This window comes from Juglans microcarpa x Juglans regia, chromosome 3S, assembly GCF_004785595.1.
Source record: "Juglans microcarpa x Juglans regia isolate MS1-56 chromosome 3S, Jm3101_v1.0, whole genome shotgun sequence".
Classification (NCBI taxonomy): domain Eukaryota; kingdom Viridiplantae; phylum Streptophyta; class Magnoliopsida; order Fagales; family Juglandaceae; genus Juglans; species Juglans microcarpa x Juglans regia.
In genome coordinates this window covers 21,321,244-21,393,332 of record NC_054599.1, presented here as the reverse complement: position 1 = coordinate 21,393,332, position 72,089 = coordinate 21,321,244, and the positions used below count along the sequence as shown (strand labels likewise).

Here is a 72,089-nt window from a genome sequence, read left to right as displayed (position 1 = left end):
AAATATTTTTTAATGAGTTTCTGAATTTTTTTATTTTTAAAAAAGTTTAAATGGGTTTAAAAAATGTTTGCAATAAGTAGGAAAAAAAAAAAAAAAGGTTTACACTGTTGGCCTAGAAAAAAGGTGTGAAAGTCTATGCGTCCCCAACACCACTCTTTTTCTTTCTGCTGCCCTATCAACGAACCCACAATTCTCCCCCCCACCCCCCACCCTCTCAAATATTCCAACCAAAAAATAAAATAAACTGAAAATGATATTAAAAAAAAAAAAAAAGGTATGGGTTTGTTTGGTTCATCAATACATCTCAACTCATCATTACAATTTTTTCAAATCTCAACATAAAATATAATAAATAATTCAACTTTTTTAAATTCTAAAATAATATTCTAACAATATTTTATCATCTCAATTCTACTCAGTTTAACATCTAAACGCAGCCTAAATCGACTATGATCGCGGCCAGTTCCTAACTAGCTAGACAGGGCAAGTGGGGTAGGTCCGAGTAACCCATGCATCAACCAACCCTACCTTTGAGCAATAATCAATAATTTATAAGCTTGTGAGCCATTTGGTCTACAAGATTTTACTTCTCCCATGCATGCATCATTAATAATTATCTAATTGAAAATAGAGTAGTTTTCCTCCAAGTTCTCATGTCTATAAATGTACCACATGATCTCCCTTGATCAGCATGTAAAATGCACGTGTTATATAAAGCCAGTTGAATTTTGCCACATCATGAACAAGTGTATTTGGGAAAGACAAATTTTGAAATGAATAATAGTATTACTCTTTTTTTAAAAAAAAAAAAAATAGATTTGGAAAAACATGTACGTGTTTCTTTGATGTTCAAGTGATACAAATCAAATTTACATACTAATTATTTTCCCAACCTAATTTAGAGGAAAATTATGCTTTTAAAATACTTTTTAAACTCTATATAATAAAGAACTAGGAGATGAATGGATGAGTAGTGTACAGAAATAATGGGTCTTTACTTTTTCAAGGCCAGGTTTATTTGGGACGTCATTAATTATTGCAAGGTTACCCATGCAGCTAGCGGTGCTGGTACTGCTTGTATCGGCTCGGAATTAAAGATCTAATAAACATAATGCATGATCATGATTGCGGGGAGCATGCACTTTTATCATGGTACATAAAAGCTCTATATTCTCGATCTACCAGAAAAATCCATCCTGGCCCTAAGGTGTGCAATCATCATATATAGCTAGGATGTAATTCGGATTTTGTTTTTTTTTAATCTTGATCCCCATTCACCTACAACGTGGCGGTATTTTATAAGCTCCAAAAGTCGAAGGAAGAGAAAAAATAACTTTTGCAGGCTGTAGGGATCATGAGAAACATAATGACTATTATGGCCTTGCTGATTTCGAAAGTTCACTTGCCATGCACGTAAAGGCTAATTACTACTTGTATTTGTCCCAAAACCAGGAGGCATAAAGCAATTGCAACCAATTACTTCTTGCAGCTTGCAGGGCCAAACAGCTTGTGAGACCATCGAGAATTGATTCTCAAGGCTTAGAAGTACTTGTCAAGATCAAAACCCCAAAGAAAGGCCCTAAAGATCAGTACTTCGATCGTGAAGGAGCTTCATTCAGAGGATCATATGTTTCCGTCATTTGAAGATCAATCTCGTAAACTTATACATCAGAATTAGCATGAAAGTAAACAAACCTATACACAAAACATGCAGAGAGAGCGACTTTACGGCAATGAATTGTCAAATTACACCGGCAGCGACAATGCACAAACACGTACTGTTAAATTATGAATGAGTACTGTCAGAACTGAGAAAAAAAATAAAAAACTTAAGCAAAAGGTTCGCACGGGTATAAAAATTAAGACTGGTCAAACGTTGTCAGACCAGCCGGTTCTGGGATTCCCAAGTCATGTACAACCGAGTGTGTAGTTACATCAACGTCCCAGAGTTATACATGCATGCATGACAAATCTGTGAGCTTTTACAGTTTGGACATGAGCTTAAAACTCAAAAGATCTTGTGCTGCCAGCGGTGTTTACGTCATTTAGGTAATTAACTAGATAATTAACCAAACTTATATTGCGTAGATAAGAAAACCACCTCCAATTATTCCCTTTCCACATAAAAATTAAAAAATTAAAAAATGGGCACGTGGCCCCATCAATCGCGAAGTTGACCGCCATGCATCTGATCAGGTCGCCCTTTTTAACCAAGTTTTCACGGTACGTACGTACGTACCTACCTTGCATTTCAAAGCCAACTTTAATCATGAGTCAAAAGTGGGATACGTTTCTTATACCGATGCTTAAAATAATCACACTTACACAGAACAAATTAAACAAAAAAAAAAAAATATATATATATATATAAATATATAGGCTGCTTAGAAGACACTCAACCGTGGCATGCACTGGCAGAACTGTGCCATGCATGCGAGTTGTTGCATCCCAATTTCTCGACACACTTTTCGAGGGTCCTAATATATGTATGAGTTGGTGAATGCATGGCCAGTGCGTTAAGCAACATCCTCTGCACTGTCGACCTCAAATTCTCTTTGGAGTCAGCTAGCGATATTGATAGTTTATAGATTTAAGAGATCGATCGATCGTCTTTCGATTGCTTGAGTTTAGGGCTTTTTTTGAATCCCAACGAACGCAATTAGGAATGAGGAATGAGATTGACGTTTCGGATGATCTAGTACGTTATAACCTGTACGTGCCTTAAATATCCCAAAACTTATGCATGCATGTGATCTGGGCCTTAGATAAACCTTCACTTCACTCCATATTTTTCAAATCAGAGAATTAAATTCAGGCGCATAATACATTGAGTTTACACCTAGCTAGCTAGCAAAACGGGCCCCCTCATATCTGCGGTACAAATTTAAACGCGAATCACATATGGCAAAAGAAATGGAACGTTGCTAAATCTTGGACGAGAAATACCACACGATGAAATTCAAATGGATCGATGATATAAAACAACATCTCATGCTCTTAGTACCAAATTGATTAAAAACTATATTAATTTTAAATTTCTAATTCAGGTTTCTAAACTTTTTAGTCTAGCTAATTCTTCTTCGTTAAACTATTGAGTACTTCAATTCCGGTGAAATATTTCCTATTCTACGTACTATGGTGTTCTGTACATGTGATATATATACATGATATGCCTATATAATCCGTAAGAAGGGATTGCATAGATATAATAATTTCAACAGAACCAAATTATATATAAACAAAAACTAATTTTTAAACATAAGATAAATGTAAAAGAGCGAAACAATTAATATAAATGCCTATCTGGGAAGTGTCATGCGTGTGACTGTATTAAAGTTTATTAATATAAATGCAAGTTTTTTTTTTGTAAAAAAGTGAATACCACAAAAAAAAAAAAAAAAAAGGTGAGTATGTCACACTTTTTTATAGTGTAGTTTCCTTTCTTATAAAAGATCTGATTTATACATTTTGAGTTTGTATATATTTATCATTATTCTAATTACTCTAATATTGCAATACTTCATGCAGTGATCTGCTTCTGACAGCTTTAATTTGTCTTACGTGCCGGCATATATATGAAAATACCAGCCCCAAAATGTATATCAGCCACCCCAGAAGGAACAACTCACCTGGATCGATCTAAACCCTCCAACAAAAGGAGGCCCTGCAAACAGCTCGCCTAATAAGATAGATAGTTGTCCTAATTTAGCACTAGGATGGCATGTAACAAATTCGGGCTTGCAGCATAATTGAAATGCGTAAACAGAATACGTATCTTTAATTATCATGAATATAAAAAAAATTTCTGATTTCAAAAGAATCTTCAAATTAATCTAGCTATTTTCATAAGCTTAGACAGAATAGTCAGAATGATCAGAAATTCCATGCATAAATTATTATTCACTTTTACACCTACACCTATAGCTAGCTTTTTTTATTTTTTTATTTATAGGGTGTGAGAGTGTTTTTCATATGATGTGAAATGTGAGGTAGAGGTAGTGAATAGTGATTAGTGAGAATAATTTTTCTAATCAGAATAGTTATCTATTTGGTTCATGTTGAACCATCCAGCCTGGCATCCACGACACAAGCTCTACGACAAAGCATCTCCAAGTCAACAGCTATAGAATCTTCAAGAATAACATAGTACAAGTCGTGCCATGAATTGTTGTAAATGTTTGTAACCGTATGATAGAGCACTATAACAGACTACCATTTTTTAGCAATATCACACTATATGCACGTCAGCTGTTTGTAGTATTGTTGAGTAGAGCCATTGTAATTACATCCTCAAGTGTATATATAGCACTGTAATTCCTCAGTAAAGATTTGAAAAAGGAGAAGTCATCTTTACATCACTCTGTTATCTTCTTCACTTTATCATGGTACCAGAGCTAGCTCTTGACTAATGTCCCTCTCATTTTTTTTCTTTTTCCTTCGTCCTCTCCATGGCCAACGAAAACTCAACTTTCGACAAAGACTCTTCCTCTCTCCCCTCCTCCTTCCAGCTGCAAAATAACTTCTCCCACATCATCTCTGTAAAACTGAGCTCCGATAACTACCTTCTATGGCGTGCTCAGATCATCCCTTATCTTCATGGCCAAGAACTCTACCATTTCATTGATGGCTCCACCCCACCACCTCCTCCTCTCCTTCTAGCTGCCTCACTCTCTCCATCCACCTCTCCCATTCCACAAACCAACCCAGCTTACCCCAAGTGGCGTAAAACAGACCAACTTCTCCTCAATGCCTTACTCTCCTCCCTAACAGAAGCCATCTTAGCTAAAGTAATTTCTTCTCGCACATCTCATGACTTATGGGTCACTTTAGAAACTATGTTTACATCCCAATCTCGGGCAAAGATTTTTCAAATATAGCATAAACTCACCAATCTCAAAAAAGGATCTCTCTCAGTCACTGAATATTACCACAAAGCTCTTCTACTCTCAAACACTATGACTGTTGCTGGAGAACCCCTCCGTGACTCCAAGGTCGTATCCTACCTCCTCAACGGACTCATCTCAGAGTTTAAGTCCTTTGTTATTTCCATCACTACGAGAGCCACCCCATAAGCTCAACGGAGCTATTCAACCATCTTCTAACTTTTGAAAGCTGCCTATCTCTAAACTCCATCTAGCAAGGACTCTAACCCATCCCTTCTGTCAACTTCACCACATTTTCATGTGGTGGTCGTAACATGTTTCTAGGTGGTCGCAATGGTGGCCATTCCTCTCGGAACCATGTGGATGCTTTTCCTCCTCTTATCAAAATCAGTCCCAGCAGTCCACAAAATCTACACGCTAAGTTTGCAACAAAATAGGCTACGTTACTCTGCAATGCTACCATCGCTTTGATCAAGCGTATCAACATGGACCACCTCGTTCCTTCTCGGTTCACTACATCGCCTCTCAATTTTCTTCTGATCAACAATGGTATCTGGACTCAACAACAACAAATCATCTTACCTTCAATATCTACAATCTGAACATTAGTACCGAACAATATCCTGAACCTGAACAGATCAAAGTCGGTGATGGTACTAGCCTTCCCATCACTCATATTGGTGACTCACATTTCTAAACTTCCTCCTCAATTCTCCAAAGACAATCATGTCTTCTTTGAATTTCATGATTCTTATTTTTGTGTCAAGGACAAGCAAACAGGGAACCTTATAATCCGAGGCCCAACACATAACGGGCTCTACACTTTCCTAGCAGCCATCTTCAAGTCGTCATCCGTTGCTCTTGTTGGTGAAAGAATGGCAATCGATCAATGGCATCAATGCTAAAATATTTTTATTATTTCAAAAATATGTTGAACGCCTTCTCAATGCTAAAATCAAAGCTGTCCAAAGTGATTGGAGGGTGAATTTCGACCCCTCACCTGTGTTCTTAACTTCCAAGGCATTGCTCACCTTCTCTCATGTCTTCACACTCACCAACAAAATGGTGTAGTTGAGCGAAAACACTGTCACATTGTTGAGACAGGTCTAGTTCTTCTATCTACAGCATCTCTACCATATAAATTCTGGTCGGATGCCTTCCATACGGCCTTATATCTCATCAACCTTCTTCCCTTTCCAACCCTTAACAAGAAATCTCCTCATCTCTTACTTTTTCATAGAGAACCCGATTACATTTTTCTCAAGTTTTTTGGAATCGAAATGTTGGCCCAATCTACGGCCCAACAACAAGCATAAAATACATTTCCGCTCACTACCTTGCATCTTTCTCAGATACAGTCCAATTCACAAAGGCTACAAATGCCTCCATCATTCATCAAATCGGTTGTACATCTCCAGAGATTTAATTTTCAATGAACATTCCTTCGCTTACTCAGCCCACTCACATCTCGTTACCTATCCTCTCATCCTTCACATCAAGCCAAACCTCACCACCCCAATTCCATGCGCCCACCACACCTCTCAACACACCAACACAAGATCCAACCTCTATCTTCTCTACCCTTCCTCTCAAACCGACACAACATATTTAGCTCCCTCACTCCCAACAATCCCTCACCCAAACTCAAACCCTCATCTAATTCCCTCATCTCCACCTCCACAATCTCCCATTGTCACCTACTCCAAAACAAATAACTTCAAACCCAAACAATTCACTGATGGCCAAATTCCCTATCCACCTTCTCGCCAATGCCTCACCTCTACTACTCACATTCCCGAAGACCCCACATCTTACACTACTGCCTCCCGCTACCCAGAACGGTGAGATGCCATGACAAAAAAATTTCAAACTCTTTTGCAAAGCAAAACCTGGTCTCTTGTTCCCCCTCTCCCTTCATCTAACATTGTTGGTTGCAGGTGGGTTTTTCATACCAAACACAATGCCAACAGCAACATTGAACGGCTCAAGGCTAGACTCGTCGCCAAGGGGTTTCATCAATAGGAAGGAATTGACTACTTCGAGACATTCAACCTGGTAGTTAAACCCACGACGATCAGACTTGTACTCTCCCTAGTTGTATCTCACGGATGGTCTCTCCGACAGCTCCACATCCATAATGCATTTCTTCAGGGAGACCTCACTGAAACGGCCTACATTTCCCAACCAGTAGGCTTCATTCACCCCGAGCACCCTGATTACATTTGCCGCTTGCACGCGCATGGTTTATGCAACTTAGTTCATCACTCTGTGAGTATGGTTTCCTCCTCTCCAAAGCTGATCCATCACTCTTTATTTACTCTCATCAATCTATCTTACTATTTGTACTCATTTATGTTTATGACATAGTAGTAACCAGCTCACATTCAACCTAAATTGATCATTTGATTGCTTATTTAGGCTCGATTTTTCCCATCAAAGACCTAGGCAAATTATCATATTTTCTTGGTATTGAAATTTCATACTTAGAAAATGGTATTCTCCTATACCAGAGAAAATGCATATGTGACATGCTTTCCAAAGCCAACATGATTTTAGCCAATGGTGTAACCTCACCCATGTCAGCATCCACCTGACTCTCGCTCAATGACACACCTTCTTTTTCGGACCCTACCCTCTACCGGAGCATTGCAAACAGCTTTCAATACCTCTCACTCACAAGACCAGACATTGCTTTTTTTTTTTTTTTTTTTCATAAACAAAATTTTTCAATTCATGCACAATCCAAAACACTCACATTGGCAATCCATAAAACGTCTTCTAAGGTACCTCAAAGAAACCATAAATTTTGGCCTCTTCATCAACAAAAACTCTTCACTTCAAATTCAAGCATTTTTCAATGCCGATTGGGCTGGTCGCCTAGATGACCATCGCTCAACGGGCAGTTTTTGCACTTTTCTTGTCAAAATTTGGTCTCTTAGAGCTCTCGCAAGCAACGAACAGTTGCTCGGTCTAGCACCGAAGCTGAATACAAAAACCCTTGCAAAAATCACATCCGAGCTACTTTGGATCCAATCACTTTTAAAAGAACTCCACATTTTTCTGCCAAAAGCCCCCATTCTTTGGTGTGATAACCTTGGTGCCACGTATCTCTCAGTCAATCCCATTCTTCATTCTCGCACGAAACATATGGAAATATATTTCCATTTTGTTCATGATAGGGTTGCTGCCAAAACTATCCAAGTAGCCTTTCTTCCATCCAAAGACCAAGCAACGAACATCTTTACCAAGCCTCTTGTATCCACTCGCTTTCACTCACTGCGAACGAGCCTCACTGTTATTGATACCCCGTTAGGCTCATTGGGGCTTGTTGAACCATCCAGCCTGGTATCCACGACACAAGCTCTATGACAAAGCCTCTCCAAGTCAGTACCTATAGAATCTTCAAGAATAACGTAGTACAAGTCATGCCATGAATTGTTGTAAATATTTGTAACCGTATGGCAGAGCACTATCACAGACTCTGCCATTTTTTAGCAATATCACATTGTATGCACATCCACTGTTTGTAGTATTGTCGTGTAGAGCCATTGTAATTACATCTTCAAGTGTATTTATAGCACTGTAATTCCTCTGTAAAGATTTGAAAAAGGAGAATTCATTTTTACATCTCTTTGTTATCTTCTTCACTTTATCAATGGTCATAGGCCAAGGACCATTCCATCACTATTTATAATAGTGCTGGCACCCCTTCAATCAAGAGATATAACAGTACTAATTAGTATATGAGTAGGTCTAAACCATAACATTATATTAAATAAATACTTTAATATATGTAGATCACGGCCACTATATATCTCTTACAATAAGATCAAATATTTCTTACATGCATGCATATATATATATGATTCTACAGGTCTACTCCATGTTTGGAGTATAAAGAGGGAGCCTAGCTACGTCTTTCATCGCATGCAGCAAATTACCACTCAATCATGCGTGGTACGTGCTTGGTTGCATGGGTTATTGTTCTTTTTATTTGTATTTTATTATTTTTAATTACATGAATAATTAACGTCAGATGTTTTATTCATGAATATGATTAATTAAAAAGTATAAAATTAAAATAATAATTAAAAAAAAAAAACAACATTCTTATAGACATTTATGCGCACTAGCTAGCTAGCTAGGCAGCCTGCATGCATATATACATTTTTCATTCCTTTCTTTTTCTTTCAGTCGGCTGAAACCATATTAATTCCTTGTCCTAATTTTAGTTCTTGGTCAAACCCGACGATGATACTACGGGCCAGGATTTGCATTTGAAATCGAGCTTCAAGGAAGCGCCGAAAGTACCAACAAGCAATTAAAGTGTGAAAACTTAACCACCAGATATACAAGTGGGAAGTTCATGATGATCATGATCATCGATGGCTAAATTTGATCGATCTCGGCGATTCCTTAATTAATTTTTTGTTTTAATTTGTGATTCACACAAAGATAGCGTGCAAGTTGTACGTGTGCGTCTTTTCACTGCTTTTTGTTGGTTACTTCATATGAATATGCATCATACCGAGAAACAAAGCCATCACCTAATCTGTTTTAAAGCTTGCTTTTGCCTTTTGCATGTCGCCTTCGTGCATGCTTAACTTGTGATTCAATTTAATCTCTCTCTCTCTCTCTCGTTATCATGCAGCATATGTCTGGTGAATGACTAAACGCAGATAAATACAAATTCTTCAAATTCCTAAGTAAAAATAAAAAGAGGGTTGGCCTTTTCCCTTGCCAATAAGGAAAAGGAACATAATTATTTGATTTCTTCCTTATCCCTATGGAGAAAGCCATATAGATCACTCATGAGTACTGCATGTAGGAGTACGCCATGCATGCATTTGACACGGCTCTTAATTTCTCTTATCTTCCTCTCTCCACCTTTGCTTTCAAATCCAAATCACCCTTAATTTGTACTGTTATCTAAGACGCTAAAGTAATGGGGCATCTCGCATTATGCCTTCGCTAGCCCACCACGTGTTCTGATCTGTGATCCACAGCCTAATCCAAAATCCAAGGTTTGATTTACAAATTTTTTAATAATTAGCTCCTTAATTCAATCCGCATCCGATACATTTCTTAGGTTCTGTTTGAGGTTGCGGTTAGACTCTCAAAAAGTATTTAAATAGCTTTAAAAGTTGTTTGGATGTTATGTATTAAAACACTTTTAATCTCAAATAAGCTAAAAAGTATGTTTGAGGAGAAAAATATCATTTTGATATTTTTTTCCAAACGTGCTTTTCCGGATAATGCGGATTATAATTCAAATTTTAAAAAGACTGTTAATAGACAAAAATATACATACAACTCTTAGATAGTTACAACTTACAACTTTCAAACTTTCAATTAGATGGTCATAATTTTTAACAATTCAAATAATCGTCATTTCTACCTTAGAAAATACCTTTTAAATTTTTTTCCAAACAAACATAAAGTGTTTGAAAGTGCTTTAAATATACGGTTACCAAACAGTAAATAATTTTTTAATAGTATAATTTATTACTTAAGTTATAAGCTATATTTTACACCGCAATCTCAAATATGCACTTGATCACAGAAATGGTAAAAATGGAAAAATAATAATAAAAGCATAATCTAATTGGAAAAGATCAAGAGTTATTGCGAGATTATATATCGAACCAATATTGAAGTGAAATATAATTTAAATGTATTACTTCTTTGACCCGCGAGTTTGGTTGAACCCGTTTTAAGTTAAGCCATGCATGCATATGCTTGCCTCCTAAAACAATATCATTAAATATATAAATGTAATAAATTATTAATCATGTTTATCAATTGTCACTTAAATTGGTCGACCTTAGAAAACAATTAATTTCATTAATTATATAAGAAAAATTAATGTATGTGTAATGATCATAGATTTAAGATGTCAAACCGTACGTATTTGCTGAATTATTAACATATATCCAAGCGCAATGAATCATCATGTGGTACGTACGTACGTAGTATTTTCACCAATAATTTCAGCAACTTAATTAGGAGCAAATAAAATTCATTTGTTTATAAAAGTATGTTAAAAAATGAGATATTGGTAAACTTGAGATATATAGTCCAACCAAGTTAGATCGATGCGGTGCTGTTTTTTGCTACTACTACTTGTCGTTGAAAAAAAATATATGCTGATTAAAAGCTTAATTGGGATTAAGGTCATGCTGCTGCCTATAACTTTTTCTCGAATAATTTGAAGAGTCGAATATAATATATGGATCTTATAGTATTAAACACAGTCAGTATGGAAACAATATGGATCTCAATATTTAATACTACTGAGTCCATGGACGAAGCCGAGGAGGGGCGAGGGCGGCCCAAGGCTCGAAAGAAAAAATTTTACTTGAAAGTTGGATACTTCAGTTGCATGTCTTTATTTTCAAATTTTTACTTAATATATATCTAATAATCAAAGTTTTGAATACTATTTTTGTGATCGTTTCGGTCAAGACATTCAAATGAAATATTTTGGTATCGGTATCATTTCAGATACTATTTCAGAATAGTCTATATATAAATAAATTAATTATATATAGATAAATTATATTTCAAAATAATATTAATACAAGTCTTAAAAAGTTCAAACACATATTTATAAAACAAAATAATACTTCTAAGTTTTTAATCCAACTATTAAAAAAATTAATCACCCATCTTTATCACAAAAATGGGAGTAGAAATTTGATTTTCTGTCCTCAAGAAAAGGGAATTAAAAACAAAAATAGTCTTATGATATAAGAATTAGAGTGAAAATTAAGAAAATATACTGAAAATATAAAAATATAAAATTTCGGCCAGCACACTAAAAACCGATCGATACACTAAAAATTGATCGGAATTGATTGAAAAGCACCAAAATGATTAATATTTGACCAAGTACGAAATACCTAACTCCTCTGTACCAATTATTGGTCCGATACGATAAATATTGGCCTGTACAGTACGGTATTCAAAACCTTGCTAATGATAGGTATAAGATGTCTTATTAAGCTCGCGACGAGGGATTGTCCTATTATATTTATTATATATTGTTTAGATCTATAATATTCATGGTTGCTTGGTTTCATCCATAAGAAACCTATTATAAAATAAATTATAGTTTATTGCCGATTGTAGGTTATATTATAATTTTTCATGTAAAGAATATATGTCCTATTACATCTATTAAATTTGAGTTTTATATAAGAAAATATTACCAATATTTTTATAATCATGCTCCTATGTGTCATCTATTAAAATTTACGAAAATTTTAAAATTTAAATTAAAAAAGAAAATACTTAACCGTCATTCGTAAAAATGTACACGGCTGCGTTAGGTTTCCGAACTCACCTGAGTTCGGTCTAACTTTAAGCTGAGTCTAACATCCAAACACACAACTCTCAAATTATTAAATTCATCTCAACGTAAAACCTTCTTACACGTGAAACTCACAATTTTTTTTAACTTAAAATATTTTTATACGTGGGATCCATAACCTTTTTCAATTTCTTATAAAAGGTATTAAATTCATTTTAATATCTAAATATATTTTAAACTCAATTTAGATAGATTCCACGTAACTTCATTCACTAATAAACTCACTATTATTCATAAAAAAATTCAATTTAACTAACTCAGCCTAAATTTGTTTATAAAACTAACATCTCTAAATTAAATGTGGGAATCGGCAGTGGACCATGTGATATTTGACACTTGGCATATATTGTTTCCCGAGTGAGCACGCAATTTTAGTTGCGCCGAGTCCGAATAACGGAAGGTCGGCTACGTTGATTTGGAGGGGCCATCTATTAATTTGGTAGGTTGGCAGCATGAACAAGTCCCTAAACTTCCCTTTCATCAGTTAACACACGTCCCACCCTGGCCTGTTTTACGGTCCAACTTTCTTTCTCGTCCCTTCCAGAATGATCCCATACGATATATGTATCAAATATGCTCCTCTATCCTCCCTCATTTTAATTTCCTGTCTTATTTATATTTTATTTTATTGCATTAATTATTAATTATTTATTTTAAAAATTAATAATTGATAACATATAATCATAATAATATAAGCGTACTACCATTATGCTGCCCGACTTATACAGCTCGTCTTATTGACGTGGCTTCACATGTACTAGATTTATATAGCTTATTTTGCCTCATTGACATTGAATCATCATGTAACGTTACGTGAATTATTAAAAGAATACAAATAAATATTTAAAATAAAATAACATCTAAATATAAAAAGAAAAATTTAAAGTACCCTAAGCTCCGGCCTCTATTAATTTTATGTTTATATTTTTAGTTTTTTTAATAAGTTACATGATACCATATGAGCCATGCCAATGAGCCAAAATGAGCGATATAATTAAGATAGCATAGTAGTATTTCTCGTAACATAATGACATGCATGAAAATGAAATAACAATATGGTATATATCATAGCTGCTATATATATAATATATATTCTAACCATGTAGTTAAAAAGATTTACAACTTTATTTTAATCAAAGTCACAGTTATGTGAAATTTAAAATTTAAATAAAAAACTGAATACTTTCCATAAATTGGTCCTATCATATTAGTTAGTTGGAAAACATATAGTAAAATAATTGTAAAAATATCAAATATTCACATGCGTGTATGTATATAAATAGACACACCCATTATTTATTAAGCTAGACAACCTTTTTCTTTTTTGCTCAAAACAATCTTTGAATAGGTGCACATGTTGCTACCTTACATGCATTAAGCAATTGTGCGTTAGGATTTTGAGTGATACAAAATTCTTTATATGCTGTTATGAAATGTGTTTCGTAATTAATTGATTTAGTGGATGTTTAGAGAATGAGATGAGATGATAAATTAATGAATAGTAGTTAAATTATTTAAATTATAATGTTTTATCGGGTCTTAAAAAATGAGAAATAAAAAGTTGAATAAAAATATTATAAAGTTAATAAATTGGTTGAATATTATTTTTGTTTTGAAATTTGAAGAAATAGTATTATTTTTTGCGTTTTGATTGGAATTTTTAGAAAGTTGTAATGATCAGGCAATAATTATATAAAAAAGTTAAAAATTTTAAATTAAAAAATATTTATATTTTAGTGATATTTAAAAATAATATTAAGAAAAATTTTAAGATAACACAAGATGGGATGAGATATATATGTTTCCCGCACATGTCCTAAGTTATTCCAACAAAATCTGGACACACAAAATCTTAAAAGATAAATAGTTTCCTAATCCTAACCAATACATGAGTGCCACATATTTGTCAAAAATTAATGCGTTACTTCAAGTCCCGCCACATATAGACCCAATTCGTATTAAACCGTAATTTCGAAGAAGATTATAAATCTCTTTAAAAATTATTTCAAGACAATAAATAATAGTACATTTGTCACTTTCATCGCTTTCAACAAATGTTCCACTGCTATTAACAGTGGTTCCATTGTTTGTAATTTTTTTCAAATAATTTATTTCCATCATCCTCTTTATAAGATTTGGGTGAAGAACAATAAATTAGTCATAAAAATCTATTTTTTTTTTCACTTTACATTGTTATTATTATTCTAAAATATTTATTAGGAAATCTCACCCCTTCCTCATCATTTTTGCTAATTAAATATATTTACTTACTTAGAAAAAAAAAGTAAATATATATATATATTTATATATACACACACCCAATTCGTATAACTTATACCCATTCATTTTAGGGTACTGCACAAAAAGGGACACGTTGGGCCCTCGAGGTACGGCAGCTTAAACATGACCACTTGAATTCATTTACTAATATGTTTGAATATAAAACAGATGAGTAATTTTATGACTTTTAAAAATCATAGGATATTTTATTTATAAAAATAAATTCATAAAATCACGCGACTTGAAATGTTGCGTTAAATTATTTTTAAATAGATCTAAATAATTAGATAAAGTCATGTTTTATATAATATATTTATATATATAGTACTTCTCAATTAAGCAGGGGCTACTTCAATACAACATGCCCAAATTATAAAAATGTAAAAAACTTTTATCCAAAAAGATATTTCAAAAACTTTCTAAATATTAATGATTTTGTTATACAACATCCTATACTACAGTGCTACACACCTCACATGTTTTAATTTTTTAAAAAATTATATTCCTATTAAATTAATTGAGTTTTTCTATTCATCATCCATACAGTATTATATAATTATACTGGCTAATGAAAAAATATAAAAGGATAAAAAAAATCAAATTATGTGTGTGATGTAAAGAGAATAAATAGAAATTTTCTTAATAATAATAATAATAATAATTAAAAAAAAAAAAAAACACTCCGCATACGAGCAACGCTGAACAAACCACTGGTCACGGTTTTAAGCGTGAAAGGGGTAAATGGAAAGTGGGGTAAGCATAGGTTCTTTGAAAAAGAAAACATGGATGATCTCGTCGAGCGTTTTTAAAATTGTTTATTTGTCGTAAGAAAATTAATCATGAACGTCACCGTTTGAAGTGAACGGAATTGTTAATTTTACGGCGACGTGACAGCTAGCCGACGTTTTCACGATCCTTACGCGATCCAAAATCTAGAACTCTTGGAATTTCAATAAAAACGATGGGGGAAAAAAAAAATTCCCAACGTGTGATGATCATAATAATAGAGTTCGTAGTGTTAAAGAAATGATTTGGTCAAAACAAGAGAATTCAACGAAGAGGGGCGAGAATTAGATGATCAGCTGTAAAAAGGCAATTGCTATATGGATAATCGAAGCACTAGTCTTTGTAAGCAACCAACATATATAGGAATTCTTAATGGGGGGAAGTGTTCCCACGATGTAGGTTTGGACGACTAGAAATTAGTGGAACCCTACTAATTGGTTTCGTTTGTTTTTGAAACTATTCTCATTTTATCTCATCTCATATAATCATTACAATTTTATCAAATTTTCACACAAAATATAATAAATAATTCGATTTTTTCAAATCTCAAAACAAAATTAATATTAAAAAAATATATTTTAATAATATTTTATTCAATTTTCAACTTTTATCTCAATTCTTCTCATTTGCAAAAACAAACGAAGCCACTTAAATTTAATTTTATCACCGTTTAACTTCAATATTTAAAATCAACTAAATATAACTAACGTGGTACAATCTTAAAGATCATATTTTAATGATTAATTAGGAGTACCATATGTTGGTTTTGATAAAGACTAATCATATATACAAGCCTTGTAGATCTTTAATAAGAAAGTGAATTTCACTATCAAAAGTGTGAAAAACTCAACTTTTTATGATAAGACCCGTCTTTTTACAAAATACATGTACAAAATTTATGCGTTTGAAACTTGTTCCTAACATTACTCTTTAAAAATTTAGAATATAGAATTCAACACGCTAGAAAGTTTGAGATAATGAAATGTATATATTCATATTTTTTGTACGAGTTTTGTTAACATCTTAGCTCCAATTGGTATGACCTTTGGTGCTAAGAAAATTACAGTCGTGCAAGGAAATAGAAATACTAAAAAAATACGCAACGAAGAAATAAAGATAGCACGTGCCTCCATTCATGATTTGTTTAGTATTCTATGATCATGAGATATTGAATGGAAAGAACTCGTCTAAAATTTAAAATGATTTTATAAGATATATATCTTTTATTAATTTTCATAAATAGCGTACATGCACATACTTACAAATTATATTAGGTTAGAAATGATTCCATCACTATTTAGGGTGTCGATTGTTATACTTGAATTAATTATAATATGGGGCCACATGCAATAATACTATTATATTTGACATATATATATATATATATATATTAAAAAAAATGATCTTATCAATTATCTTTAGAGCTTGTTTCAAACATAGATTGTTTTTAAAAAAAAAAAAGAAAAAAGAAATAAATAAATTCTTCATGTAAAGTCTTTTTTGAAACCATTTTTAACCCTAAATTGAAAAAATATGAGAAACTTTACCTACTTCCTCCACGAAATAATCAACTTCAAAAGATAGTTGCGCTCGTTATGATTTCTTATCATCAATTTGAGTAGATGATGCAAATTTTTCCTTGGATAAATATGCCTTTCAGATCGACCATGGAAACGTCTATCTTGATCTTTCCCTCAATTATATTGTTTTCATCATTATGTAAATATATTATTCTTAGTGGGTCTTAATTTATTGGATTTGGATCCTATCAAATTTGTGTCCAAACCAATGTTTTGAATATTATACCAGTGGTCGTTTCAGTCGAGGCATTGAAACGAGATATTTCGATATCAATACCGTTTCGGATACTGTTTCAGAATAGTCTATATATGAATAAATTATATATAAATTATAAATAGTCTGGTCTGAATTGGAGGGTAAAAAAATGAGCTTGCTGTTTGAAGAAATGAAAAAAAAAAAAAAAAAAAAAAAAGTAAAGGCCGAAATATCGACTGGTACATGTCAAAATATAAGCCGGTATGGGCTGAGGTTCTAACAGGTACAAAACTATATCCTTCTCTATACCTACTACGCCACAAAAACAATATATTTTGATTGTACAAATCGGTACAATACGAAATTAAAAACTTTGGTCTAAACTATAAGACCTAAAGAGAGAGAGGTACATGCCACTTATAACTGTCCAAGTGAATTTATTAGATAACATTAAATGCTCATTGAATGTTATGAGTCTTGTTTTACTTTATGTGTCTATTTTATTTTTATACAAGACTTATATTATATTACGTCTAATTATATATCATTATACATTATTACTACATGTTACTATACTAGCCTTGTCTAATTGTTTTAAATCTCGAATTCTCATTTTTAAATTAGCGGATGGGTTTTAAAAGTCTAAATTTATTTTAAATGAAGTAATTTATGTGTTATTGAACCAAACCTAATTTTTAAAGGTTAGCCTCTTTAATTTTTTTTAGCCCAAAAGATAATCTAGTTTTAGAAAATCATTTTATTTAAACAATTTTATTTCTTTCATAATATTGTTTAGTATTCCTCATTTTGTTTAAGTTAATAACTATATTTATTTAGATGGATTTTTTTATCGAATTAGAAATAATTATTAAGACACTTCATTTTACTTTACATGAAAAATATTATTTTTTGGATTAGGAAAACAAAGCCGGATTTCTATTTAGGGTTGGTTTGGATTCAGAAATTAGATAAAATGATTTTAGATAAAAGATGAAAGTTAAAAAAAATATTGTTAAAAAATTATTTTGTAATATTATTATTGTTTTGATATTTGAAAAAGTTAAATTGTTTATTATATTTTGTGTGAAAATTTAAAAAATTTGTAATAATGAGATGAGAGACTTGGGTTAAATAGTTTGGATACACAAACATTTTCATGTCATCTCATCTCATAATTACAACTTTTTTAAATTTTAAAATAAAAATAATACTAAAAAATTATATCTAACAATATTTTATTCAATCACTATTCAAAACATTTCATTTTATCTTATCTCATCTAAATTGTTTATCCAAACCCAACTTTATAAATCCATACGGGGCCTTAATGTATTTCCATTTTTCTTTTTATATTTTCTCTCTTATATATTTCTCCATATTTTATTTCTACCTTTAGATTAAAGTGAGAACCACATGTAGGGTTTGGATCAGTTGCCCAAACCCTAATTTCCCTTCTCTCTCTTTTTCTTTTCTTTTTTCGGATTGGTCACAAGGATTGAGCATTGACAAATCGGAACAGAGTCGGAGCAAGGAGTCTGGAGTCGCAGTCTAACATTGTATGTGCCTAAGGAAAATACTTTCTCATCCATGCAAAGCCTATATGTTTGCTATTGCCTACAATCTCTACAGAAAGCAAGAAGGAATGGATCTTTACGGAGAAAGGAAAGTGATTTCTGTACGGAGATAAGATATGGAAACCGAACTTTTGTTTTTTAATAAAATACTGTACATAAAACGGCTATTCCAGTGTGATGAGCAAGATCCACGTTTGAGTGGCTAATCGCATGTGGTCCTTTTTCAGTACGGCTTACGGATCAAGGGAGGATCACGTTTCTGATTTTTGCCGCAAGGCTCTCGCTTCTCCATTTCCAACCCAAAAGGCTTTCAAACACGATTCTTACACCGACCTTGTTACCTATGCAAGTTATAAATTAGGAGTAATTAATAATTCTTAGTTACGATAATTTAGAATTATTTAATAGAAAATTCAGGGTTTTTCATTTAATTTAATTTAGGTAAAAATTTAAAAAAATTTGAAATGATTTATATCAAACAATGTGAGAGATATTTTACAATTAAGTCGTATTATACAGAAGTCTCACATCTTATATATCACTTAAAAATATATAATTTTACTTTTTTATCATCATATTTGAGAGTAAAATAATATAATTATATATTTTTAAGTAGTGTGTAGGAGTGTGGGATTTATGTTTAAAATTTTTCTTTACAATTTGTAGCACAAAATGTTGTAAAGTATTGGAATGGAAAAAGAGGAAATTATTAGAGGTACAAGACACATCTCACGATACATGTTGCAAAATAAAAGCATTTTTTATAAAATGATTAATTTTTTTATAAATATTTTATGAAAAAACCATTATTTTAAAATATTATTATAGAAAATATTATAAAAAGTCACTTGTTTATCATTTTTCAATTATAAATAGGAAAGTAAAACAGAGACAAGTAATCAAAGGCATGTGATCTGTAGTCATAATCTCAATATCTAAAATGGAGGTGTAGAACAGTAATTAAAATGAAAAACTGAACCTCTAGATTCATTCATTTGACTTTGAGTTTGACCTTCAAACGGCAATGGTCGTCGCAGGGTGCCCAGAATTCGCTACCCGAGTTTGTTAGGATGCCTCCACGGAAATGTGGTTGGGGGTTGGCGAATACAGGAAATAACTGCAGTTGATTGTTTAACCTCCAACAAAATAAGTTTTATAGTTTTCATTATCAGTATAGATTTTTTTAAAAATATAAACAAAAGATTTTTTTTTTAAGGCCCCGAAATTAGAAAAAAGGAATAATTTTTTTTTATTATCAGTATAGATTTTTTTTAAAATATAAACAAAAGTTTTTTTTTTTTAGGCCCCAAAATTAGAAAAAAGGAATAATTTTTTTTTCACAAACCGCAGGTATATATATATATTTAGAGAGAGCGACGACTGCCACCTGTATTCAACGAAACAGGTAAATAAATAAATTCAAGAGTTAAGGCTTTTTAGCTCTGTTTCCTCTAACTATCAGCGACCATTTTATTTCAGTTGGAGAGAGACAGTACAAGATTTTCAATTTCGCAGGTCAGACAGAGAGAGAGAGAGAGAGAGAGGCAGAGAGAGAGAGCAAAAAGAAATCCGACGACGAACAGATGGATCTTGGTCAACGACGTCTGACCGCTATAACGACAACTTAAGGGGTAGAACTGGAAAAATACCTCCAGCGTCTAGACCCTAGTTCTCTCTCTCTCCTCTGTTGGGGAGGTTGTTCGTTCATTTATTAATTGATTTCTTTATAAGCATTCGGCTCTGTCGCTGTTCCGGTCTCCTTGAACCCTTCTTCAGGCTTTTTTTCTTTTCTTTTTATTTTTTAATCTTTTCCCCGTTCCGTATCTCTTATATAAAGGTCTATCTGGCATTTTTCTCTCCTTATCTGTCAAGATAAGACAAGAGATAAGGGAGACACAAACTGAGAAAGGGAACGATTGAATTCAGATAGGCTTAGCCATGAGAACGAGGAGAGGGGGTTGTTACCCTCCAGTCGGAGACGTCTTTCTGCCCTCGGAAAAGAGAGTAGTGGCAAAGAGGAAAGATTTCGACGGAGAACCCATGGCTTGCCGGAAAAGGAAGCGGATTTCGCCTGATGTCCCCGGAGAGTCTGACTTATTCGATGCCTTGCCTGACGATCTTGTCATTTATATTCTCTGTAAACTCAGCTCCACCGCTACATGCCCCTCCGACCTCATCAACGTTCTGATAACGTACGCGGTTCTCTTTCTCCCTCCCTCTTTCCTCGTTTCCGTTTTCCATTTCCGGGATCCCGACCCTTCCACCGGAATTTTGGTCGGAATCGTGGTCCTTGGTTTTCTTGCCATTTGCCAAAGTGTCATCCTTTGGATGAATGTTTTTCGTTTTAAGTTGCAAATTATGAATTTAACGCTGTCGTTTTCTTGTTTTTGGGACTGAATCTGACGTAACTGATTGCTTTTGAAACAGGTGCAAGAGGTTAAACGGCTTAGGTCTCCATTCCTTAGTCTTATCTAAAGCTTCCCAGAAAGCGTTTGCCATTAGAGCGAAGAACTGGTCGGAGTCCGCTCAGCGCTTCCTGAAACAGTGTGCCGATTCTGGAAACACCGAGGCCTGCTACACTCTCGGCATGGTTAGTCTCACAGTATATTAATTCATATATATATATATATATATATATAATATACTATCCAAAACAACGCATACGTATTGATTATTCATAAAAATAAAAACTGAATATAGATTGCTGAAAATTCTTCTCTCATTTCACAAGCTTTCAACGTTCCGCGAACAATTGCAAACAAACTGATTCGAATTAAATATTGTCTGTTACAGATTCGATTCTACTGTTTGCATAACCGAGGAAGTGGAGCATCGATGATGGCCAAGGCAGCGATTAGCTCTAACGCGCAGGCCCTGTACTCCCTGGCCGTGATACAGTTCAACGGCAGCGGGGGATCCAAGAATGATAAGGATCTCCGAGCCGGCGTAGCTCTCTGCGCGCGGGCTGCCTTCCTTGGTCACATCGACGCACTCCGCGAGCTCGGTCACTGCCTACAGGACGGGTACGGTGTGCGTCAGAACATCACCGAAGGGCGCCGGTTTCTTGTCCAAGCTAACGCCCGCGAGCTCGCTACCGTAATCTCCTCCTCTGCTGCTTCAGGTGTTCCCACGCGCTCTTGCTTCACTTGGAACCCACATCCACATCCACCTCCCCGGAACATGAGCTGCGGTAGCTGTCCGTTGCTGAGCGACTTCGGGTGCAACGTCCCGGCTGCGGAAGCCCATGCGGCGAACCGTTTCATGACAGAGTGGTTCGCCGTTCGGGGAGGGTCTCCGGGTCCGGGTCTAAGGCTCTGCTCGCACATAGGTTGTGGGCGACCAGAGACTAGGAGGCACGAGTTCCGTCGATGTTCAGTATGTGGGACCGTCAACTACTGCTCACGCGCGTGTCAGGCCCTCGATTGGAAGATGCGCCACAAGGCTGACTGCACGCCTACTGAGCGGTGGGTGGATGATGACGGAGAGGTTGAAGGTAATGGTAATGGCGACGCTGAAGAGGGCGACGGCGGAGTGAATGGGAACGACGACAACGTCATTGGTGAGAGTTAACTGTAACGTTTACGATGAAGGAAAGGTTAGGGCAGATCGGATCATGCGGTCCAAAACCTCAATGAAAAAGTCAGAGAACGAGGAAAAAGAAGAAATGAAACGAGGCCAATTTTGGTAAAGTATTTTTTTTTTTTTTTGTGTGGTTGGGCAGCCTGAAGTTGGATCTGCTCCCCAGTCATTTTTATTTTTAATTTTTCTTTTTTATATAGAGAGAGAAAAGGGATTTCGGTCCAAATTGTGGTTGGTCCTTTTCTTCTTCTTCTTCTTGCTTCTTGTTCCTTTGTACCTTTTGTACTGTAGAGAACTCGTCAGCCATGACTTTCCCCCACAAAAAAGAAAAAGAAAGTAGTCAGCTTTAAAATAAAGTTGCTCAATTTTCAGAAACTGTTGTCATTTATTCTAATTTCCCTCCAATGCATTGTTGATATTGTTATATGTATGTAAAAATCAGTGGGCAGGACATGGTTTTATTTGGAATTTTCAGAAGAAAATCATATTGGTACGATGTTTTTATCGTTTCTCTTTAGATGTGAAAGAAAGAAAGTGAAGTTGGAGTTCAACTTTCAGAAATAACACCTACTGGGGAATGCTTGGTTTTTGGTTGTGTAAAAGAGTGGCAAGTGAGGGACAGGACAGGACAGGACAGGTAATATTACCGATTTATTTTGTTTGCGATTCTAGTGTTGGGCTTTTTCTTTTGGGTCAAAAAGAAAAGAAAGAAATTAAGATGTTGTAATGGAATAGTGGGGCAAGGCAGCCAGTCATCAGGCATGCAATCCGCAAGTCGAGGTTGTAGTAGTTTGCTTATAAAGAGCTTTGTGCCTGCCTGGTCAGGAGCCTGAGAAACAGATGGTTGACAAAAGGAAACAAATTCAAACAGATTTATAAATATAAATAATAAGGTTTCGTTTGGATCATAAATTACTCTCAACTCATCATTATAACTTTTTTAAATTTTAATATAAAATATAATAAACAATTCAACTTTTTCAAATTTCAAAATAATAATAATATTAAAAAATAATATTCTAACAATATTTTATCATCTCAACTCAACTCAATTCACTTCAACATCCAAACTCACCCTAAAGCTCATCTCAATTGTGGGTGGGAAATGGGATTTGGCTTCATTTAAAAATAAAAAAGAAAAACAGAAACTTTTGAATCTCCATGGCATTGTTATGAAGACAAGTAGGGATCATTCCGATAATGTGTTAGGGCTGGTTTAGATTCAGAAATGAGATGAAATAGTTTTAAATAAAAGTTAAAAAAAATATTGTTAGAATATTATTTATTATTATTTTGAAATTTGAAAATTTGAAAATTTTTATTATATTTTGTGTAAAAATTTAAAAAAATTATAATAATAAGATGAGATTAGATAAAATATTTTACGAATCCAAACGCGCCTTTAATAAAAAAATGACCATTGCTTTATGATCAGGCTTTTGAACCGTAGTAAAGTTTAAATGGGCTCGACTACTGAAGCCCAATTACGTGAGGTCTTGGAAGTATTGGGCCTCGGCCTTTTACATTTCCAAACTTTTACTTGTGGGTCTCGAATCTCGACCTTCCGAAATAATTCACTCTCCTATGTTCTGCTTCGTTAAGTTCCAAATCTTATCTTCCACAAGGTAATATTAGTACTACTGCTCCGATAATTCTCCGTAAAAGATCTTGTTTTAATACGCATAATTAGTGTTGCAGGTTTCCGTTTTGGCATTCTTTTCTTCTTTTTAGATCTTATTACATCATGCAAGGGGTTTTTTCCATTTCGTAGCCACCTGATATGTTTGGTACCTGAGAAAATGCTGGAAAGGAGAGAAATTTCTCGAGTTTATAAAATATTATATTACATATCTATATAAATAGTTTGTAAAACCCAATAATCCGGTTGGTTTTGATTAGTTGGAGTTCCCATATTTCTGGGAATCAGGTAAGCATCGAGCTTTATATTACCGGATCACGTTTCTTTTTTATTTGCAAATTTTCTTTCTCAATTTTTATATCGGAGACTCTGTGTTTTGTGCTATAAAATTGTTAGGAAATATTTTGAAACACTTTGTAAACTAGAGAATATGTAAAATAACAAAAATAAATTAGAAAGAGAGAATCCGGTATTGAGGCACGTTGTGATGGACGCTTTCCTTAGAGTAGATTCCGCCACCTCCAACTATAAATATGCACTAGGCTTCTTGACAGTCTACTCTCAAGATACAACAACGTCGGTTCCCGTTAATCTTCTCGTGGGTGCACACAAAAGAAGATCCTCGAACCCGATATAAAATAGTCAAAGCCCAAAGAAAGAAAGAAAAAAAGAATGAGGAAGTGTTTCTCTAATTTTTGTAGAGAATTTGGAGATGATGAATTTGTAGGTGAGGTTTCCTATTTATAGAGAATGAAAAGGCACTTGTGAAAAGTCACAATTAGAATGAAATGACACTTGTTAAAATTCACAACTTATTTAAATGAAATAATACTTTTGAAAAGTCACAACTTATATAAATAAAATGGTATTTATGAAAAGCCACAACAAAAATGAATGAGCACTTTTTAGAGAATACATTGAAAATGTTTCTAATTCACCAAAGGACACAACTCTTTGTTTGGTTGGGAAGCGGTTAAAACTCATATCCTCAAGAAGCATACATTGGTTCAAGTACCAAAACACATTTTCATTTAAATCTAGACAACCGAACCGATACATTGAACAAAGGTAATGGTTCACATTATTTTTACTTTACATAAAATATTTTAATCATTTCTAAATTTAAAAACCAACAATCCCCCACCTGATTAAAATATTTTAAAGAGTTGAATAGAATACAATTCTCTTTGGATTAAGTACTATGCATCAATACAGGTAGCTTGCAGCTTTGAACGTCTACCTAGTGTTAGCATGTTTCCATATAAAAGATCCATAGTGAACCAAATCTTGAACCCGAATCTTTTAACTCAGACCTCTCCACACCACACACATAGTACGACATATATCAGGTTCCTTTCAAGGTGGTGCATAAAGATCGTGCACCGTATCTTGGATTCATGAGCACTCTAGGGAATAGCTCAATTACCATATACTGCGGCCCACAGTCACACTCACATAGGTGAGTCCTCCAAGGATACTTGCAATTTAATACCTTGCCTTAATCTTGGACTCATTTAAAGCATTTCGTTTTTCTTTTATCATTGCATTTATAGCACTCACACCCTAGAGATAGACCTATAATAATATTTTAATACTGCTACCCAATCACTCAAATAGTTTGTTCTTCTCATTGAACCTTCTTCTTGGGATCTCCAGTCAGGAAGGTTGGGTTGCTGCTATCAGTGACCTAATTAATGGACTTAGTCTCATCCCCTTGATGTACGTATAACCTTCGACTTTGTCAGTCCTTTCGTCAAAGGATCCGCTAGGTTATCTTCTGACTTTACATATTTCAAAATCAAGTATCCATTATTTATCACATATCTTATTGTTGAATGCCTGATACTCAAATGTCTCTTCTTATGATTAAAGTGTTTATTATTATAAACACTTATCAGAGCCTGATTGTCACAAAGAACAGAAATAGCTGGCATTGGTTTTTTAACTAGTGAAATTTCTGATAATAAATTCTTAAGCCACTCTACCTCATGTCCAGTAGTATCTAAGCTATTAATTTAGCTTCCATTGTAGATCATGAAATCACAGTTTGCTTGGAAGATCTACAAGCCACAATTGCTCCACCAAGAGTGAAAATATATCCACTCGTTCTCTTACGATCTACTGTGTCAGTTATCCAACTAGCATCACTGTATGCTTCTAATACAGTGGGATACCCAGAATAATGGATACCATATGTCATGGTTCCTTCCAAATATTTAAGAATTCTTTCCAATGCCTTCCAATGAGAATCATCAGGCCTACTAGTATATCTGCTAAGTCTACTCATAGCATATGAAATATCAGGTCTAGTAGAATTAGCAATATAAAGTAACGTACCAAAAATCTAAGAATATCTCAATTGTGACACAGGATCTCCAATATTCTTACTTAAATGCAAACAATAATCAAGAGGAGTACTGGCAGGTTTGCATTCGAATCTCTCAAACTTTTTAAGAATATTTTCAATATAATGAGATTGATTTATGCTAATATCATCACGAGATCTCATTAATTTAATACCAAGAATTAACTGTGCCTCTCCCATGTCTTTCATGTCAGAATTCTTAGATAAATAATTTTTAACATCAAGAACAATATCTATATTGACACTAAAGATGAGAATATCATCAACGTAAAGACATAGTATTAAGCATGCACCATCAACTATTTTAGTGTATAAACACTTATCAGATTCATTTATCTTGAAATCATAAGATAAAATTATTTCATCAAACTTTTGGTGTCATTGTTTAGGAGCTTGCTTCAAATCATAGAGAGATTTAATAAGTTTACAAACTTTCATTTCCTATTCTGGAACCACAAATCCATCTGGTTGATCTATGTATATCTCTTATTCTAGATCGTCATTAAGAAATACAGTCTTTACATCCATTTGGTGGACCTAAAGTTTATCGATCGTTGTTAGAACAATTAGAACACGAATGGTGGTTATTCTAGTACCAGGAGAATATATATCAAAATAATTGATACCCTCTCTTTGTGTAAAGCTCTTTGGAACTAGCCTAACTTTAAATTTATCAATAATACCATCAGGTCTCAATTTCTTTTTAAAAATTCACTTACATCCAATGGTTTTACATCCAGGAAGAAGATCACATAAGTTCCAAGTGCCATTAATCTTAAGAGATTCTATCTCACTATTTATTGCTTCTTTCCAGAAAGTAGAATCAATAGAAAACATGGCATCCTTGAAAGTCAATAGGTCTTCCTCCATAGAATAAGTATAAAAATCATGTCCAAAATCTTTTTCCTTTCTAACTTGTTTTCCTCTTCCAAGTTCATTTTCTAATCCTAATATACTATCAGGATTAGATATAATGGTAGGTTGACTACTGGTGGAAGGAAAACTTACTGTAGGTAAAGATCTTTCTAACTTATTTTTTAAAAGAAATAGATCTTCAAAGAATGTTGCATCCCAAAACTCTATGATGGTGTTGTGATCAATACATTGAACTTCTGATTTGATAATAAAAAACCTATATGCAAAACTATGTCTAACATACCCAATGAATATTGCATCTACTGTGTTGGGACCTAATTTCTTTTTCCTAATTTTTGGAACATTAACTTTTGCAAGACAACCCCAAACTCTAAAGAAAATAATATTGGGTATTGTACCATTCCAGAGTTCATAAGGTGTCTTGTCAGATCCCTTAAATGGTACTCTATTCAAGATAAAACAAGATGCAAGTATTGCTTCTCTCCACCATTGCTCAGGTAGGCCGGAACTAGAGAGCATGTATTTGACCATATCTACCAAGGTTCTATTTTTTCTTTCAGAAACACTATTGGATTGAGGAGTATATGGAGCGGTTTTCTCATGTATAATATCATTCTTCTCACAGTATTGAACCAATTGATTAAAGGAGTATTCACCTCTTCCATCAGACCTGATAATTTTAATATTTCTCTCCAATTGGTTTTCAACTTCAGTTTTATAGACGACAAATTTACTAAATGATTCATCTTTTATTTTCATCAAGTAAACATAACAAAATTTGGACATATTATTTATAAAAGTAATGAAATATTTATTACCACCTTTAAAGGAGACACCATTTAAATAACAACCATCACTATGAATTAATTCATATAGCGATGAATTTCTTATAATAGATTTAAATGTCTTTCTATCTTATTTTGATTGAACACAAATTAAATATTTTTCATCCAAATAAACAGGAACTTTAGGAATAATTTTTAAATCCATCATTTTTTTAACATTATGATAATTAACACGCCCTAATTTAGCATGCCATATTGAAGAGGAGCATGTAGTAAATGCAAATTTATTATTAGAATCAAATTTGTCTACTATATTGTTTTGAATATTTATTACAAACAAATCACCACTCACATAACCTTTCTCCACAAATGACCCATATTTAGTTACAATAACTTTATTGGATTGAAATAATAATGCGTAGCCTGCCCTACTGAGTAAAGATCCACTAATTAGGTTTCTTCTCGCCTTTGGTACGTAAAATACTTCTTCTAAAGAAAGAGTATTTCCAGATGTTAATTTGAGTATAATTTTTCCTACTCCAAATACTTGTGCAGAGGTGGAGTTACTCATCGTCACTTTCATGCCGCTTTTATCCTGATATGTTGAAAAAATATTGCTGTTAGAAGTGACATGTACCGTTCATCGGTTCCAACAGAGTCGGTCCCGAAAAGCACCATATGAACCTGTGGGTTAGGCAATCTTGGTTGTTCACTGCTTTGATATTTCCTCTTCTTTTAGCGACAATTTTTGGCCAAGTGACCCGGTTTGTTACAGTTAAAATAAATGGGTCTTTTATTATCTTTATTAATATAAGACTTTGGTTTTAAATTATTCCTATAATTAGTTTTACCCTTATTGAATTTGGATTTTTGATGTATTGGATTCTTATGTGTTTTATGACCTTCTACAATATTTGCTTTAGACTAAAAATCAGAAACCAATGGTGGGATGGGATCATTTTCCAAGTGTTGCTCTTGGATCCTAATGGCAAAGATCAAGGTTTCCATGGCCATATCTTCAGTCTTATGTTTAAGAGATAGGCCAAAATTCTTCCATGAATGAGGTAACTTGTCTATTGTACAAGTAACTTGGAGACGCTCGATAATACCAATTTCCCGTTGGCCCAATTCATGGTAAAGAACAAGCCCTACCACAGATTTGGAAGTCGTTTGGATTCGGAGATGAATTGAGATGAGTTGAGATGAGATGAGTTGTGAATAATAGTGAGATTTGTGAGTTAAAGTTGATGAATAGTAGTGAGATGAGTTGAGATAAGTTGTGAATCCAAGTTTGGCAGATTTAATGTGTAGATAAACATAAAAAATTATATCACTTAAATGATTTAAAATCCTACATCTACACAAATTATATTTTTCTGCATATGTTTGCAATTCAATAGTACGTGCGGGCTCATGTAAATTATCAGAAGGATGATCATTTTCAATAACAAATTATAATCCAAGCGTTGTAAGAAAGATTTTCATCTTTTCTTGCCAACGCTTAAAATTGACTCCTCCAAATTTCTCGGGTACGATTGGTTCGTTTGAAGTCATGGTGACAACCAAACAATTAAAACGCACCTCTAGTTTAACAAATAGGATCTACTCTAAGATTGTTGGGAAATATTTTGAAACGCTTTGTAAACTAGAGAACATGTAAAATAACAAAAAAAAATTAGAAAGAGAGAACCCGGTGTTAAGGCATGTAGTGATGGACTCTTTCCTAGAGTAGATTCTGCTACCTCTAATTATAAACATGCACTAGGCTTATTGACAGTCTACTCTCAAGATACAACAACGTCGGTTCCCATTAATCTCCTCGTCGGTGCACACAAAAAGATATCATCGAACCCGATATAAAGTAGCCAAAGCCCAAAGAAAGAAAGACAAGAAAGAAGGAGGAAGCGTTTCTCTAATTTTTGTAGAGAATTTAGAGATGATGAATTTGTGGGTGGGGTGCCCTATTTATAGAGAATGAAAGGACACTTGTGAAAAGTCACAACTAGAATGAAATGACACTTGTGAAAAGTCACAACTTATTTAAATGAAATGGTACTTGTGAAAAGTCATATCATATAAATGAAATGGTATATATGAAAAATCACATCACATAAATGAAATGGTACTTGTGAAAAGTCACAACTTATATAAATAGAATGGTATTTGTGAAAAGCCACAACTAAAATGAATGAGTACTTTTGAGAAGTCACAATTTCTCAAATATCAGAGAATACATTGAAAAGGTTTCTAATTCACTAAAGGACGCAACCCTTTGTTTAGTTGGGAAGCGGTTAAGGCTCATATCCCCAAAAGGCATACATTGATTCAAGTACTAAGACACATTTTCATTTAAATTTAGACAACCAAACCGATACATTGAACAAAAGTAATAGTTCACATTATTTTTACTTTATATAAAATATTTTAATCATTTCTAAATTTAAAAACGGTCATAAATTAGTTTTTTTTTTCAACCTGAATTCATAAAATAGGGCTTGTTAATTGCTGAAGCTAGGTCAAACTCTAATAAGAAATGATACCGATTAAGCTATGGTTTTAATTTAAGGTAAGAGATCAAGATGTGATTTACAATGGAGAGGGATAGGAAGTTCAGGGAGCAGTTGTATGCGGTGAAGGATCGGTGCAACAAGACCTTGGAGATGTGGACCTATCCTCTCCGGCCTTACGGGTTCTGGACCTTTGAGCGCCACAATGCTCAACTGAGGTAGGATGCTCAGATTAGCCAGGTGCCTGGCCGGAGGGACCTTATGATGACCTCCTCCTTCAACTCAACCAGGACACCCCCAATTAATGAATTAAGGTTGTTGTTCTCAGCTTTTGTATCCTGTTTACTCTAAGGCCTCTCTTTACTTTTATAAAAAAATTTATCTTATTTAATCATTATAATTTTTTTAAATTTTCACACAAAATAAATTAAACAATTCAATTTTTTGAAATTTAAAAACAAAAATAATATTAAAAATATATATTCTAACATTATTTTATTCAATTTTTTAATTTTAATCTCTACTCATCTTATCTCATTTCATCTGTAAAAATAAACGAGGCGTAAGTTTTACAATGTTGTGGTGTTGGATTTTTTATGCGATAAGTTTTTTATAGGATGATTAGTTTTTATTTCTTGTGGATTATCTTCATGTGCGATTTTCGCAGAAAAATACTAGACTAGCAAAGAAAACATAAAGGACTCCTGTTGAACTCTTGGACACGAAAATGAACAAGACCAAATGGAATGAGAAACGTTTCTCTTTATCTAATGGCATATAATTTATTGAGCTTGAAAAAAAACTGTAGTTTTGGGATGATGCAGTCGTTCAAAGTTGAAACACTCGGTTGTATTTTGGTGGTGCACATACTGTACAAGGCTGTGTATTGAAATTTGCTAATGACTATCTGATGCATACTAAACATAATACTGTTACAGTTTATTGAAGGGATTTGTGACGTTGTGATTCTGAAATTTTTTCATGATTTTGTGATCCTTAACAAAGATGGTGCATGCGAGTGTGCTGCTTTCATTAATTTTACTTACAATGCCTGAATTATTTCCAAATGGAACTTTATTGGGAGAAAATCCTTTCACTGTGTTTTTTGCTAATCATTTCAGTCCGTCACTAAGCATCTCAAGTGGGCTCTTAGACCCACTAGAAAGACAACGCAGACATCATGTGTGAAATGAACAGAAAGTTGAACTTATTTCGTATAAACTGTAGCATTGGTTATTCATTACTTTTGTTTTACTGATACAGAAATCTCATAAGCCATTTGTAAGAGTGAACGAGCTTTTCAGGAGGAAAATGTGGAGAAATTTTAGATTGTTATTCTGTGAAATTTTCTCGCAACAATTGTGCAGGAATTACAGTTGGTTTGTAATACTTGAAAATTCCTGAATTTGAATAAGCATTTATAAAGCACTCTTTTGGAGTGTTTATTATAGTACCGATTTGATTGTATGGTCTTTTAGCAAAATCTCTTCAGAAAAATGATTCAAGTTTTAGGTTTGTTCCCGGGCTGATTTGTGTACGTCCTAACTTCCAGTTTATTTACTTGTAGCTTGGGATTGTTGGGGGAACGCCTCTTGGAGAACCAGAGTCTGTCCCCACAACACAAACACCAACATTCATCAGGGCCACAAAAACGAGATACACCCAAAACCATTCACGTTTATTCATACTTGGAAAAGAGTTTAGATATCTAAGTTATTCACAGTCAAAGCCTAGCTACATTTCCCACACCCATTCCCCATTTTCACACAGAACAGGCTACTTAGATATGCGAGCAGATTTAAACCAAACCGAAACCATTCTAATCTGAATCAGAAGAATCAGATTTATGCTCAGAAGGTACTGTTGCATCTCCTTTATCAGCATCACCCTGCTCAAATGCCTTGGATATGTCCTCAACAGGAACTAAAGGCAAATAGCCGAAGAGCGGATAACCTTTCTGGGTCATGTCCTTCACCACGTTATTGTACTTATCCGTCAATTGACCAGCTGCAGGCACAGCTTTATCTGCCACCGTATGGAAAGGTGGACACCGGTTCAGTGCAACCCACATCTTTACACTTTGGGACAGAATGAACTGCTTATACTCTGTAGCAACATAATGCACAGCAGCACGAGGACCCCCATGTTGAACCACATTTACCAGCTTCTGAGCCTTTTGGGATGCCTTCTGAATCAAACTGTGAGCTTTGCTCACAACCTGCTTCGCAAATGGTGGTGCATGCTCATCAAACTTGTGCGAAGCTTCATCTACCTGCAGTAATCAAACAATAAATAATTCATCTAAAAAGACAACGTCATTGACGATGAAATTCGTCCATGCCCATCATAAAATGAAAAAAAAAAAATATATATATATATATATATATATATATATATTGATGCTTGCAAGGCCACATAACACAAGAAGCACGAATACTCATAACGCTAAACAGTTTGGACTTCGGAAACTTTTGATCATTAAAACCTCCGGATGCATGTTGGTTCCCCATACCTTCTTCATTTCCATTGGGTTCCCATCAAATTTCCTATAATTTAGCTAAAAAATACATTCCCTAAAATTTTTTCTTAAATTTTACTTATTTTTCAAAATCCTTCTGCATCTCATTCCCTATCTATTTCCAATTCTATTAAAATAATATTTCTTTATTCTCTTTATTACTTTTTTCTCTCACTTCTATTTACAAATTTAACTACTCAATATTTTTTCTTATTTTTAAATTTTTTTAACATTTTTCATTTTTTTTTTCGTAGTTATTTAAATTATTTTTAAATTTTACTTATATTTTCGTAGTTATTTTCGTAATTAAAAATTCAGACCCAATCTAAAATCATTCAATGATAAGAACTCCCATCTCTTAAGAAATCTAAGAGGAAGATAACCGTACCAGTCCAACGTCGTAACCTAAACAACTATATATCAGATCCACATCATACACTCCAACATCTATTAAGATCCAAATAGAAAGAAGAAACGATCAAAACCAAATTCGGAATTTCGGTACCTTCTTATCGAGGAAAACAAGGAGATCATCAGGCACGCCCTTGAGCTTTTCGTACACCGGGCCGACAACGGTGGTCACGGCACCCTCTACGCTCCCGACGGTGGATCGTAAAGTCCCCGAGTTCTCCTTCGCGTAGTCGTACAGGTTCGACGCACACATCAACGTGTGAATCGCCGCCATCCTCACGAACCCTAGGTGCTTCAGGTGCTGATTTTCTCTGTCGGTCTCCATTTCCTGCAGTGACGATCAAAAATAACAATAGCATCAGATATCAAGCAAAGAAATGTCCAAGATTTTGAATTAAATACATATGAAATGATAGAAGAAAAGATGTGGAATTTTCCAACGAAGAAGGAGCTTACAGAGGCCATTGTTTGGGAATCCAGGGAGATTTCCTTTGCGTTTGCTCACAGATGATTCTAGTGAGTCGTAACTGACAAACGGGCAAGGGCTGTGGTGGAGTGTTATTTATAGTAATGGCGAAAGGAATGGCCTTTCCGACTGTAGTTAGATCGGGCGGTTGAAATGAGATCGAGGCGTTTACGAGGTGCCTGAGGTGTGGATTGTGAGTTGATGTGAGGTGAGATAGGTTGTGAGTAAAATTAAAATTTAAATAAAAATTATCAGAATATATTTTTTAAATATTATTTTTATGTTAAGATTTGAAAATTTTATTTTATTTTATTTAAAATTTTAAAAAAATTATAATACTTAAATGAGATGGTTTGATTGAAATAACGAAACAAACCAGACTTATTCACTCGGTAATTCAGCCAAAGACGGTGAGGGTTGTGAGCTTGCGTGGGTGGGGCCTTGTGAACGGGAGGTTTCCGGAAGAATCGTGCTACACCCTCGGAGTCGGCGCACGAGAAAATTCATCGAAATGGTCTTTGATTTTGTTTTTCATATATATTTTTTTATATTTTTAAATATTTTTTACAAAAATTAAAATATTATTTAAAAATAATACTTACTTAATTATCAAAAAAAATAAAAATAATACTTAAAAAAAAATAATAATAATAAAAGCTGTCGGGATCCACACTCTCGGAATCCAAACTTTTCCTTTCGAACAAGACGCGTGTTGATGAATGAACCGTTGGTGGGAGCCTCTAATGAACCTTCCTTTATGTTATGTTATTGTCAAAAACTCCAGAGTATTCTGTTATTTATAAGTTTTATAAAATATATATATTTTTTATAAAAAAAATTCTGTTTAGAAATTGATGCGTAAAGCATAACTTCCATGTAATTGAATAGTAAAATTTAATTTGCAAGAAAATTTTAAAATTTAAAATTATTACAAATCAAGTGTTAATTATCATACCAACGATACGAAGGGTGTGCTTTACCTATAGAGTAGAAGAATTTTTTTTTATTAGCATTGAAATAGTTTCGAGAATGAACGTGTTTATGGCATTGATTTTTTTAGTAAAGTGTCGTTTGTTTTTATAATTTCTTTTAATTTATTTCACTTCATCTAATTTAATTATTATAATTTTTTTAAATTTTTTTATAAAATAAAATAAATAATTTAATTTTTTTAAATTTTAAAATAATATTATTATTAAAATAATATATTCTAATAATATTTTATTTAACTTTTAATTTGTATGTCAACTTTTTTATTTTATCTTATTTATAAAAACAAACGACGCCGTATAATTTATAGAAATTTTTTGCAAGTTCACAATCAGTAATTCAATGAGATATTTCCTTTTAATCTAATGCCCTAAAAAAAATGTGAAGGCAGACGTCTGATTTTCACAGTCCTCTCCAAACTACCCCACCTCTTGAAATTTTAGAAGTTGATTAGCTGAAGAAAACTGAAGTGGCTTCCTTTCCATAATGCATGGGTCACCTAGTTCCCTAGTCAGCAAAACTTGTGGACAGAGTTGAATTAAATCGTGGAATGGAATGGGAAATAGGCCCCACAGGTATTGAAAATGGGTCAGTTTCACTGACAGTTGAAATCAATTGATTAGATCAGAAGTGTCTATCCTAAGATGCCTATTCCTGTTTTCATTCCTTTACATTCTGATTCTACTCCTAAAAGATTTAGGTGAAATTTCCATTTAATAATGCACCTTACCTAATTCGATTGTAAAAGGCTAATCTGTGGGCTGCAAGTTGCTCATAATAATTATAAATTGTTTTAGATGTAATCAATCATCATTTGTTGGTAACTTGGTATCAGGAAAAATGGTATCCTTTATTATTATTTTTTCTACGGTGTTGCTGTTGTTACATTTCCTTCCAAGTAAATCCTTACTTAGCATCCTCAAATGTTAGATTTTTCAAATTGAGCGTGAACAACACAGCATTTTTCACAGCTAATTCTGCCCATGTTTTCAAGGCCTTTCCCCCCCAACTCTATGATGGGAGCCTGGAAATCCGATGGGCACACTAATGGAAATAGAATATCATTTGAGTTTTTTTACCACAGAATGACTTACAATTGCTTGTAGTAATGGAAACTAAACGAGCGCAAGAATTTTAATCAACAACAAATGGTAAATAAAACTTACAGTTTCCACTTTATTAAAATCAAATTACCTCTTACCAGTCTTCAAAGACTAAGTTTTCATCATTACAAACTTCATCATCTTCCCAACATAATACATATATAAGTTAAAAAGTTGAGAATACTTATTGTCAAGCTAATTCGTCCATGGAGCAGTACTGAGTGCCATCTTCCTTGTATACAAGGTTTTGAGCTGTTGGTTTGATTACATCCTCTATCGCATCTTTCTTCCTGGTTGAAATCGCAACCCAACTTCATATAGAGTACAATTGGGTTAGAGAAACAGTCCAACAATACAGGACAAAAGCCAGTACAGTAGCTACAAACTGTATAAACGAATTCACATTGAAGCTCATCTTTCATAAGGATCTCCTCTAGTTGAGTTTAGAGGACAAACAGCAGCTGCTATTTTCGCCCGAAGGTTGAATTTCTTTGCAATCAATGGCCGGACGTCTTCAACTCCTACCAGACTCTCCAAAAATGGAAGCAATAAAAGCAGTTCTTTATCTGAGCGATCATCAAACCAGCTTTCAATTGGTATTCCATTGTCGACTTGGAACCCAAATGCCTAAGACGAAGATCCAACATACTTGTTAACAAAATTTACATCATTTATGGAGCATACCCACCATTTAAAGAACCAACATAAATGTGTGGCACATTGCATAATTGGCATACTTTCAATGTTGAATTTTATTATCAAAAAGAAATAATTTTTCCAAGTTCATGATGTTCAACACTTGCAGAATTGTTTGTAGAAGAGTCAGGTTACAACAGTACCTGTGGAGAGTTGTCGATTATGATAACACGAGCCAAATCACGACCAAGAACTGACAAATCTTTGAGGTAATTTCCATACACATAAACACAGGACTCGCGGTAAACACGATGACGAAACACCTTTCTCCTCGGATCAAGTACATTAAGTAGCTGCTCTGCATAAATGCTTTGACTAGCTGTAAATATAATAATCTCAAAAAGGCTGGAAACTCTCTCCATGAAATCTCTGAGATGAGGACGGCATCGAACATAGATTGTATGCTCTTGGAGATTAAAACTAACAGGAAATGTGAAGTCTGCACCATCACAAGGTTCTAGTGTGGAGTGTACCAAAGTTTCTGCAAATTGAACTCTCTCTCAGCATACAAGGATAGATATCAAAAGTTCAAGGGATGCCTCAACAGGTAATCGCAGTTCAAGAACACGTTAAATCAAGCATGAGCATGTCATACTTAAGCAAGAAAACAGGAAAAAAATGACAGGCACCCTGGAAGTGGGGGTGAAAGAAGGTCAAGTGGCACTATCTTTCACTCCTAAACTTCAATCAGATGATTATCAAAATGCAGAGAACCACAGGCAATAGTTTTGCCTTGGGCTTCTACTCACACCACATCCTACAATTTTAGAAGGATAAAACTCATGATCAATGCTCCATCCATCAATTTAATTAATGGCAAATACAAGGATAAATAACAGACACTAAAAAGGTAAAAAATGTAGAACAGATTCATCCATCACTAGACATAAACAATGAAACTGATACATTATAGAAAAATACTTCCATTTTTCCCATTTTTCCTTACCATCCAAGTCCAAAACAAGAGTAGTAGGAGGGCAACTCCGTGTTTGTTTTGGTAGTAGCATGGTGCGAAAAGTTGGGACAACTGATGCTAAGTCTGGTAAGTTCCTTATGAAAACATAAGGATCGAAGTCATCAAATTCCTCATATTGATCATCCTCCACATAAACATCAGTCGACATAGAATCGTGACCGTGCTCATCAACACATTCAAGCTTAGAACTTTGCATGGCAAGATATATAGATGAAACTTCAGATGGAAGACTTGCTCCATCCAAATCCACATCACAACAAGAATCTACGTTTCTACCAATTGAATTCATCTGATATCCATGTTTATCTGAATTCAAAATTCCGGATGACCCTCTTGCATCTACTTCCATATCAACTGGGAATGTTATTGAAGTCATAGTGTTCTTGGTGTAATTCTTCTCTTCCCCAACAATTGATTTGGAAGTTTCTTGATCAATATGAACATTCAACACATCAACCTGGTCTCCAGTCCTGAAGTATTGGACAAAATCAACTAGAAGGGGAAAAAGTAAGGTTAATGAACTAGAGAACACATAGGAAATCATGAGATTATATTCTGAGATCTCCATAGCAATCATTCGAAGGAAACAAAATTGCATTTTGTAAACTGAAGAGTCAATTTCAGTAACCTACCTCTATTTGGAATATCCCCCGCAACATGATTAGAAATGTGAAAGTTTGGAGAAAATATGGTGTCCATCATGCAATGAGCAGTTTCCTCATTGCAACTCTGCAATATTTTTTAGGAAATTTCACACAAGAATCTTAAGACATTTTGCAAATATCTAATATTAATCATCCTATGATTTTATTTTATGGAAGAGTGTGTGCATGAAAGACTGAGACATGATCATGCCTGCATGCATGGTATGGATCAATAATTACCTTACAATCCATGGAGGAATCATTAACCCCATCATGCCCCAAACAGACATCAGAAGCCTCACTACGCAACAACTCATAATTATCATTTAAACCTGTTGCCAAAACAGGCTCCCTCTTCTTGGGAACAGCACCAGCTGAAAGTTATGGTGGCAATATGAAAATTAAAATTTAATGATAAAGGAAGATGAAGAAAGGAAAAAAAAAAAAAAAAGTGCACTGAAAAGACATGTAGAACCATCTTTACGTAACATTATTCGTATGTGATTGTGACTTACGTACTTCTACATCTCGTAGTAACACTATTCATGTGTGATCATGATTTATGATAGATGGAAAAAAGAAACTTATTTCAAAAAGAAAATTCAACGTAAACTGACAATATGACACAACAAAATAAACAGATTAAAAAATTAAGAAAATAACAGGGATTGATAAATGAGATGACACTGAGTGTGGAATACTCTCTCTTAGAAATGCTTCTGAAGCTATTAAGTAAACAAGTAAGAAGGTAGCAAGTTACCAAGTCTCTGCTTTCTAGCTGAAGTTGTAATCAAGTCCTTAACTTCTTTTTCTACAGCTTGTGCATTTTCCGATGCCTTCTGCCGAGCTCTTGAAACCCTGGGATTGGCATGCTCTTGAAGGGCACTTCCTCCAGACTTTTTTTTCTTTGTTTGCATTCTATTCTATAGGGGAAGAAGACTCCAACTTTGAAATGACTATCAATACCACCTTGGCTTCAGTGGAACAGTTCAAAATACAGCTTCTCGACAAAAGTCATCATGTTTCATGATAATATCTAGTGGACAACAGCAAAGGATAGTATGAAACTTCTTGATATCAATAACATTTAACAAAGTAATTGTTCAAGAGTTTCAGAAAAATAAAAACAGGATTCTCCAGACAGTCAGATTAGCAAAAATCAACATGTATACAAGCAAATGTTTAGCAGCTCATTAACAAGAATTTCTATACTATATGTTATGATCGCTAGTTCATACTAGATCTAGTCTTGTTTTATGTATAAAAAAAGTCCCATTTTATTGAACAAGAGAATAAAGCAAATGGTTTGATTTTTTTGTGTCCGAATAACTTTCTTCAAATAGCACTAGCTCGATGTGAGCTTTTAGGAATAATTCTTCAAAATTCTTATATCTAAAATAATAAAATTTACTTCATATAATTCCCTATAGATACATTAGCTCTACACTCCCAACATTTTCCTTGATCCTCATTTTCTTAAACAGAATTAATTCATTCACACATATCATGTTTACACACGCATAATAGCTTATTCTTGGGGCTAAACACTTCACATATTTTATTGGAAAAAATCAACATTTCTATTATGACCCAACTCTCTGTCTTCGAGAAAAAACAGATGAGTATCTAAAAAAATATTTTTTTGATATAGAAAAAACCATCACAATTGCTGGAAAATTATTGAACCATATAAAATGGATACCGGGATTGGTAAAAATTGATACCTGTAATTGAGTTAAACGGTATGAGAATAATCATTAAACTTCATACTTAATATTACTAACTGTAGCTAAAGGACTTTGAGTGAGTATGAATTGAGTATTACTAACTGTAGCTAAAGGACTTTGAGTGAGTATGAATTGAGTATATGCAGGCACATAATATTAAATCCATAGCATAAGAACATAGCTTGCGATCAAACACACTTTAAATGAAATACAAATAATAGATTAAAAACCCCTCAAAATTAAAAGTATAATAAATATTATCTTGCGATATTGATAATTTTTTTTTTTTTTGGTGGGGGGGGGGGGGGGGTTGGGTTTGAAGCCTGTAATTTATCTTTCATCAGCAGAAATAAATTAGCTAAAGCTAAGAATTTTATGTTCTCTATGACAGATTCTCCATAGTCATATAAAAACTGAAAAAGATCCTCAAGTTCTTGCCCAAACTTGAGGGCCTCAAGTGGAAGCGAGTGACAAATGAAGTGGGCCCTACGGCATTTATTTCTGCACGTATAAATATTTTGGGCAGCATAAACGAGCAGTAAATGCTATAAGGCCTACTTCATTTGTCACTCTCTGCACTTGAGGCCCTCCAGTTTAGGCTTGATCCTATAAAAACACTCTCCGTATGTCTTCTTGACATGTATAACCATTTGAAAATACTTCCAACAGAAATTATAAGGGAATATAGAATATAGCCTCTTTTTAATGACAAGATTTCGATTCTGAAACAGGAACACTGTTCTGGTTGCCAATAATTACTCGAATCTATTCATAGATTCGTAAACGCTCTCATTTTCGTGGGATCAACATTGACCACTAAACAGGCCCGAGAGCTCTAAAATTAACTTTCTTAAAGATCACTCCAACCATCACATGATTACATCCAATCTCATTTGAAAATACTGATATAAATGTTTTCATTATGCGTTCATATGCCTCCTTATCTATATAATACAAGCATATCTCATTAATTATGAATTAAGAGCTTATAAAACCTAGACCTTCCACATTAAGCTTTCAAAATCACAAGTTGAGAGATTCAAAACGCCAGAAACCGCAACGAATCAACTGAACCCGCATTAATTTCCAAACACAAAACGCCATATCAGCACCGGAATTCAAGCATCCAATAGAATAATAAATCATCAATCACGGTACAAGCATGGGACTATAGTTAAGCAAACCCTAAACAAAGAAAATCTTCTAAAAACTAACATATCCAACTCAAAAATAACAACTAGAGCTACAACCTCAGCTAAAAGCAACTAAAAGACAAGAACTAGTACCTGATACGCAATCAAATGCAAGAAGATCAGAAAGCTGGGGGTCACAAAACCTTTCCGGTAATCAGGAAAAAAAAAAAAGGAACGGTAACAGTAAATTGGTTTCAGAAAATGAGAAGAGTGGAACTCGAGGAACAAAAACCACATAGATTCTGTCTACCAGTGTGAGCAGGGGCTTTTTGGGTTTGGAGTTTCCGGGTGTTTTTCCCTCCAAAGGTTGGGAAAAAATGAGAGGGAAAATGATGAGCGATGGAAAATTATGTTTCTCCGAGAAAATTTTTGAAAGTTTCTTGCAAAGGAGTCTAGTAGCATTTAAGTTCGCGGATACAGAATAATGAATACTCGCTCAATGTAGTAAGCACGTGTCTTGTCGGACGACACGACTGCTCTATAGGTAAGGTGTAGAATAGGGAGAGCGAGTATCTAAAGAGTGTTGGTATTTCTTTAAAGTAAGGGGATATTTAAAAATAATTTTTATATCATCTCATTCACTTTTTAAATATTATTCAAATAAAAATTTTAAATATCGATTCGGTGAAAGGACTCGAATAAAATATTCAATACTGTTTCAGAATAATCTATATATAAATTAATTAATTATATATATAAATTATATTTTAATATAATATCAATACAAGTCTTAAAAAATTAAAATACATATTTCTAAAACTCAATAACACCTCTAAACTCTCAATCCAACTATTAAAAAAAATTATCGTTCATTTTCATCATGAAAATGAGAGTAGAGATTTAATTTTCAGTTATAGCAAAAAATAGATTAAAAAAATAGTCTTTAGATATGAAAATTGAAGTAAAAATTACGAAAATATATTGAAAAACAAAAATCTACTAATTTTGGCCGGCACACCGAAAACTGACTGGTATTAACTAGGGGTGTAAATTCAAACCGGAAAACCGGTCCGAACCGAATCGATTTTACCGGTTTTAAATCGGTCCGGTCTGAGACCGGTTCTTAGAATATGAAAACCGGCCGGTTCCGGTCCAGTTCCGGTTTTAGGATTTTTCGGACCGGACCAGTTCATAAAAAATATATATCAAAAATAATATTTGTATTATTGTATATATAAGTTTTATACAAAATATTATATACATATATATATTAATATATATAAGTTTTATATATTATGTGTAATTATAAATTTTTATGTGAAATTTTTATATATTATTATATATATTCATATGTGAAATAATTTCTTATTATAATTTATAAATTATTACATAAAATGTTAATACTAAATCATTAAAAGTTTATAACTAATACTAATAGTCTAATATAAACTAATGACTATAGTTATACTTATAATTAATACTACAAGTTTTTACTAAAAGTTTATAACTAATTATAATATTAAATATATAGTTTGTAACTATACTAATATATAATTTATAACTATACCAAAAGTTTAATATTAATACTATTATATAGTCTAATATATTAATAAAAGTATCAAAAATATTTTTTTTAAATCAGTTTTTTTTTTTTATAAATAAATTTTTAACGACAAATTGTGAAACTTACATTTTAAAAAAATTGAAAAATCGGACTGGATCGGACTGGAAACTAGTAAAACCGGAAGTACCGGTTTAGGAAGGTAACCGGTGCGTAATCAGTTTTAGAAAATACAAAACCGGTACATACCAGTTTAGTCCTAAATTTTGTCCAAAACCAGACCGAACCGGACCGGTTATACCCCTAGTATTAACCGAAACACACCGATACGACCTGTATTTGACCTGGTACAGAACATATACATTTTCTGTACCAGTCATTGCCCAGCATAGTAAATAACAGTCGTATCAGCCGATACATCACATCATTTAAAACTCTAATTCAAATACAAATATTTTAAAATTAATCATTATAAAATTTTCAAACTAATCGTTATAACTTTTTCAAACTTACAAACAAAGTACAATTCAACTTTTTCAAATCATAAAATAAAAATTATATTAAAAAATTATATTCTAATAATATTTTAATTTTTATAATATTTGTATTCAATTTTTTTCTCTCATTTCCCAAAATCTAATAAATATTTAACTCGAACCATCTCATTACTATTCACAAATCATCTTACTATTATTCACAAAATTCTCATCTCATCTATTTCTCTAAGCATCCTCTAAAACTATTTTTATTTTCTCCCTTGTATTTTAGAGGAGGTTTGGCCACATAGATATTATACAGCATTTTTTCAAAATTTATCATAATTTTATTTTCAAATATCACTCAAATACAAAATACTTTTCAATTTTAAATTTTTAAAATTCTCCTCTAATCATTACCTAATAATTATCTAAACACAAAAATCAATATAATTTTTACAAACTTTAAAATAAAAATTATACTAAAAAATTATATTCAAATAATATTTTTACTTTATAATATTTTTATTTAATTTTTTCTTTCTCTTTTATCAAAATCTAATAAAATATTTTAACTCAAATTATTTTATTACTATTTACATAATTATAAAATGTCCAAGTGTCAAATGATCCCTTAATTTTTAATTTATTGGAGTACTGGATTTTTCTTAAAATATTTATGTAGCAATTATGAAGGAAAAATTCTTGAAATTATGGAGCAAATAAAATCAATGTTTTGAATACCGTACCGAACGCCATACCAGTCAAGGCACTGGAACGAAATATTTTGGTACCGGTACCGTTTCGGGATAGCGTTTCGGGATAACGTTTCGGAATAGTCGATATATGAATAAATTATATATATAAATTATATTCCAAAATAATAGTCTATATATAAATAAATTATATATAAATACATATATATATATAAATTATAAATAGTCTAGTCTGAATTGGGGGTTAAAAAATAAGCTTGTAGTTTGAAAAAACGAAAAAAAAAAACACAAGCCAAAATATCGGCCGGTACAGGCCGAAATTCAAGCCGGTACGACCGGTATCGGCCGGTATTTTGGCCGGTACGGAACAGATATAGTACCTGTACTGGCCGGACGGCCGAAACGAAAAATTTCGACCGTACCGGCCGGTACAGTACAAAATTTAAAACACTGAATAAAACAACCTGACTAGAAATTATGAAGCAATCGCAAAAGAAAATACTAGAAATTCCATCATCATTCATCATTTTCCTTTTGAAAAATGCTTGTTGCAAGCGCCTGGTATAAACGGCGTGCAAACGTGGTTAACGTGGAGACACTTGATGAGAGAGAGATCGAGCTGATGAGAGAGGAAGAATTCATTTTAAATCTAATGTGACATGAACGACTGCACGCCAGTTGTATCTATCGATTGTATATAGAAGAACTGTTTCCTTTTATATTGCTTAATAGAATTGAATTATTTCTAAATCAATTCCTATTACAAAAATTAAACACAATATTGTCCCATCACATTTGGCATAGCTTAAAGAATATCTTTCTTTCAATTCTATCAGGTACATACATACTTGCGGAGGCACTACATACTCTACTGACATGGCGGAGTTCCACATCAACGTTAATTATTTAAAAAAATACAAAGAACATGAATACACAGAGTGAGCTTTGAGACCTCATTTATGCCATTCCAACTACTGAGAGTCCCTGGTTTTCTTTGCTCCTCCTCTCTAGCGCTCGATTGAAGTACTTTCTGTTATGAACTCATTAGGTAGAATTTACATTTGAAAATTAGCTTATAAAGGATGGGTGCCTAAGAGCTTATAAACCATCAATCAATCTCATACTTAGTCGATGTGGGATCATAACAACCACCATGCTTCATAGCTGACGTTCACAGTAGTTTTGGCGCTCACACGGGCTAGCTGTGCGCTAAATCTTTTCCTAGCTTCGGGCGAACACTGTCATGCTGGCATCACCCCTCATGCTGCACAATTGCAACCGTCGCAACATGGCCTTAGGCGTGGGGTGGCTGATACCATTTGTTATGAACCTACTAAGTAGAACTTACCATTGGAAACTAACTTACAAGATAATGGTGCTTAAGAGCTTATAAACCATCAACCAATCTCATACTTAGTTGATGTGGGATCGTAACACTTTCTAACTGTTTGTATTATTTTTGGATACTCTCTACCCAAAGCTGTAGAACTTTCTTCTTATTCTTGGGTTTGGATTTTTAAGAAGCCTCAATGTTGTGTCAAAAAGCTCCCTCCTAGCTTAGATTCAGACTCGCATTTTGCTCCTGCTTAGAAACCCAAGCTAGAAATAACTTATTTGGGATATAAAACTCATTTTTTTCTTGAAAATTGGGTCAATTTGAAAATTTCTCTTGGATTTTCTTTTGGTCTGAGATCTGAGAGCCTAGGTTCTTTTCTTTCTCTATCGATGAGTTATGGTGAAGGGATTTAAAAGATCTGGAATTTGAAGGTTGCTTTTGGGGATCCAATTATAGAAAGGTAAGAAGATGAAATGGTTTTAGAAGAATAAAACACTTTGTTCTGCTTCTCATTCACTTATTAGTTGTTAGTTTTATGCTCTCTTTTTTTTAGTTTGCAATTGTATTCCTTGAAAATATTTGTTTTCATATTGTTGAAACAATTATCTGGTACCAAAGTGGTGTTGTCATTACTGTAAGCTTTCTTATTTCTATGTTTTCTATATTCAATTGTCGAATTCCTTAAAAACTAGAAAAGTTAGAATGATGTTGGTTTGTATGTTTTTTCGCTTAAGTAACGAGAATGTCTTGGGACCCGTGGAAAAGTGAATTAGGCTAGGGATGGGGGTGGGAATGCAACAAAAACAGGGCTGAAGTCAGGTGACCAGATACTCTAGACTAGCAATTTCTTTCGTGAATGTCTATTGGCATCCACTTCCAATATATTGCTCTTATCCTCTTTAACTCCACTAGTTTTGTTAAATTTATATGTTTCTAAGCATACACAACACAATATAGCCGAGAATTATGATTAGAAAAAAAAATGTTTTAGTAATCACTTTCCAAATTTATTAAATTAATGAAAATGTCAGCTAAGTCATCTTTTTTCTTAGCAGGATGTCACGTGGAAAGAAATAATTTGTTATGTAGCATGGAATTGAATACTCTTCTATGAGACTGTGACTGACATCTTGTCTATTGGAAATTTATCCATAACATTCCATGTCTGTTTTAGGTTTCAGTTGTTTAAAATTTTGTAGCAGATTATAATAATACAAATTTTGTATATAGAAATGAAAGAAACTAAAAACCATGACTCATAATATTGTGTTAGACCTAGGCCTTCAATCCGACATGAAATAATCGGGTTTGTACCCGATCCAACCCGAAAGGAATTATTTAAGGTGCCAAAACGATCCGATCCGACCCGATAAAAATGGAATCAGGTCAAACCCGTATGACCCGACATTTACTGAAGAAACTCATAGTTCCCAGCCCAAGCCTTCAACAGACGCTGCAACAAAGCCCACGACCTCAGCCCAGTTGCCTTCTCCACTTCATCTTCAACTCGACTCTTTTGTTCCCAGATCTAGGGTTCCAACATGTTACAGTCAACAGTTTGAGAGGTAAGAAAGGCAGAATCTTGGAGGTCTCAGGAAGGAACAAGATGAAGAAGTCTGGTCTGAAGTGAGAAACCCCCTTTTAAATCCCAACCTGTAGTACTGAAGTGTTACACAACATTCGATCTCCATAATTTTTCCTTTCCCAAACTACATCCTCGATCTCCTTCATCGCCCACTTCAATCGTCTAGTTTTTTTTTTTTTTTACTCATTGGAATCGGATCCGGTTGGCAGTTGGCACAATACAAATGGTTATTTGTAGTTCGTCTTGTTCGACGGATGTCGCCACGACCAAGCTCATCTAATTACAAGATAGTCCGCTTTGATTGCTAAGGTTTTTTACGTTCTGCAAAAGAACCCTAAGTTTACTCGAAGAGATAGACTTCGACGACGTCGTATCCATGGTGAACGAAGACGAACAGCTTCAAAGTTCAACCTGCTCTGTTTTATTTTGCTTTTCCATTGAGGATGTTGAAGCAACCACTCCAGCCTGAGGAAATGGCTGCATTGGCAGTGAGAAATTTGCTGCATTGATGGTTGTAGTGAAATGAAATTTGCTTTATTCTGCGTTGATGAAGGCAAGTGGAGGTGAGAAATTTGCAGAGTATCACAAACTGAGAAATTTGCAAAATATTTGGGCGGCTAGGGTTTGAGCTTGAGGAGAAGTTTGTAATTATACGGATGGGTCGACATCGAAGATAAAAACCCGTTTCTAGTCGGGTTGAGACCCGACCATATAAGAACCCGATAAAGTCGGGTCGGGTCGGGTGATTTTAATCGGGTCTTTCGGTTTCTTGGTTTTTTTGCACAACCCTAGTTAGACCTCCGTGGATATTAGTACAAGATACATGGTAGTCACAAGACATATTCTTGTGATGACTGAGTTCACTAAGCACCAATGGAATACTCAACATCACATTTTCTTTGTCTTTTCTTGCTTTAAATTTTGAAGTTGGTTCATATTTAAGGCTTCAAATATGTGATATTGTTTGCAACGATGGTTCTATTTGGGATTGTTTAGTTCCACTACCCTGTCTAGTTCCACTTTACCCCCTCTTGTTCCTTGTCCAAATGCCAACTCATATCCATGTGGCAGTGAGGTGCTGAGTTGGATTTGCAAATGCAATTTACTATAATTTTTTACAAGAAATATTTGGTTCAATGATTTATGTTTTTTTGGTAAATTGCAACAAAATATAGCATAGTTCACACTGTTGTTAGCCCTCCGACTATGCACAACACTACAAGTTCAAGACATGTCGAAGAAATTAAGGAGGCCACACCATTTTCAAGAGAAGTTGAAGCGATGTCTAATTCCTCTTTGGGTAATATTGCTAAAACCAAAATGGTTGGGAATTTCGAGACATGTGATGTAGGGGATAATGATGGGGGTAATAGCATTGAGGAGCCAAAGGCAGGGATGTGCTTCAAATCTGAGAATGAGTTACTTTCTTATTATAAATATTACAGGAAACGATGTGGTTTTGAGGTAATGATATAGAGGAGTAAAAGGGACGATGATGAGAGTCAAGTATGTCACGCTGGGTTGTGTTCGTGGTGGAAAGGCACGAAATCAGACATAAAATGTCTCTAAGCCTCATCCAACAAGTAAGACAGACTACAAGGCAAAGATGTACATGATGCTGGTCAATGGTATGTTGCATGTATACACACAATCATGAGCTGAGTCCACGAAAATCCAAGTTCTTTCGATGCAATAGAGAAGTGAACGAGAATGTCAGGAGGGTGCAAGAGATATTTAGAGAGAGTAGCATGTAACTAGGCTAAGAGCACATAATTTTTGGGAGAATACAATGTTACTAGGGGAGCACATAAGTTTTTGGGTAAGGACAATGTATTATATGTTTCTTTAACTCACGAGCACTTGCAATTCAGAAATAATCTTTCCTTTGATAATTTATCTCTTTGTAATGTAAATTTGCTTTCAATGGGTTATTTTGTAGTTTGAGTACTCCAAACATTCGTTTTTCTTAAATTTAGTGAGGTAAAAAATTAATCATATCGAAGCTTAATTTGACATTATGTTCATAGTGGATTCCACTGAAGCTAATTCTACAACTAAATCATGACAATTCACAAAACTCCCCTCCTCTGATCACTTACAGAAGGGTGATCTTGCTTTAAAAAATTATATAACATGCAGATTTAAAAAGTTATATAACATGCAGGTTTCGAACAACAATTAGAAAAGAATGTACAAGAATGTGCGTGGCCTCTTTCACATGTTTGCATTCCAATAATGCACAAATTTAGTGCTTCTAATAACAACAAGGTCCCAAGTAATTTCACTAACAACAACGTCCAAAGTATATAGCATCCCTATTACAAACACTAAGTCCCTAACAACAAACTGAGCGACTAATTGGTTGAGATTATATACAATAACAGACCAACAAAGTCACCAACATATGATGTACAAAGTCTCCATTAATTGTGGTTTCACTTTGATTGTATCAAATACAATGAAATAATTATGCAAATTAGTCAATGCAAACGAAGTAGTGTGCATAAACACTGCATGTCTGCTTCTTGCCTTACCTTAGTAGCTTGGCTTGATTGTTGTGTAGTCCTATCTCCCTCTTCCGTTATCTTCTGAATCTCTTTCTTCTTCCTTAACAATTCAGTTTCTCTCTTTACAAGTTTTTTCTTTCTATCTTCACTACCATCTGCGAACTTGAAATAGTTGCAATATGATAAACCCTGATCATATTCATAGATTCACAAAGTTACAGATTCATAAGCACATATTCAAAAAGTATTATAGCTTAAAGAAACTGAGAAATACAAAGTTGCTAAAACGTGAAAGAAAATTCAAGAAAATATGTAGAACCAATATAATAGAACGAGTGAGACAGAATGCAAGAGATTGATAGAGGAATATGGTTCATATCAGAATTGCAGATATGGGTTTTCTTGAGATAAATCTCTATTAATTAGGCCATAGACAACAAGTCTTAATGCTATAGTTTTTTTTCAAGAGATAGAATGATATTAGAGTCGAGTTTGTCAATGCAAAATAGAAAATGATGAAAAATTAGATAGTAGGCATTGTGCAAAAGCCACATCCACACCAAATCCAATATACGAAAAAACAAGAGAGAACTTCATATTAAGAATGTCCTCAATGTCCCATGGGTGTCAACAATGCTCTTTGATCTATTGGTGTCAACAAAACCTTTCCTTCATGCCTGAAAACACAGAAAGTCCTACCCACCCATTAGGGCTAGGCGGTGGGGCTTCGTCTCCCACCACCCCGTCATCCACCGCCCCACAGGGGAAACAAGGGTGGGGCGGGAGGGGCGAGATGGGCCCATGCCCACTTCCCTCAGCACCCCACGCCCTAGGCTGGCCTAAGCCCAACCCAAAACGTATATATATACATACATATTAAAAAAATATATAGATAACAAATTTTTTTTTTTAAGGAATGCCAAAACAACGTCGTTTTTTTAGGGGGGGTGGGTTTAAGTTAAACCTAAATCCCCCCCCCCCCCCCGGGGGGCGCGCGTGCATAAGCTCTCTCTCTCTCCCCATTATGGCCTCCACTGCCCTTTCTCCCTCTTGCAGTCACTGTCCTATACTACTCATCCTCTTTCTCAACCCCTCATTCTCTCCGAGTCCATGAATTTTTTTAGTAGTTCAGGTTTTATTTTTGTTGTTTCCAATTCGAATCAGTCGATGTGTATTATATTGTGGATTTGATTTGTATTTTATTTATTATCGTAGTTTTTTTGTTTTGTTTTATTTTGTATTTTATTTTATTTATTTTTAATTCTTTTTCCATTCCAGTGGTGGACGGACTAGGAGTCTACCCTTGCATTTTGGCACACGAACGGGGGCCTGCCCCTAGGATATGGTGGCCGACCAGGCACCCTTACCACTCATATAACTCTTAACCCATTGTTTACCACCAAAATCAAGTGTCAAACACAACAAAATAAGCCCAACGTCATTCTCTCTTAGAAACACAAATACAAGAGGAAAACTATAAAATAAATATATTACGTCTCAAACTAACAGTTAGAGAGAGAGAGAGGACTCTTCAATCAGAGGAAGAATAGCAAGAGGTGAATCTATTGAGACTAAACGAAAATAAATCTATGACGAATGAGGAGAAAGGAGGGACTGTCAGCTTAATGTTAAAGTTAAGAAGTGGAAATGGCATCGAGATGAAAGAGAGCAAGAGTAGGGAGGGACTGTCGCAAGGTCAGGGTTTGGGTTAGTGTTAAGGATGGTAAGAGCAGTACTAAATGAAGGAGAGAAGGAGGAAAGAGGGATGTCGGGTGGGTCATCTGTTCATCAAAACGGTGGGTTTTGAGTTTTACAAATGCACTGTTTCATTACCCAAACACGGTTCCTGCCCATATGTTTTTGATGTTTGCTTCTCCCGCCCAGTAGCAATCCCACTCACGTTTCGGCCAAAATGTGTCGTTTCAATAAATTGGACGTGGTAGGCCAACACAGATTGTGCCCAGTGCCTACACAAACCATGCCTGAGTTTCACATTTTTCTAGGACAAACCATGGGAGCTTTGGGTGCTAGTTGGACTCCAATGGAGAGCCATTCCCAATATCCTCTAATGGACCATTTCTAGATGACACTAACAAAGGACATTGTCTCATTACTTTTTAAATTCATTGTCTGGTTGAGATGGTCATATACATGGAAACTATAACCTCTGTATACTAAGTTGCAAATAAAATTCTATGTCAAGGGTCTATTCATTGATCCAAATAATTTGCCATAAAATATCTAAGAATGGGGTGAGAAATACGATTTCTTCCTACTTATCTTCTCTCCTCCCTCGACTTCTGCCTCATTTTATATATTCTCATCATTTTTGTTCATATATTCTCAATTTTAATCATTTCTTCATCATTTTTTCTTTTCTTGTTTTGTTGGTTGTAGAAATTAAATCTATTGTCTTTACCCACTGTCGCCACACGTGCCCTATTGTTGGCTTCCCCACCTTGCTTTTCCTGCAAAGAGTCAATTAAGGTCCCGTTTGAATTCAAAAATGAGTTGAGATGATTTTAAATGACTTGAATAAAATATTGTTAGAATATTATTTTTAATATTATTATTATTTTGAAATTTGAAAAATGTTGAATTGTTTATTATATTTTGTGTGAAAATTTAGAAAAGTTATAATGATGAGATGAGTTAAGTTGAGTTTCCAATATAAATGAGGTAAGAGACACAATTTGACTTTGAGAAACAGCTCTGGCCCATATTCTGAATAAAAATTAATGTTTCGTTGGATTTTAAAGGTTGAGTTTTGCTACTCATCATCCCCACACGCCACACTTATTTTTATTATTATTATTTTTATTCTTCTTAAACTAATTGATTTTTTTTTTATTTCTTAAAAAATATGTGGTGTATGGATAATGAATAGAATTCTTCTTAAAAGTTTGGTCTATTAATATCGTTTATTCATTATCGCCATACATGCATCCTACCTTTGGCTTTCCCAAATACACGAGTTTAAACAGGCCTTCAAGAGCCATCTCTCATCAATCCAAAAGAAGCCGCATATATGAGAGTAGTGCTAGTGTGCCACCCAACTTTAGCTGTTGGGCGTGCCCACTAGTACAAATTCCATATCTTATTTTTCTTTTATTTTATTTTTCATACTTTTTAAACATATTTAAATATTTTTAAAAAATACACTAAAAGTCAATTATTTAATCATTAAGTAAAGAAAAGTTTAAAAAAAATCTAAATACATGAGCGGTCAAAATGAGAAGGCATATTATCATTTTCGCATATATAATGCATATCTATATATAACCACTTTTTTTTTTTTTTTTTTTTTTTTTTTGCCTTTTTGGACTGTTTTGACTCAATTTCCTATTTGGTTTTTATTTTTTTGGGTGGTACAAGTACTGTTTTTGAAGTATTTATTGGGATCTTCATTGCTTATTTCGGTGATTTTCACCTTATTATTACGAAATGTCATATTGCACATTAAAAAGAAGCTGTACGTGTATCTTACATTAGGAACGAAGCCTGCAGGCAATTGGCTTTTTATTTTCTTCATTTTTTATTGGTATATCCCATATATCAAAACAAAACTATATATATTTAAACAAGATGGGGCCAAGTTAATTTGGGTTTAATTTCCTTTGTGAGAAGAAGCCCTATCTACCTCTATGAATGGGCCGGGAGTGATCATTAATATCTAAGCTGGAATTGACCATATCTAACAATGAATTGCCCCAAATTCCAAACCCATCAAACGATCACTTGTAATCAAGAAGTAACGAAAAGTACTCGTTACAAAAAAAAAAAAATAAACATTTATGACAAGTTATTTGTGACAAGAATGGTAATTTATAACGAGAATAGAATTATTTTGATAAAAAATAACCGACTACAAATAAATAATTTTTTTGTAATACATATTGCATGTATGGCCTACGGGCGTAGGGTGTAATTATGTAGCAAAGTCTATGAGAACAATATTGCCAATTTGCCATGCATATGGAAGTATGGAACATAATAAATAAATAAATAAATAAATGGGTCTAAGATCTATTTAAAGTTTTTACTTGAATTTGAGATCACATTATATAGACAGATGAAATGGGCGTTATCTAGTACGTACTTACTAAGTATTTAATGTCGTCTAAAAAATTCACACGGGTATATCAATAAATGTATAGACCAATTTTCATGTGTATATTTCTCTCTTTCATTCATGACCTTCAACTTTAAATAAGATTTTTTTCAAAGTTAAGCAACTTGGAAATTTGAAAGTTGCAAAAGCAAATATATGATTAAAAGCAGAAGTACATGATCATCATGATGGTTATAATATCATGTCACATTTATAAATATGAACGGATCAGCAAAGTAATTAAAGATATTGGCTTATATCATGTCACATATATTTATTTAAATATAGACAGATCAAAAGTAATTAAAAGACATCTTACTTTTGGTATAAGCTAGATGCCATTGCCGGCCGGCGGGTCCCAAATCAATCAGACTTTGGATTTGTGGAGCATTAACAAGAAATTAATGGAAGTGTGTACTGTCTGCATGCAAAACCCAAAGGCTAGGGTTTTGGCTTCACAACAACTGAAAGGAAATAATAAAATAAATAAATTAATTAATTAATTAATTAAAAGATAGAGATATTGATCTAAAAAAGCCGAAGCTTTTGGGGGCATTTTATGTACTGTCAAATGTCTTAATTAATTACTTAGGTACGAGTTTAAGGAATAGGGTTTGTCCAAAACAGAATATTTTCATGAGCCATGATCTCATGCATTATTAAAAAGTAGTTGTGCTTTGGAATCTAATGATTTGCAATAAAGTCTTCGTGCTTCGTTCGTGGGGCTTCCGACCGACCGATCGATCTCCCTTTGAAAACAAAAGATGATCAGAAAGTGTAAATATATATGTTGATTTATTTGTTTGAAAACAAATGGGTCTATACCTCTTGTCGTCCTCACGAGAAAAGCAGCCTTAAAAAAACACCATGATTGGCAAACAAAAAAAATAGATCGGCTTTGGCCGTAGAACTTGGGAGGGAATCGCTTAGCTAACTTTGCAAAAAGAGATCGGAGAAAAGAGGTGAGCTTACAAGCAGTATTTGACGGCGCATAAGAGCCTTTAATCATTCGATTGGTCAAGTAATTTAGATGAGATAAAATATTTTGTTAAAAATTAAATAAAATATTATTATAATATTATTTTTATTTTTAAATTTAAAAAATTTAAATTATTTATTATATTTTATCTGAAAGTCTAAAAAAATTATAATAATTATATAAAATAAAATAATTTAATTTTACGTAACCAAATCAACTCTAAATATAATTGAAAAGAAGAATGAAAAATAAATATTGAGATTAATAAATTAGGTGGTTAAGCCATGCCTATTAAAGCATAACCTGGGTTAGTGGTGGGACTTTGTTTGCTGAGTAAAGGCTCTAACAGCTTTATATTGATCCCCACGATATCGATCAATTCCAAAAGGATTATTGATGTGATTTCTACGTTTGGGATCGTGCTCGGTGTCCAGTTAAGTTTTGGATATTCGATTATATGGATCAATTTATATAGGAGTTAATTTATATTTGATCACTTAAATTAAACGGGTCAATAATTCAAACTCTAATTCGACTCATTTAAATAATAAGTTGTGTTATCCGTTTAATAATTAATTAGAAATCAGTCAACACAATATGACTAATTTCAATTCATTTCATATAAATAAGTTGAACTAATACCATAACTCATTTGACATTATTAACATAATTGTACATAAAAATTAAAATCTATATTTATTAGTAGCTGCAGTATCTAAAAAAAATAATAAGACTACCTACTAATAAAAAATATCAATATTTTTCAAATTTTAACAAATAATAAAACTAATATTATAAACCAACAAATATGAGCATAAGTCTAAAATTATAATCTCAATAATAAAAACATAAACATATTAAGAAATACCAATATTATAACCTAATAATGATGAAATTGTAATTTTGAAATAAATTTTAAACGGGTTAATTTCATGTTAAGCAGGTTGACCCATTAGTGACTCGTTTATTAATCGTGTCTTGACGGATAAAACTGTTTTGACCTAATTAAACTCATTTGGAAAAATATACTTATAATCATTTTTATCATCATCCTCTCAACATTTCTTGATGTGACATTAAACGATAGGTCTACAAGTGAGATATAATAAAATACAACAATATCATAGGATGATGAAGGAGTGATAGTAAAATAGATTATGAGTAGCATTATTCAACTCATTTATATCAAACTCAAACCCGCTAATTTCATATCGTGTTCGGGTTGGATCACGGATAATGTCATATATTATCTCTTCTAGTGAACTCCTAATCTAGTGTTGTTTATTGTCAAGAAGATGGAAATACTTTTTATAAAAAAGGGGGGAAAAAAACATTGAAACGAAAAGGTTGAAAAAGCTTTAAAGTTTAAACTCCATTCTATTTTCTTGATACTCGAAAAGGTATTGGGACTTTCCTTTTGGTTGCATCTACCTGACCTGAATTAAGTGTTGAAAGTTGCAGCTTTCGACATCATATAAAATAATGATTTCAGTACAAGTTGCTAATCAGTACTTTGGAGATAGAAGTTAAGCTTATTAAGCAAGTAGTGGTGGATACTTATTTTATTTGTAAAGTTTTGCTTCAAGTAGCATTTCAAATCATGTTTATCTATCTTCCAAATTGCAAACAAATCAAGTTGAGATCTGCTTGATTGGATTGATCACATTATATACACTATTATCAGGCATTGCACATAAACACAAGTTAATTCAAACGCAACCAACACCTCTAAGTAACAGAAAAAAAACACAACTTTGCAATGCTCCTCCTTATCCTCAAGCTTATATATGTTACATATATTTCTGTTGGGATTGAGAGTTGAGCCTGGCCTTTAAACACTTCCTGGCCACACAAGCATTTAGCTTACTACATCCTTAATCAAACCATTTTTTCACAATTCTTAATATGCAGAGTTTTTAATTGGAATAACTGGCTTCATGAGTTCCGAATACCTACGAACCATGCGACACATCATCGGTGTCTTTAGTTCAAGAGAGAGCCTCAGACATTCCGAAAGATCTATAGACTGTGTCGGAAGCCACCTAAATTGGTGGAGGAGCCGCCCGAGCCACAAATGCACTGTGGCTAAACCTAGTGCTTTGCCAGGACACACCCTGCGACCGGACCCAAATGGCGCGAGCCTTAGATCAGAGCCCATTATAGATACCTCCTCTTCGATGAATCGTTCGGGCTTGAACGCCCATGGGTCCTTCCAAATGGATGAGTCATGGGTTATGGCCCACATGTTCACCATTGCTGTTGTGCCAGATGGCACGAATACCTTTCCGACGTGGATGTCATGGACTGCAAGACTGGCCCACGACAGTAATGGACCTGGAGGGTGCATGCGGAGGACTTCCTTGACTACGGCTTGGAGGTAAGGAAGGTTTGGAATGTCCGAGTCTTGCACGTGTCGATGATTGCCAACGCACATGTCAAGCTCTTCTTGGACTTTTGCTTGAATGTCTTGGTGTATAACCATCCTGGCCATGATCCATTCGAGAAGTATTGCAATAGTATCTGTTCCTCGAAATATCATTTCCTGGATGATGTCATGGGAAAACAAAAGCATAAGCAAAAGCTTCAAAAGTGACAAATATCTTGGCCCCAAAAATGATAATTTGTTGTTTTAGTTATCATCTTTTCTTTTGCTCGGGGTACACCAAAGTTCCAAGAGAAAACGAATGCTGAAAGTGGAAACCTAAAGGGTGCATTGGAATAATTTTGTGCTATAATTTCAGTAAAAAGAAATTATAAATCAATTTTCATGATCATGATCTTAGTCGATGAAAAGGAAAATTCTATACACCACACTCTCATTTCATGACATTCATCTCATTATGTAAGATGTGACACATTTTTCACTATTGCATCATGATTTTTTATTAGATGATATTTTATCATTCTAATAGTGATAAATATATCACATTTTATATAGTAGAATGGAAGTGTTGTATATAGCATTACTCTAATCGAAATTATTAATTAGCAATCCATAATCAAATTTAATGCATTGTATGTTAAATAAGGCAAAAAAAAAATACTATCTAGAAATTCATGAACTAAGGAGGAATAAACCCAAAAAGGCAAAAGGGTGAAATCGGATGTAAATCAGAGGAAATGTGAAAGTATAGCCAAAGCTTCATTTGGACAGTACTAGTTTTGGTCAAGTACGACCGATATGTGGTATTGGCGTCATGCCATAAAGTCTGTGCTGTATCTAAAATGATTCAATAATAGATAGACTATATGAATCAGTAGACAAATTAAGGTTGGTGTATAAAGAACTTTCAATGATCAAAACTGGTAAACAACCTCAAATTAATCATTGAACCCCAAAGAAAAATATAATAATCTGTCAAAACCAGTTGAAAATAATTTAATCCCAAACAATCTTTGGGAGAATATAAATATATTAGATCTAAGGGAGAAAATTCTATCTTATAATTAATGACTTCTTGCATGCATATTTATATATATATATATATAGATATATTAGAGAGAGAGAGAGAGAGAGAGATTAGATCAATCGAGTCGGCCTTACCCACAAGACAGCAACCATGTCTGAGTCACTCAATTGATCCTCCATGGGCAGAGATAACAAAGCACTTAGAAAATCATTACCGGCAATATTGAACTCTCCAGCTGTTCCTTTTCTTTCTTTTATCATCTGACCCACGACACTATTAACCTTACCCGCCAATCTATGACACTCTCTCTTCACCCCATGAAAGTCCAAAAACCTTAGAGGCAAATGGTCCTCCCAATTATATTTTGCAATAAGTTCGTACCCTTTTCTAACCATATTACCCAACTCTTCTCTTTCAAAATCCAGGCTACTCCCAAACACACTCTCTAGCATGTTACTCAGTGCACCTCTTTGAAGCATGCCTCTCAGTTCCACAACCCCAGCTCCCTCCTCCATCTCCTTCCACAATCCCTCCAACATTTCATCAGCCACGCGTTGCCTTAGTGCCTCTAGGCTGGAAATTCTCCTCGGGGAGAACATGTGGTTTGCTGCGATTCTACGAAGTTGACGCCAATAGTTGCCAGAGGGAGCAAAGCCAATGGCACGCTCAAACATGAGCAAACGAGCCGAGACTTTTATAGGTCGGTCTGAGAAAGAAGACCCGCATAGGATTTCCTTTGCGGTCTCGGGATGGCTGCTGATGATCGCACGCGAGGTTCCAAGGCTAAATGCCATGAGCCGAGTAGCGCCATGCGACGCAGCCATGGCAGCCAGTTTGCGATGAGCGAGAGTGCCCATCAGGTCAGGTAAGGTGCCCAGGATAGGCCAGCCGCACGGACCACGTAGTTTGAGAGAGCATCGATGGTGGTTTCTCCATGCAAAACCTCCAGGGACAAGCCAATAGTTTAGAAGGATTGCTAAGAAAAGCAAAGATGGTAAAAGGATAGTGAGATCAGGCCATGGAGTTTGGCTTGTCGTGGCTCCAATTATACAAAGGAATAAAAGACACAGGCTGGCTGGCATGAAAGCTGGCTTCATGTTTTGTTCAAATAACTGGAAGTTTGGGGTTGATAACAGTTGAGAAAAGACGTCCTTGTGATCGAGAAAGCAAAAGGAATTGTGTAGAGATGGACGTCTGTCGTGGGAGGATTGCATATTGGGGATTTGAATATATAGCACGCGGAAAGTGATCCGGGATAAAGTATGGTTAGTTCGCTAACCATGGTTAGTTAGCATATTCATGTCATGTGGGGGCTCCTCCAAAGCCCTTGGAGAACAGCACTCAAGCTTCTTCTTCCTTTTCATTTCATGAGATGGTTTTTTTTAATATAATTTATCAAACCGCAATCGTGGTCATTAGATCCACCATCCATGATTGTAAGATCTACGATTTCTGCCCCTTTTTTTTAACAAAGAGGCGACTACTCCACGGAGTCTTGGAGATTAGATTAATTAAGAACTCAATCTCCCCTAGGTAGCAACGAAGAGGAAAACAATATCATTTGAATTACAAGTCAATCGATCGGCATAAGATCAAATGAATTCTTAGGCCTAGTTTGAATTCTAGTGAGTTGAATTGAGATGATTTGTGAATAGTTGTGAGATATTTGAGTCGAGATGAGATGAGTTAGAAATGTTTTGAGTTAAAATGTTTAATAGGATTTTGAAAAACGAGAGAGAAAATATAGTTGAATAAAAATATGCTAAAGTTAAAATATTGTTAGAATATAATTTTTTTAATATAATTTTAATTTTGGGGTTTGAAAAACTTATTTATTTATTATTATTTTTTTTAATGTTTTGTTTGGAAGTTTGATAAAGTTGTAATAATATTTAAGTAATAATTAAATGAAAATTTTGAAAATTTAAAATTGAAAAGTGTTTGTACTTGTGGTGTTTGAATATTGAGATGAGATAAGATGAGATGAAATGGAAACATTTCTCTATCCAAACAAACCTTAGATATTAATTAAGCACAAGCTTCATGGATCTAGATTATGTATACAACTGACTCCACCAGTTAAAAAGAAGAAAAGGAAAAGTGGAAACTATTTGAAGGCCGGAAAATGGAACACTCAAACATGAATATTTAAAATGCCTTTTTTTAAAAATAAATAAATAAAAGTTTCAATTTGTTGATGAATTTTAATCAAGAAAAATTTTATACACCACACTATCATGTTGAATAATCTTTCAAATATGATAAATGTGTCATAGTGAGATGAAAGTGGAATGAAATTATAGTGTATAACATTATTTTTAACTAAATACTTCATTATATATAGATGCCAAGACATCTGTGGAAGAGGAGATGAGGTTTTGAATTTAACTCTTACAAGATTAGATATAGGTGTTGTAAGGAAACAAAAGACTAATTCATTACTTAGCCAATGATTACCATCTCTATCTTTTGAAAAAACTTTAATTGCACGCAAGTTTAATATCAAGAATAGTAATACAAATAAATGATAAAATTACAAAGCTTTGCTATTCATCATCCCCACACATCACACTAATTTTTATTTTATTTATTTTATTAATTTTTTTTTGTTTTATTCTTTATAAACTAATTGATTTCTTCTACTTATCATCCATATACCACACATTTGGTAAGAGAAAAAAATAAAACATAAAAAAATTATGTGTGGTGTGGTGTAAAGACGATGAGTAGAATTTTTCAACAATTAATTCAACAAAATCCATGGCTGATGGCTGAAATCATATAGATTCTTATTTTTGGTACCTGTTGCTTCTTTAATCTACTATAATTTAAGTCTTTTGGATTCCTTAAAAGATCTCCCAGAGACCATGGAATCTCATCCACCACTCTCATATTAAATGTAGGATATTGTATACTACAAGAAAAATGAACATTTATAACGAGTTATTTGTAATGAAAATGATTATGTGTAACGAGTATAAACTCATTTTGATAATAAATAATTATTTTTATAAGAAATAACTTTTAGCAAAGAAATAATTTTCTTGTAATATTACTTATATCATCACAATCAATTACTTCATAAAATATCTTATAATATATATATATATATATATATATATATATATATATATATATGATACACATACTACATGTCATTTCATGGAGATATAAAAAGGCTGGATGCAAAGCACGTACATAGAGAAATACAAGCAAATAGAATCCATTAAACATATATCTATATGCATCTACCAATGCTGCAATTGGTTTGCTTAAACGCCATGATTGCAGTAAAGCATCCAATGGCAGATTTCATTCATTAAACTTCAACGTCCTTCATGCCGTTAGTCCAATATCATCGAGGACAAGCCGGCCAATACAATACGAGATAGGGACCAGTAGTCATGTTCCAGAATATTCAGATTAATTATTATTATTATCGGTATCACTGATCACATGATCTCATTCTCACGACACAGCTATTTCCATTTCTTTTTAGGATCATAAAGGACTCAACTTTGCACGAAGCAAAGCTCCGGAGGAATATGAAAATTGAAAACACCACCACTAAGTTTTGTGCAATGGCACAGCCAATGATGTACCATTGAATAAAAGAAGAAGAAGATAATGGCTGCGCGCCCATAGGCGTGGCACAAAAACAAACACATCTACTACAAAAACAATGAATAGGAATTCCACCAACAGGAATGTGACAAAAAAAAATTATAACAAAGAAGAAGAAGAAAGAAATGCAGAAAAGCAGGTGTGTTCTTTGCCAGTTTGCAGGAAACTATTGATTTATTCTGATTTCTGTATTAGTACCAGCAGACCCTTCTAGGAGATATGAAAAAGAAAGAAAGCAGAAGAAAATCTAAGTGGAATCCTCTCTGCTAACACTGTTGATAGTTACAATTCACCAAAATGACACACCAATCACTGCTCTTCATTGGGTGATTTTATTATTATTATTATAGGTACTGGTTCTGGGGAGATTTTTTCCACTAATAGATTTTTTCCACTAATGGAAGGTACAGATATTTGCCAGCTTACCCACTACTGCATTCCCATTAGAGAAGACGGTGGTGGGCCTGAGGTGCGCCTGGCCTGAAGCAGCAAGACAAGCTCTGTTCCTGGCGATGTACATGTTCTATAATTCAATACAAATACAAATACAAAAAATTGGACGTACCTTTCTTTATGGTGACTGACGTAGTGGAAATTGGAAGAACCCCTGAGAAACTGATGGCTAGATAATCCTCCTGGTTATGGCAGATCAGGTTAGTATATAGAGGAAAGCGTCACCAAAAAGTGGTGAAAAAGAGTAAAAATACTGATATTTTGCCTATTCTACAGGTCCTCGACGTGTATTTATACTTGTTTTGGATGGCATAAGGAAGTTTGTATCTTGAATCCACGCATCCCGTCACCGAAATTAGCGATTATGATCATGATCTCCTTTTGTATCCGTATTGATTTGTTCCATCTTGCTACAATGACGTTGCCCATTAAATAAAAAAACACCGCCGTCAGTTGTCATTGTTCATAGTTCGGTGTCTTATTTTTTGCTTGATAAATTTTTCAGAGTTAAAATCTTTCCAAAGTAAATATTGACCTTTAAAAAATATCTAGACTTGCTCGGACAAAAAAGATTAATAATTCCACTAAAAGGGGAAAAAGGCCAAGCTAGATGCAAGCTTCGTGTAGTATTTTTACAATTATAGATTGTGAAAGTGCCGCACACTCATTTTAAAAAAAATGAGATAAATATGAGACACAAAAACTAATTTTTTAATAATAGACCGTACTATTTTTGAAAAAGTATACACAACACTTACACAACTCATAACTGTATCTAATATTACATTTTTTTTAAAAAAGACTGCAAATCTTGCACACCAGAAACTAAACAAAATCCGGATTACTTTCAAAAAAAAAAAATCTCCATCCCCTTCTTTTTTTATGGCAAGTATTTGTATCATATCCTTATAAAGCCAAAAAATATGAATCACTAATCAAACCAGCCCCCCTTCCCTGTTCAGGAGTGTACCGAGGATGATCGAAATTCAAATAGCTTGAGATACAAACTACCAAACAAAAAATGAGAGAAAATCTGCCTAACGAAATCGGCAGGAGTGATACATTATGAGTCAAAATCAGAATGTGGATAGCACACCCCATGAATTACTGAATTCACTACATCTCCAGACTGTTGAATCTATCAACCCGAATTTGAAACTTCCAGCTAGTACCGGCAAGGTTGCCTTGAACATGAGCAAAAGGCTTATCTTGGAGGAGGTGGAGGAATGTGGGATTTCGCCATTCCCACCCACGCAACAATTCCAACTGCCAGGATAATCCATCCAAATATGTCATATTTGAGATCACTACTCTTCTTCTTTGAACCCTGGAAAAAAATTATATAGCAGGCTCAATCATCCAACAAAAATGAAATGGAGCAAATTTAAACCTATAAAGAACTTGACAAGAAATTTATAGATCATCTCTCCTGCCAAAGGCTGGTAAATTGGTGAATGATGCAACAGCAACCTCCATGTGTGCCCGTGCACATCTAGAGCAATTTCCAAAATTAGGCCTAAGTTTAACTTAATTACCTACAAATGTTTTTTTTTAGGTAAGAAAAGAATTTATTAATCCACGTAATTAAGCAAGGCCCAAGTACACAGGGAGCATACAAAAGCCTAATTACAAGCTAAAGTGCTGCGAAAAGCAGCATAAAATTCATTAAAAGATGTTCCATTCAATACCATAGATGAAGCCCAAAGTAACAAAGTATGATAAAAAAAAGTCCCTAAACCCTTCCAGTGTGCACTCCTTCTCCTCGAAACAATGACAATTCCTCTCATTCCATGTGCAGCACATTAGGCATAGAGGCACCATCTTTCAAATAGCCGCGATTTGCTTGTTGCCCTAGAATCCTCTCCAGCATGCCAATAACTCTTATCACCCTTCTAGGCATTACCCATGCCATACCAAGCCTTGTGAATATTCCATCCCATAAGCCTTAACTACTTTGCAATGAAGAAAAAGGTGATCCGCTGATTCATTGTCATGTTTGCACATGAAGCACGTATCTGTTAAGTAGAGGCCATGCCTTCTCAGCTTGTCAATAGTCAATATTTTCCTGTGAGATGCTAGCCAACCAAAGAAAGCCACTTTAAGGGGAGCATTACTCCACCATATGCACTTCCAAGGGAATGCAATAGGGGAGTGGGTCGATGATACCTTATAGTAGGATCAGACTGAGAAGTTCTTGTTCCCTATAGATGTCTAAAACAATTGATCCTCTCCATCTGCATGGAAGTTTAGCGCATATAACATGTTGTAAAAATCAGCAATATCTCCCATTTCCCATATTATCAGCAACTAAAGCATCCTTATCAAGCGCAATCCTGAAAAGGGAGAGAAAAGCAGTCTTCAATGCAACATCGCCACACCAAGTGTCATGCCAAAATCTAACCCGTGTGCCCCTACCCACAGCAAGCCTGCAATTAGCAAGTCTTCCCACCCATTACGAATAAATTTCCACACACGCACGTCGTAAGCCCCTCTTACTTCATTGGAGCACCAACCTCCCCAAATGCTCCCATATTTAATATCAATTTTCCCCCAAAGGGCATCTCTTTCCCTATGATACCACCATAATTATTTTCCTAGGAGAGCCTTATTGAAAGTTCTCAAATTACGAACCCCCAATCTGCCATTGGATAAAGGTGTGCATACCTTATCCCACTTGATCAAGTGGAATTTTTTCACGCCCTCAAAACTGCCACACCTACAGGCAAAGAAAATAAAGATAAAAAGTATGTGGGGAGATTAGATAATGTGCTCTTAATTAATGTGGTTCTGCCACCTTGAGACAAATAAAGTCTCTTCCACCCCGCTAGTTTGTGCTCGATCTTCTCAACAATCCCATCCCACATTGCCTTGTATTTATGAGGGCCCCCCCCCCCAAAGGGAGTCCAAGATAATTCATTGGCAAGGATGACACCTTGCAGCCCAAAATGGCAGCCAAATCACTTAAGTTATTAACCGAGCCAACTGGAACTATTTCAGATTTTGATAGATTCACCTTGAGACCGGAGACAGCTTCAAAGCAGAGCAAGAGGGTTCTCAGGGAGTAAATCTAATCGGGATCCGGCTCAACAAAAATCAGCATGTCGTCAGCAAAAAGTAGATGAAAGAGTGATAGACTACCATGTGAGGAGCCACCTACCGAGAACCCAGTGATGAAACCCCTATCTATCATCCCTTTCAACATTCTACCCAGAACATCCATTACTAAAATGAATAGGAGAGGGAATAAGGAGTCCCCTTGCCTCAAGCCCCAAGAGCTATTAAAGAAGCCTTTTGGGGTGTCATTAACCAAAACAGAGAATCTGACCGTTGTGATACAATGCTTCATCCATTGCACCACCTTTTCCCAAAGCCATACCTGCCAAGTATATACACAAAGAACTCCCAATTTACATGATCAAAAGCTTTCTCCATATCTAATTTGCATAAGATACCTGGAATACCAGCTCTGACTCTACTCTCCAAGAATTTATTCGCAATAAGGACCGAGTCTAGTATTTGCCTTCCTTTTACAAAGGCATTTTGGGACGTCGAGATGATCTTCCCCATGACTGCGCTCAACCGCTAGGCTAGCACTTTGGAAATGATTTTGTAAACCCTGCTCACCGAACTTATGGGACGAAAATCTTGCACCTCCACCAACCTTGCCCTTTTCGGAATAAGGCCGATAAATGAAGCATTGAGGCTTTTCTCAAATTTCATTAATGAGTGAAATTTGAGAAACACCTTCATAATGTCCTCTTTGACAATGTCCCAACTAACCTAGAAGAAAGCCATTGTGAAACCATCTGGACCCGGGGACTTGTCTTTTTTCATCCCCTTTTAACACTTTAAGCACCTCTTCCTCTTCAAACGGTCTCTCCAACCAAACTGCACTTAGTGGATCAATAGAATCGAAAATCAGTCCATCGGCCTTGGGCCATGTTGCTCCTTTAGGAGCTGGTCATAATAGTGAACAATGTGATCCTTTATAGTTGCTTTGCCTGAAAGAGCCCTCCCTTCCGAATGAAGAACCTCAACGGTGTTGGTTCTTCAATGGGAATTAACTACTCGATGAAAAAACTTTGTACTCTTATCCTCTTCCTTCAACCAAAGGACCAGAGATTTTTGCCTCCAGGATATCTCCTCCACGAGTGTATGTTTTCCAGCTCAGCTACTACAACCATTTTCCTTGCCTTCTCATCATCCGAGAGGGCCCCAGTCACCTCTTTTACCTCGAAACGCTGTAGTTCCTGAAATAGATTATTCCTTTGGTCCTTTATGTTCCCAAAAACTTCCAAATTCCATTTTCTTAGGTCATTTTTCAAGGCTTTAAATTTTCCGGCTAAAACAAAACTGGGAGTACCCGAGATCTGATATGAGGACCACCACGATCTTTTACCCCTCATGAAGACCCCCGCAATCCAATAAGAGGGGAAAGTAATCCGAGTAGAGCCTGGGGAGGCATTTTTGGCATAGGTTGGGGACATGTACCTCCCATGAGGGAGAGACAATGAATCTGTCTAGCCTAGACCATGCCCTCTCATTAGACCAAGTGTAGTCACCCCCAGCTAGAGGTAGGTCAATCAATTCCAGCTCAAAAATTAAAGCTGAAAAGTCGGCCATAGCTGTCCCCGAGCTAGAAACCCCCGACCTTTCACTCAAAAATTGAGTGATGTTGAAATCACCTCCAATGCACCACAGGCCATTCCACCAACTACACAAACCAACGATCTCATCCCAAAGAAGCTTTCTATTGTGGTCTTCGTTAGGCCCATAAACTCCTACAAATCCCCACCCAAAACCATCATCCAGACTTGTGAAAGAACAAGCTACCGCAAACTCTCCAATGAACTCCTCCACCAAATCAACTACTCTCTTGTCCCACATCACTATGATGCCCCTTGAAGCGCCCTTTGAAGCAAGGCTAGTCCATCCCACATAAGGACAATTACATGAACTACAAATTACCTTCCTATCAACATACTTCAATTTAGTCTCCTGCAAATAAATAATGTCTGTCTTCCAATCCCATATTAAGTTTTTCACTCTAAGGCATTTGTTCGAGTTATTCAAGCCCCGAACATTCCATGAAAGGATCTTGGGCTTCATGGGACGCCTGGGTTCTCCCTGTCATTATACCTCCCCCTTATTAGCACTTCCTTCCCTTAAGTCATAATTTATGGAACAAGATAGCCTCTTAAGCTCCCTTTCTTTTTTAGAGGCGGATCTAACTATAAGGAGCTATCGTGCTTCAATGGCCATAAGAAGTGCTTAAAATTGATCCTTGAATCCTTCGCAGGAGATCCTTATGCAGTGCCGGATTTCATCAACCTTCTTCAGGACCCAATCTGACTGTGGATCAGTCCATAGAAGCGCAAGAGGCAAAGAACAAATAGGACTGGGGTCGTCCCCGTGGTCCCCCAGATTGGGAAAAATATCTCCGAACACTTTGCAAGCCAAGTATAAATCTGACCCAATTGATGCCTCCTCATCCAAGAGTGCCTCATCTTCTGAAACAGTCTCCTCTTCTTCTTCGACTGTACATAGAACCCTGGACGGGGTCTCGGTTGCTACCATCGTGAGTGGCCCCTTGGATGAACAGAATCTTAGGCCCTCAATTATTGCCACCGTTGGATGAGGGTCCAGCGGGGGCTACATGAGACAGCCCAAGTGAGGCCTCCACCTCATCGCGGTTGTTAACTCCCTCTATGGTCGAGAGGTGGTCCAAGTTATGTATTGTGAGGTCACCTATGGATGACAGCCCATTTTGTGTCGAAAAAGAGCTTTTGGTGGCCTGAAAACAAGCAGCAACTTCATTATGAGCCAACCTTATGAGCATCTTCGCCGCCGTGTCCTTTGGGCATGCTCTGTTTGGGCCGGTAGGGTAGGCGGCGGTCGACTACATTTTCTATGATGCCAGCAGGGCAGCCGATAGGTTTGGGGCTCTCAAGCCCGAGGTGGATGAGACTCGGGCTCGAGATGAATCCTTAGCCTGCCACACAGTGTTGGTGGGCCTAAGAGACTGTCCAATCATCGAGGTCCCAGCCCGTGTGGCCCTTCCACATTCATTAACAGGCCCCTTCTACTCAAGCCCAATCTAGCAGGCTCTCCACAGCTGATGTGTGCATAGAAGATGATAATCCATAGACACTTGCACAAATAGCCAACATCCATGTTTCTAATCTTTAAGAGGGTTGTAAAACCTAACATCTCTTTCAAATGTGACATACAACAATGACAACATATTTTTTTATTTTTTTGGCACCAGGTGTCTAGGAATAGCGTCCTGACTAATCTCGGGGGTGCACAGGCCCTCGGCAAGGAGTTTCCCGTAAGTACACCTCAAGCAATTCAAGGGGAAAATCTCCCAATCCGATGTGGGCCCTAGAGATTGTTTGCACCCAAGGGGATTTGAATCTTAGACCTGGGGGGAGCATATCCCAAAGCCCAAGGCCTTCACCACTTGAGCCAACCCTTAAGGGTTAACAATGACAGCATATAACAGCTAAATAGATTCATACCTAGGGTATATACTCTGTTCAAATCATAAAGATGAGCCATGTTACAATAACATGCAGAACAAACATATGCTCATTGATGACAACCAGTACCCAAATAAAAGTTGTAAACATGAGAGGACATTAGCTCTAACCAAGACAATGCATGTTGTCTCATGTTGGGCCACAACTGAATTTAGTGATAACCCAAATGATATCCAAAACAATCGTTTGCCATGGATTTTGAATTGCAAGATTTACCAAGTAGATTCAATAAATCATTCAACTGCAAATCAGACTACGCTGTGGCCTCGTTACTTCTGGGTTATGTAACTACATGATCCTATTTGTAGGATGAGAAGCTGGAAGTATGACCAATAGGTGAAAGGAGGGGCACATTAAGATTGTTCAATCATGTGCAGCGAAAAATGGAACTGATTAAGAAGTATGGGTAAGAGCGAGTCATGGCTGAAAGAACACAATGAATGATGATTCCATGACAGTGACCCAAACAACTGACAAAAGGGGCACCCCAATCCAGACCAGACCTAACCACAACCAGCTTAACAATCCAGTCAGAATCTGTTTCAAAATTCAATGCGACATGTATTTAGTAATGCATCAAGATATGATCCAAATATGGACGTTTATTATATGAATCTCAGGCTTTCTCCCAAACCAGGAACCTAACAATATCGCATCTCACATAGAATAGGTGTGATAGTTGAAGTACTAGACATTATAACCACATCATATCATACGCATCTGGGAACAGAGTTGACGAGTGGCAGCAATGAACAAAAAGAGCTATTGACTAAAACAGGCATCTCAAGCCCCATAAATTCTGTTAACTAGACTATGCCTCCAATACAGTGGGACTTGACATCCAAACACAATCAACAAATCAAAGAACAAAAAGCCAACAGTGACTTTACAAGTTTAGAGAAATATTTTATGTTATTAGAAATTTTGTAATAAAAAACGAAAGGCATTGGTCAATGATTTGTTCAACCCTGAAAGGGTTTCCAGCCAAGTAAACAGGCTCTACACAATTACAGCTTACAGAATCCTCTTGCATAAACTATAAAGTGAAGGAAAATTTTGACAATCTAACCTTTTCATTTACAGAAGCAGAAGCAGAAGCAGAAGATGCCCCACCCATAGTCTGTTGACCAAGCCCATGCTTGTGGATCTCCATGTGCAACTCTGGTGCCTAAGAACAATAAACAATGAAATCAAATTAATAGCATGAAAAATCATCAAAAAAATCAATTGACACTTCGGTTTATGAGGTAAAGACTAGACTATTTGAAGTAGCAAGGATATCAGTAGAGGAAACACAATCCCACTCTCCACCGCACTTATGCATGGCCCAAACACTAAAGAAGCACTAAATTCTCAGCTAGATAATTAGTAGTACCACAAAAGCTCACAAAACCATATATACTCTTTTTTCCCAAGCAATATTGAGACAATGCAATGTCATCATCTTAAAAAAAAAAATTCTTATAGAAAAAAATCATTTAAAAATGCAATGCAAGTCATTAGATTAAAATTCAGTATAGGATCATTGCTAATAAGGTTCAAATGAAATAAAAGTTGAAACTTGAAAGTTACCTTATCTGTGACTTCTAAGGACTTGCGATAGAGCTCGTTAGATGGATCCTACAAAAACAACATCTACCATCAAACTTCTACAAGATTCTCTGACCTCAAGAAAAACATAATTTAAAAACTCAGAAACTGGAAATTTACCTCGTCTACTGCCTTTTGGAAACAGACACGTGCCTTATCAAAAGCTACCTTTGCCTCATCAACATCAGGAGTGAGAAATGCTTGGGAGGTGTGAGCATTTCCCAGGCACCACAGAGCATCATGCTTCACTGGATCGATAAGCAAAGCCTCCTCCAACTTCGCAATGGCATCTATAAAATTCAAATTTCAAGCACATCAAATGTAAAGTTCAAAACTTTTTTTGCAACAGACGTTCCAATAAAATTATGAAGTCCTAAGAATACCACTAATCATCATCTTCGAATCGGAAACATTTTGAAGTTGTGATAATTCAAGCAACGCTCCTGCCCATTTTGTCAGATTCTGCAGAGATTTCACGTATCCAATCATACAATAATTTCATAACTCACACCACTAAAACTAAAAATCAACAAAAATAGCAGTTTAAAGCCGCTACAAAAAGCCAATAATCAAGTATCCCAGAGGGTTCATAACACATAAAATGGGAATAAATTCCAACAAGTATTTTAACAGATAAAATAATATATATATATATATAAATAACATATATAGACAAAACACGTACTAGAATGCGTGCGCAATGTACATTCATAATGATCACTACTCCTAGAACCTTGATATTAACAGAGAGAGAGGGGGAGATACGAACATCGGCGTCAAGGGGGTTCTTGACGTAGTTGGCTTCGGCAGTTTGGCGGGTGTGCTCGGAAAGAAGGAGCCGATCGAAGTCCTCCTGAGAAAACTCCATGATAGAGAGATGAGAATAGTCTGTGTTACTCCGACAGACAACCAAGTCCTAGGGTTTCGAAAACTTGAAAGTTCTAACCGCCCCGAACCGAAATGCGGTCTTTACTTCCTCGGCCTCAACACTGACGCGTGTTTTTTTCTTCACAGCCGGGGAAAAGCTTCTTTATCCAACTAGTTTGATCGCCCTAGTTGACCATTAGTTAATTTTTTTTTATTTGATAATTAAAAAAATAATTTTAAATATATTGATATATTTTTTTATTTTTTAAAAATATTTAAATAGAAAAATGATAATATCGCCATTAGTTCTTACCGTTTCTTTTTATCGCCGGGATTTTTTTATTTTATTTTTAAATTTTTCTTTTTACTTAATAATTATGAAAATATTTTTTAATAATATTATGATTTTTTTAAAAAAATATTTAAAAGTATTAAAAAATACATGAAAAAAACACAATAAAAAAGTAACATAGCTCCCAATGAAAGTTGTCTCATTGGGAGCAATGTGCGTAACACAATCTATTTAAATATATTAAAAAAATATAAAAAAAAAGTCTCGCCGGCAGAGTAGCCTCGCCCTAACAAAAAAACATATAATTTTTATTTTTCTTTGTGAGTTTTGTTATCATATACCAATTTAAAATAAAATAAAATAATCACTACTATTCAAAATATCCATTTATTATTCAAACTGTAAGATTTAATTTAGGAAAATGATTTGTTGTGCAAGTTTCTTCAATTTTTTTAAACAATATAAAATTTAAAAGTTACATAAAAAATTTATTTTTTAATAATAAATTTTATTTATTTTTTAAAAAAATATGCGAGATTTATAGATTCTATATCTAATATTATTTTTAAATAATACATTTTAAGAAAATAGTTTGTACAATTCTATGGCGTGCAAACTTAATGTATTCTCCTTGAAAAAATGATAAATTTAAAAAATACAAAAAAAATCTATTTTTTAATAATAAATTTCATTCTTCTAAAATATATTTTATTTAAAAAAAAGATAGTGTAAAATGATCAAATATTGGTACCTTTCTACAGAATGATACTGTACTTGCTGCGTAGAACATCAGGCGGGCCCACCTCTAAAACAAATATAATGCATTAATGATTAATTGATAGAAATAATTAATTGTATCTCCTCATGTATATATATATTTTTTCATTTTTACTGGTAATCTTTTATTAACAAATAACAATGACTGTAAGTTTCTATTCATTTTAAATCATTAAC

General features: G+C 34.6%; 5 protein-coding genes across 6 annotated transcripts; 1 reads left to right on the top strand and 4 right to left on the bottom strand.

The window, feature by feature from the left end:
- The first annotated feature begins 20,420 nt into the window (after window positions 1–20,420).
- LOC121257352 (F-box protein At1g67340) lies at window positions 20,421–22,625 on the top strand. Its single transcript, XM_041158323.1, has 3 exons — window positions 20,421–20,863; window positions 21,099–21,261; window positions 21,465–22,625. Exons 1-3 carry the CDS (start codon window positions 20,610–20,612, stop codon window positions 22,239–22,241), a joined length of 1,194 nt encoding a protein of 397 aa, XP_041014257.1. The 5' UTR covers window positions 20,421–20,609; the 3' UTR covers window positions 22,242–22,625.
- A 9,454-nt stretch (window positions 22,626–32,079) lies between these two features.
- On the bottom strand, window positions 32,080–33,987 carry LOC121257353 (REF/SRPP-like protein At1g67360). The gene is made up of 3 exons (XM_041158324.1): window positions 33,808–33,987; window positions 33,446–33,679; window positions 32,080–32,694 (listed from the first exon to the last, which is right to left on the bottom strand). The coding sequence occupies exons 1-3, from the start codon at window positions 33,814–33,816 to the stop codon at window positions 32,242–32,244; spliced, it is 696 nt and encodes a 231-aa protein (XP_041014258.1). The 5' UTR covers window positions 33,817–33,987; the 3' UTR covers window positions 32,080–32,241.
- A 1,972-nt stretch (window positions 33,988–35,959) lies between these two features.
- LOC121257351 lies at window positions 35,960–41,512 on the bottom strand. Of its 2 annotated transcripts, XM_041158322.1 has the most exons (8): window positions 41,240–41,512; window positions 38,987–39,262; window positions 38,467–38,600; window positions 38,215–38,311; window positions 37,553–38,074; window positions 36,750–37,087; window positions 36,297–36,537; window positions 35,960–36,200 (listed from the first exon to the last, which is right to left on the bottom strand). In XM_041158322.1, the coding sequence occupies exons 2-7, from the start codon at window positions 39,141–39,143 to the stop codon at window positions 36,322–36,324; spliced, it is 1,464 nt and encodes a 487-aa protein (XP_041014256.1). In that variant the 5' UTR covers window positions 39,144–39,262; window positions 41,240–41,512; the 3' UTR covers window positions 35,960–36,200; window positions 36,297–36,321. The 2 variants fall into 2 exon arrangements, with proteins under 2 accessions (XP_041014256.1, XP_041014255.1); XM_041158321.1 differs by having other exon boundaries at window positions 35,960–36,537.
- Window positions 41,513–55,988: 14,476 nt separating this feature from the next.
- LOC121257350 (cytochrome P450 78A5-like) lies at window positions 55,989–58,982 on the bottom strand. Its single transcript, XM_041158320.1, has 2 exons — window positions 57,902–58,982; window positions 55,989–56,899 (listed from the first exon to the last, which is right to left on the bottom strand). Exons 1-2 carry the CDS (start codon window positions 58,979–58,981, stop codon window positions 56,258–56,260), a joined length of 1,722 nt encoding a protein of 573 aa, XP_041014254.1. The 5' UTR covers window position 58,982; the 3' UTR covers window positions 55,989–56,257.
- A 3,688-nt stretch (window positions 58,983–62,670) lies between these two features.
- LOC121257349 (mitochondrial import receptor subunit TOM20-like) lies at window positions 62,671–70,972 on the bottom strand. The gene is made up of 6 exons (XM_041158319.1): window positions 70,746–70,972; window positions 70,360–70,438; window positions 70,097–70,266; window positions 69,959–70,006; window positions 69,456–69,554; window positions 62,671–63,171 (listed from the first exon to the last, which is right to left on the bottom strand). The coding sequence occupies exons 1-6, from the start codon at window positions 70,842–70,844 to the stop codon at window positions 63,049–63,051; spliced, it is 618 nt and encodes a 205-aa protein (XP_041014253.1). The 5' UTR covers window positions 70,845–70,972; the 3' UTR covers window positions 62,671–63,048.
- Between the last annotated feature and the right edge of the window lie 1,117 nt (window positions 70,973–72,089).

Excerpts from the sequence above, each read along its gene's own strand:
- LOC121257352 (XM_041158323.1), top strand. The coding sequence starts at position 20,610 with ATGAGAACGAGGAGAGGGGGTTGTTACCCTCCAGTCGGAGACGTCTTT. Across the intron at positions 20,864-21,098 it reads CTCATCAACGTTCTGATAAC|GTGCAAGAGGTTAAACGGCT; the intron begins GTACGCGGTTCT and ends CTTTTGAAACAG. Across the intron at positions 21,262-21,464 it reads CCTGCTACACTCTCGGCATG|ATTCGATTCTACTGTTTGCA; the intron begins GTTAGTCTCACA and ends TGTCTGTTACAG.
- LOC121257353 (XM_041158324.1), bottom strand. Across the intron at positions 32,695-33,445 it reads TTGTTTTCCTCGATAAGAAG|GTAGATGAAGCTTCGCACAA; the intron begins GTACCGAAATTC and ends TGATTACTGCAG.
- LOC121257351 (XM_041158321.1), bottom strand. The coding sequence starts at position 39,143 with ATGCAAACAAAGAAAAAAAAGTCTGGAGGAAGTGCCCTTCAAGAGCAT. Across the intron at positions 38,601-38,986 it reads AGCTAGAAAGCAGAGACTTG|CTGGTGCTGTTCCCAAGAAG; the intron begins GTAACTTGCTAC and ends CATAACTTTCAG. Across the intron at positions 38,075-38,214 it reads GGGGGATATTCCAAATAGAG|TTGATTTTGTCCAATACTTC; the intron begins GTAGGTTACTGA and ends TTCCCCTTCTAG.
- LOC121257350 (XM_041158320.1), bottom strand. The coding sequence starts at position 58,981 with ATGCAATCCTCCCACGACAGACGTCCATCTCTACACAATTCCTTTTGC. Across the intron at positions 56,900-57,901 it reads ACATGGTTGCTGTCTTGTGG|GAAATGATATTTCGAGGAAC; the intron begins GTAAGGCCGACT and ends GACATCATCCAG.
- LOC121257349 (XM_041158319.1), bottom strand. The coding sequence starts at position 70,844 with ATGGAGTTTTCTCAGGAGGACTTCGATCGGCTCCTTCTTTCCGAGCAC. Across the intron at positions 69,555-69,958 it reads CCTTAGAAGTCACAGATAAG|GCACCAGAGTTGCACATGGA; the intron begins GTAACTTTCAAG and ends TATTGTTCTTAG. Across the intron at positions 63,172-69,455 it reads CTGCTTCTGTAAATGAAAAG|GGTTCAAAGAAGAAGAGTAG; the intron begins GTTAGATTGTCA and ends ATTTTTTTCCAG.